The sequence below is a fragment of the Lolium perenne genome, chromosome 2 (genome assembly GCF_019359855.2).
Source record: "Lolium perenne isolate Kyuss_39 chromosome 2, Kyuss_2.0, whole genome shotgun sequence".
Lineage (NCBI taxonomy): Eukaryota > Viridiplantae > Streptophyta > Magnoliopsida > Poales > Poaceae > Lolium > Lolium perenne.
Window position 1 is genome coordinate 195,880,449 of NC_067245.2, and position 72,089 is coordinate 195,952,537.

Genomic DNA, 72,089 nt, shown 5'->3' on the forward strand with positions numbered 1-72,089 from the left:
AGTATGCATTTATCTATTCTGTTATGTGATCAATGTTGAGAGTGTCCACTAGTGAAAGTGTAATCCCTAGGCCTTGTTCCTAAATACTGCTATCGCTGCTTGTTTCTTGCTTTTCTTTGCGTTACTACTCTTGCAATACTACCACCATCAACTACACGCCAGCAAGCTATTTTTACGCTGCCGTTACTCTTTAGCTCATACTTATTCATACCACCTGTATTTCACTATCTCTTCGCCGAACTAGTACACCTATTAGGTGTGTTGGGGACACAAGAGACTTCTTACTTTGTGATTGCAGGGTTGCATGAGAGGGATATCTTTGACCTCTTCCTCCCTGAGTTCGATAAACCTTGGGTGATCCACTTAAGGGAAACTTGCTGCTGTTCTACAAACCTCTGCTCTTGGAGGCCCAACACTGTCTACAGGAAAAGGAGGGGGCGTAGACATCAAGCTATTTTCTGGCGCCGTTGCCGGGGAGGAAAGGTAAAAGGTACTCACACTCCGGATCTCGGCTACTAAGCTATTTCCCGGCGCCGTAAGTACTCGAAGCTATTTCCTTTAGATCCTGCAATTGCATCTTTTTGTTTCTTGTTTACACTAGTTTGGCATAATGGACAAGAATGATCTTCTTATTCTATTTCCTGATTTAAAACATGGATTGTTTGATGCGAAAATTAAAAAACCTATGGAATCTTATTTGCATGCTGGTAGTAATATTAGTATGAACGCTTTGAACACCATTGTTGATAATAATATAGAAAGTTCTAAGCTTGGGGAAGCTGGTTTTCATGATCTTTTTAGTCCCCCAAGCATTGAGGAGAAAATTTTCTTTGATGATACTTTGCCTCCCATATATGATGATTATAATGATAGTAGTCTTTCGTTGCCACCTACTATGGAGAGTAAATTTGATTATGATTACAATATGCCTCCCATATTTGATAGCTACTTTGTTGAATTTGCTCCCACTACTACTAATAAAATTGACTATGCTTATGTGGAGAGTAATAATTTTATGCATGAGACTCATGATAAGAATGCTTTATGTGATAGTTATATTGTTGATTTTGCTCATGACACTACTGAAAGTTATTATGAGAGAGGAAAATATGGTTGTAGAAATTTTCATGTTACTAAAATGCCTCTCTATGTGCTGAAATTTTTGAAGCTACACTTGTTTTATCTTCCTGATCTTGTCATTTTGCTCTTCATGAATTTATTTGTGTACAAGATTTCTTTTCATAGGAAGCATGTTAGACTTAAATGTGTTATGGATTTGCCTCTTGATGCTCTGTTTTGCCTCAAATACTATTTCTTGCGAGTGCATCATTAAAACTGCTGAGCCCATCTTAATGGCTATAAAGAAAAGAACTTCTTGGGAGATAACCCATGTGTTATTTTGCTACAGTACTTTGTTTTTATTTTGTGTCTTGGAAGTTGTTTACTACTGTAGCAACCTCTCCTTATCTTAGTTTTGTGTTTGGTTGTGCCAAGTGAAGCCTCTAATCGAAGGTTGATACTAGATTTGGATTTCTGCGCAGAAACAGATTTCTATCTGTCACGAATCTGGGCTGTTTTCTCTGTAGAAAAATCATAAAAATATGCCAATTTACGTGCGTGTTCCTCAAATATGTACGCAACTTTCATTAGTTTTGAGTTTTCTGATCTGAGCAACGGAAGTATTTATTAAAAATTCGTCTTTATAGACTGTTCTGTTTTGACAGATTCTGCCTTTTATTTCGCATTGCTTCTTTCGCTGTGTTGGGTGGATTTCTTTGTTCCATTACTTTCCAGTAGCTTTGAGCAATGTCCAGAAGTGTTAAGAATGATTGTGTCACCTCTGAACATGTGAGTTTTTGATTATGTACTAACCCCTCTAATGAAGTTTATGAGAAGTTTGGTGTGAAGGAAGTTTTCAAGGGTCAAGAGAGGAGGATGATATACTATGATCAAGAAGAGTGAAAGCTCTAAGCTTGGGGATGCCCCGGTGGTTCACCCCTTCATATATCAAGAAGACTCAAGCGTCTAAGCTTGGGGATGCCCAAGGCATCCCCTTCTTCATCGACAACATTATCAGGTTCCTCCCCTGAAACTATATTTTTATTCCATCACATCTTATGTGCTTTTCTTGGAGCGTCGGTTTGTTTTTATTTTTTGTTTTGTTTGAATAAAATGGATCCTAGCATTCACTATATGGGAGAAAGACACGCTCCGCTGTAGCATATGGACAAGTATGTCCTTAGTTTCTACTCATAGTATTCATGGCGAAGTTTCTCCTTCGTTAAATTGTTATATGGTTGGAACTGGGAAATGATACATGTAGTAATTGCTATTAATGTCTTGGGTAATGTGATACTTGGCAATTGTTGTGCTCATGTTTAAGCTCTTGCATCATATACTTTGCACCTATTCGTGAAGAAATACATAGAGCATGCTAAAATTTGGTTTGCATAATTGGTCTCTCTAAGGTCTAGATAATTTCTAGTAAGGTGTTTGAACAATAAGGAAGACGATGTATAGTCTTATAATGCTTGTAATATGTCTTTTATGTGAGTTTTGCTGTACTAGTTCATCCTTGTGTTTGCTTCAAACAACCTTGCTAGCCTAAGCCTTGTATCGAGAGGGAATACTTCTCATGCATCCAAATCCTTGAGCCAAACAACACTATGCCATTTGTGTCCACCATACCTACCTACTACATGGTATTTTCCGCCATTCCAAAGTAAGTTGCTTGAGTGCTACCTTTAAATTTCCATTCTTCACCTTTACAATATATAGCTCATGGAACAAATAGCTTAAAAACTATTGTGGTATTGAATATGTACTTATGCACTTTATCTCTTATTAAGTTGCTCGTTGTGCGATAACCATGTTCCTGGGGACGCCATCAACTACTCTTTGTTGAATATCATGTGAGTTGCTATGCATGTTCGTCTTGTCTGAAGTAAGGGAGATCTACCACCTTATGGTTAAGCATGCATATTGTTAGAGAAGAACATTGGGCCGCTAACTAAAGCCATGATCCATGGTGGAAGTTTCAGTTTTGGACATATATCCTCAATCTCATATGAGAAAATTATTAATTGTTGCTACATGCTTATGCATAAAAGAGGAGTCCATTATCTGTTGTCTATGTTGTCCCGGTATGGATGTCTAAGTTGAGAATAATCAATAGCGAGAAATCCAATGCGAGCTTTCTCCTTAGACCTTTGTACAGGCGGCATAGAGGTACCCCTTTGTGACACTTGGTTAAAACATGTGCATTGTGATGATCCGGTAGTCCAAGCTAATTAGGACAAGGTGCGGGCACTATTAGTATACTATGCATGAGGCTTGCAACTTGTAAGATATAATTTACATGATACATATGCTTTATTACTACCGTTGACAAAATTGTTTCATGTTTTCAAAATCAAAGCTCTAGCACAAATATAGCAATCGATGCTTTTCCTCTATGGAGGACCATTCTTTTACTTTTATTGTTGAGTCAGTTCACCTATTTCTCTCCACCTCAAGAAGCAAACACTTGTGTGAATTGTGCATTGATTCCTACATATTTGCATATTGCACTTGTTATATTACTCTATGTTGACAATATCCATGAGATATACATGTTATAAGTTGAAAGCAACCGCTGAAACTTAATCTTCCTTTGTGTTGCTTCAATGCTTTTACTATGAATTATTGCTTTATGAGTTAACTCTTATGCAAGACTTATTGATGCTTGTCTTGAAGTGCTATTCATGAAAAGTCTTTGCTTTATGATTCACTTGTTTACTCATGTCATTACCATTGTTTTGATCGCTGCATTCATTACATATGTTTACAAATAGTATGATCAAGGTTATGATGGCATGTCACTCCAGAAATTATCTTTGTTATCGTTTTACCTGCTCGGGACGAGCAGAACTAAGCTTGGGGATGCTGATACGTCTCCGACGTATCGATAATTTCTTATGTTCCATGCCACATTATTGATGTTATCTACATGTTTTATGCACACTTTATGTCATATTTGTGCATTTTCTGGAACTAACCTATTAACAAGATGCCGAAGTGCCGGTTCTGTTTCTGTTTTTGGTTTCGTAAATCCTAGTAACGAAATATTCTCGGAATCGGACGAAATCAACGCCCAGGTTCCTATTTTCACCGGAAGCATCCAGAACACACGAGAAGGACCAGAGGGGGGGCACTGGGCCCCCAGACCATAGGCCGGCGCGGCCCAGGCCCTGGCCGTGACGCCATATGGTGTGGTCGCCCCTTCGACCCTCTGACGCCGCCTCTTCGCCTATATAAAGCCCCTGGATCGAAAACCCTGATACGTTCGACGAAACCCACAGAAACCTTCCAGAGCCGCCGCCATCGCGAAGCCAAGATCTGGGGGACAGGATTCTCTGTTCCGGCACGCTGCCGGGACGGGGAAGTGCCCCCGGAAGGCTTCTCCATCGACACCGCTGCCATCTCCACCGCCATCTTCATCACCGCTGCTGCTCCCATGAGGAGGGAGTAGTTCTCCATCGAGGCTCGGGGCTGTACCGGTAGCTATGTGGTTCATCTCTCTCCTATGTACTTCAATACAATAATCTCATGAGCTGCCTTACATGATTGAGATTCATATGATGGTGCTTGTAATCTAGATGTCGTTATGCTAGTCAAGTGAGTTTTACTTATGTGATCTCCGGAGACTCCTTGTCCCACGTGTGTAAAGGTGACAGTGTGTGCACCGTGTGGGTCTCTTAGGCTATATTTCACAGAATACTTATTCACTGATGAATGGCATAGTGAGGTGCTTATTTATATCTCTTTATGATTGCAATGTATTTGTATCACAATTTATCTATGTGCTACTCTAGCAATGTTATTAAAGTAGTTTTATTCCTCCTGCACGATGTAATGGTGACAGTGTGTGCATCCGTGTTAGTACTTGGTTTATGCTATGATCATGATCTCTTGTAGATTGCGAAGTTAACTATTGCTATGATAGTATTGATGTGTACTATTCCTCCTACATAAGCATGAAGGTGACAGTGTGCATGCTATGTTAGTACTTGGTTAGTCGAATTGATCTTTCATGCACTCTAAGGTTATTTAAATATGAACATTGAATTGTGGAGCTTGTTAACTCCGGCATTGAGGGTTCGTGTAATCCTACGCAATGTGTTCATCATCCAACAAGAGTGTAGAGTATGCATTTATCTATTCTGTTATGTGATCAATGTTGAGAGTGTCCACTAGTGAAAGTGTAATCCCTAGGCCTTGTTCCTAAATATCGCTATCGTCGCTTGTTTACTTGTTTCTTTGCGTTACCTCTTCTTTGCAATACTACCACCATCAACTACACGCCAGCAAGCTATTTTCTGGCACCGTTGCTACTGCTCATACTTATTCATACCACCTGTATTTCACTATCTCTTCGCCAAACTAGTACACCTATTAGGTGTGTTGGGGACACAAGAGACTTCTTGCTTTGTGGTTGCAGGGTTGCATGAGAGGGATATCTTTGACCTCTTCCTCCCTGAGTTCGATAAACCTTGGGTGATCCACTTAAGGGAAACTTGCTGCTGTTCTACAAACCTCTGCTCTTGGAGGCCCAACACTGTCTACAGGAAAAGGAGGGGGCGTAGACATCAGGCCGCCAACCAAAGCCATGTATCATGGTGCAAGTTTCAGCTTGGACATTAATCCTCAGAATCTCTTATGAGAATATTATTGTTGTTGAATGCTTAAAGCATAAAAGAGGAGTCCATTATCTGTTCTCTATGTTGTCCCAGTATGGATGTCCTCAAGTTGAGATCTATCAAAATCGAGAAATCAAATACGATTTATCTCCTTGGACCTTTGTACAGGTGGCATAGAGGTACCCCTTTGTGATACTTGGTTGAAACATATGTAATGCAATGATAATCCATGGAAATCCGAGCTAATTAGGACAAGGTGTGGGAACTATTAGTATTCGATGCATGAGGCTTGCAACTTATAGGAAGTTTTATGCATAACACATATGAATTATTACTACTGTTGACACAATTGTTTCCATGTTTTCAAAATAAAAAGCTCTAACACATGAGTAATCCCTGCTTCCCTCTGCGAAGGGCCTTTCTTTTACTTTATGTTGAGTCAGTTTACCTACTTCTTTCTATCTTAGAAGCAAACACTTGTGTCAACTGTGTGCACCGATTCTTACATGTTTACTTATTGCACTTGTTATATTACTTTATGTTGACAACAATCCCTGAGATATACATGTTACAAGTTGAAAGCAATTGCTGAAACTTAAATCTTCCTTTGTGTTGCTTCAAAACCTCTTATTAAGAATCTATTGGTTTATGAGTTAACTCTTATGCAAGACTTTTTGATGCTTGTCTTGAAAGTACTATTCATGAAAAGTTTTTGCTATATGATTCAGTTGTTTAGTCATTATCTTTTTGTTAGCAAACTATAGACCATTGCTTCGGGTCACTTCATTCATCTCATATGCTTTACAAATAGTATTGATCAAAATTATGTTGGTACCATGTCACTTAAGAAATTATTCTTTTTATCGTTTACCTACTCGAGGGCGAGTAGAAACTAAGCTTGGGGATGCTTGATACGTCTCCAACGTATCTATAATTTCTTATGTTCCATGCTTGTTTTATGACAATACCTACATGTTTTATTCATACTTTATATCATTTTTATGCATTTTCTGGGACTAACGTATTAACAAGATGCCGCAGTGCCAGTTCCTGTTTTGTGCTGTTTTTGGTTTCAGAAATTCTACACAGGAAATATTCTCGGAATTGGACGAAACAAAAGCCCACGGTCTTATTTTCCACGGAGTCTTCCAGAACACCGAAGAGGAGACGAAGAGGGACCACGAGGCGGCCACACCATAGGGGGCGCGGCCCCACCCCTGGCCGCGCCGCCATATGGGGTGGGCCCCTCGAGCGTCCCCGACTCTGCCCCTTCACCTATATAATCCTTCCGTCGCGAAAACCCTATCACCGAGAGCCACGATAAGAGAAAAGTTCCAGAGACGCCGCCGCCGTCAACCCTACCTCGGGGGGTTCAGAAGATCGCCTCCGGCACCCTGCCGGAGAGAGGAATCATCACCGGAGGGCTCTACATCACCATGCCCGCCTCCGTACTGATGCGTGAGTAGTTCATCCTTGGACTATGGGTCCATAGCAGTAGCTAGATGGTTGTCTTATCCTCTTGTGCTATCATGTTTAGATCTTGTGAGCTGCCTATCATGATCAAGATCATCTATTTGTAATGCTACATGTTGTGTTTGTTGGGATCCGATGAATATGGAATACTATGTCAAGTTGATTATTGATCTATCATATATGTTATTTATGTTCTTGCATGCTCTCCGTTGCTAGTAGAGGCTCTGGCCAAGTTGATACTTCTGACTCCAAGAGGGAGTATTTATGCTCGATAGTGGGTCCATGTCTCCATTGAATCTAGGGGAGTGACAGCAACCCCTAAGGTTGTGGATGTGCTGTTGCCACTAGGGATAAAACATCAATGCTTTGTCTAAGGATATTTGTATTGTTTGATGGGGTTCGTAGCATAGAAAACAAAAAAATTCCTACCGCAAGACGAATAAATCCAAGATCTAATCTATGGAACACCAAGATCTAATCTACAAGATCGGAGCAACGAGATTGATATGAGACTAACCCTCGAAGATTTCCAAAGCCTACGAGATTAGATCTCGTTGTTGGTGTAGACGATCATCCCCTGTGCTGCAATCCGGCAGCACTTTCGTAGTCGGTCGCGCATACGGTGTCGATGAAGCCCTTCCTCTCCCCGTTCCAGCTGGCAGTGGAGGTGTGGTAGATCTCCTCCAAGTTCCAGCAGCACGACGGCGTGGTGGTGGTGGTGGAGGAAGAAAAGCTGCAGGGCTTCGCCTAAGCCGAGCAGCGTATGGTGGAGGAGAGAGGCGGCCAGAGGAGGAGACAATGGGGTGGGATGGCCGGCCACCCCCTCCCCTCTTTATATAGGGGGCCAGGTCGGCTGGGGTGGCCCCCTTTCCCATCTAGGGTTAGGGGACGGCGGCCAAGTGGGGGGAAGAGGGAATTCTCCCCCCCCCCCCCAAGTTGATCCCCCCTAGGGTTTTGGGGAAACCCTAGGGGTTTGGCCGGCTGGGCCTTTAGGGGCATGTGCCCCTGGCCCATTAGGCTAGGGAGCACCCCCTCGGCCCATGCTAGGCCTCCTAGGGTCGTGGGCCCACTGGTGGGACCCCTGGAACCTTCTAGAACCTTCCCGGTCATTCACCGGAAAAATCCCGAACTTTTCTGAAACCTAGAAATCAACTTCCCTTATATGAATCTTATTCTCCGGACTATTCCGGACCTCCTCGTGACGTCCTGGATCCCATCCGAGACTCCGAACAAACTTCTTCTCCATACCATATTCAAATCTACTTATGCGACATCGAACCTTAAGCGCGTCACCCTACGGTTCGTGAACTATGTAGACATGGTCGAGACTCTTCTCCGAGCAATAACCAATAGCGGGATCCGGAGATCCATAATGGCTCCCAGATATTCAACGATGACTTAGTGATCGATTGAACCATTTACATACGATGCCGATTCCCTTTGTCACGCGATATTTTACTTGTCCGAGGTTCGATCATCGGTATGTCCATACCTTGTTCAACCTCGTTACCGACAAGTACTCTTTACTCGTACCGCGGTATGTCATCTCTTATGATCCAATCATATGCTTGCAAGCTAATCAGACGACATTCCACCGAGAGGGCCCAGAGTATATCTATCCGTCATCAGGATGGACAAATCCCACTATTGATCCATATGCCTCAACTCACACTTTCCGAATACTTAATACCATCTTTATAACCACCCATTTACGCAATGGCGTTTGATGTAATCAAAGTACCCTTCCGGTGTAAGTGATTTACATGATCTCATGGTCGAAGGACTTAGGCAACTATGTATCAAAAGCTTATAGCAAATTGAACTTAATGACTTGATCTTATGCTATGCTTATTTGGGTGTGTGTCCATTATATAATTCACCTAATGACATAACCTTGTTATTAATAACATCCAATGTTCATGATCACGAAACCATGATCATCCATTAATCAACAAGCTAGTTATACAAGAGGCTTACTAGGGACTCCTTGTTGTTTACATAACACACATGTATCAATGTTTCAGTTGATACAATTATAGCATGGGATGTAAACATTTATCATGAACACTAAGATATAACAATAACTAATTTATTATTGCCTCTTGGGCATATCTCCAACAGTCTCCCACTTGCACTAGAGTCAATAATCTTGTTTACATTTGAAAAGATATAACACCTTGGCCTTCTGGTGCTTATCATGTTTTGCTCACGGGAGAGGTTTTAGTCAACGGATCTGACACGCTCAGAAACGTATGTATTTTGCAATTCATTTGCGTCTCAACGCATCACTCATTTTCCAAACGAGTCGGCATTAATTGTATATGCTTAGTCCTCTGGTGGAACCTTAATTCCGCGGTCTGAAATAAGTCACTAATATTGTCATACACAATATAGCTTCAAAGTTCTGACACTATCGGAACTACACCAAGTTCTCAAAGAACTCCTCGACTTAACATCCTCAGTCATTGTCAAAACAATGACATACTCTGCCTTCGTTTGTAGAATCCGTCACAATATTTAGAACTTTTCTAAATCAAGCATTGTGCTACCTTTTAAACAACACTTAGCCTAATTGAGATTGAATTTTATATATGACCAAACCAATATCGGTGCAACACCTTACAGCGATTTGTTTGTCATTACCTCATACAAAACTATATATATATATATCCTTGGTTCTTCTAAAGTACTCAAGGATATTCTTACTGTTGTCCAATGATCATCACATGAATCATTTTGGTACATGCTCATAACAATTTAGAGCACAGGACATCTGATTTTGTACATATTATTCGTGATCTAAAATCACTCATGTGTTTTTACTCATCGAGTGTCAAATACACTCAAGTCTTGTTAAACCTTCACATGAAAAGAACACCTTCTTAATATTTCTATATTGAACTACTTCAATATCCATTCTATGTACTTTGACTTAAACTTATTATGTGTTTCAATCTATCTTCATAGATCTTGACACTAAATATGTTTCAGTCCATATCCTTTCATTGAAGTTAATTCTCAATGAAACCTTTTAATCAAATATATATAACTACATCATTTATAACCAACTATATGTCATCTACATAAAGTATTATAAATATGTCTCAGCGCTCCCACTTAATTTCTTGCAAATACAAGCATCTTCATCGTTTCTGATGAAATCAAAAACTCTTTGATTATTTCATCCGGTGAAGATTCCAACTCCGCGATACTCACTTCATCCAATTGAAGTTCGTATACCTATCTAGTATTCCACGGACTAGCAAAACTCTTGGTTTGTATCTTGTATACACCTTTAATACACACTTCTGTTAAGTAATGTATTTTGCCATCCTACTAGCATATCTCATAAAATAAATATGTAGCGATTACTAGAATAATCCACATAGACTATAAGCATTGCTACGGAAGATCTAATCTTATCGCAGTCAACTCTTTGAACTTTGTCGTAAACAACTTTTCGACAAGTCAAGCTTCTTCAAGGATATTATATCCAAGTCCATCAATTTCATAGATCCATTTACTTTAAAAAAGTATTCATCTATCTTGGATTTCATGGCGCATAGCCATTTTAATAGAGTCAGGGCCCATCATAACTTCTTTGTTTATAGTTGGTTTATCATTGTTCAAAAACAATCCTTTGTCCACAAATCATTTATTTGATCACAAAGTAAATCATACCTACAAGGTTCAATAGGTACTTTGATCTCCATGGCTAAAACATTTTGTAGACATGGGAGCCATGATCTTCGTAGCTGCTTCCGGAACCATTTCCGATGCTGTGCTACTCTGATCATCATGCTCAAGTTCATGAACCTTATCAAGTTCCATTGTCCTCCCACTCAAATAGTTCGCTAGAAACAATTTCTTTGAAATAAGTAAGAAACATTGACAAACACTTTTGTCTTTGTCTCCATAGTGGAAAGAATTCCCAATCCATTCTCTTGGGATAACAAACAAAGACATTCATCCGGTTTTGGTTGTGAACTCATTTACTTATGCTATGCATACCAAAATTTAAGAAAGGACTATTTAGGGTTCATACCCATGCCATAACTCGTATGGTGTCATTTCAACGGATCATGATGATGCTCTATTCAGTGTAAAAGCGGTAATCTCTAAAGCATAATCCACAAAAATATAATGGCGTCATTTTATATTATCTCATCATTAATCCAACAAGTTTTGGATACGTCTCTCAGATACTCCATCATCACTATGATACTCCAAGAAACGTGAGGTTGTAAAACGATTTCATAACTCTCTTAGATGTTCGCTAAAACTCGTAATTCAAATATTTCCACCATGATCCAATCATAGATATTTGACTTTCTATTACGATGATTTTTACTTCATGCTGAAATTTATTTGAATCTATTCAAATGTCTCAAACTTCTTCCTTATCGAATATATCCACATATATATACTCAATTCATTGTCAGAAGTTTTCATGAAGTAGAAGAATCTCCCGCACACAACTATGCCCAGTGAACCATATACATCACTATGTATGTTTCCACTAAGTTAGTTGCCCGTTCAACTCTTGGCCTATGAATGGTATTTAAGTCATTTCCTTTTAGAAGAGATTTGCAAGCGCCAAATGATTCAAAAATCATATGACTCCAAAATTCCATTCAAATAGAGTTCCTTCATGCGTTCCTTTCTAACATGACCTAAATGGCGGTTCCACTAATGAGTGGAATTCAAATCATTTGCCTTATGGCATTTTAGCGTCAGTGTTATGTATGTGTGTTTCACCATTAAGATTTATAATAACTTATCCATCGTACATGGAGCAATGTCATAATTTGAATAACTTATTGTTTTCATTTGACCAGAGCAAAATAACAATTTATTAAGTTCTTTATTATAAATTCTAAGGGCTAGGTAGAATGCCAACGACAAACATAATAACACTTTATTATGTTCCAGATGTGCATTATTACCATATTCCTTATCAGTCACTTAGGCCATCGTATTCTTGTATTGCGTTGTATTGTATGACATCTCATACCAACCAATCTGGTACAAATACCCAAGAATTTTATTACGTGACCAAACAAGGAATACATCCATATCATGTATATCATCTATATACACCTGAGCTAGACTTTCTAGTCTTTTTCTTTCTTTCTGCCAAAATATCTTTGTGGTTTCTCTTTTAGCTTTCCCCATTCTCAGAAAACACTTCACCTTCAATAACTTTTAGGTCCATTGGTCAAATACCAATAACCTCGAGGTTCTGACTTTGAAGTTGATCATCACATGACAAGTGTTCCAGATTTCACTATTAGTAACCTTTTAATGTGATGAACAATTTCACTCATAATTTTATCCATCAAATCATGATGACTTTCCGAGACCATGTATGTACATGCTAGGCTCATAAAGTTTAACCTTAGTATTCGCATGTGCAAATCTGGCTTGCACCCGTTGTATGCACACGTAGAATCTATAACACCCGATCATCACGTGATGCTTCGAAACGACGAGTCTTAGCAACGGTGCATACTAAGGACGATCACTTCATGGATATGCGAATATCGTTAGTGCCCAACTAGTTGGAGGATCGGGACGCCTAGCGTCTTCAACCTTCGTACATTCCCATAAAACTTATGAGTTTATGTAGTCTCACTAGATTATATTCTATCATCTTGCAATAGGGTCTGAGATATCACACAAATCTCATACCTTGCTTATTTCTGAAAACAAAATTTCCAGCTCCTTACTTTTCAAACGGATTTGAACTTCAAGTTTCACGGAGACAAGATGATTTGGTACTAATTGAAACCATTGCTCTTTGAATCATTAATGTGAGGTTTACTAAAAATTTGCATTAGGACTTAATCATATCTTGATTCTTTAACAATACGGTACCAGTCCGTAAAGTTACTTGTCAGACTTAACAGTATTTCTATCTCAATTACAAGACTAGCGCATGGTAGAAAACGGATGCCAATTCTACAAACTTTAATTCAAAATACTATTCAGACTATGTTCATGATAATTAGTTCATGTTTTAATCTAATTACTAATGAACTCCCACTTAATACAACATCCCTCATGGTTGTTAAGTGGTACACGATCCAAATCCACTACACCAAAACCGATCATCACGTGAGATGATGTAGCTTCAATGGTGAACATCAACATGTTGATCATATCATCCATATGACTCGTGTTCAACCTTTCGGTTTCCTGTGTCTCGAGGCCATGTCTGTACATGCTAGGCTCGCCAAGCAAACCCAAGTATTCCGTGTGTGCAAACATGGCTTACACCCGTTGTATGTGAACGTAGAATCTATCACATCCGATCATCACGAGATGCTTCAAAACGACGAACTGTAGCAACGGTGCATACGAGGGGAGAACACTTTATTATCTTGATATTAATGTGAGGGATCATCTTATAATGCTACCGTCGCGATCTAAGCAAGATAAGATGCATAAAGGATTAACATCACATGCAATTCATAATATGTGATATGATATGGACTTTCTTCTTGTGCTTTTGATCTCCATCTCCAAACACACGAGCATGATCTCCATCATCACCAGCATTGCACCAAGGTCCATGGCACCGCTTCATGGTTGTCCATCACTTATAGCTACTATAACAACTACTTGAAATAAAGCTATTACATGATGAATAGACACGTAGGTCTTAACAAATTTAAAGACAACCATTAGGCTCCTGCCGGTTGCCATAATACAATAATGAATATCTCATACATCAAATATAATCATTATCACATCATGGCCATATCACATCACCAAACCCTGCAAAAACAAGTTAGACGCCTCTAATTTGGTTTGCATATTTTACGTGGTTTAGGGTTTTCGAGTAAGATCCAATCTATCTACGAACATGAACCACAACGGTGATACTAGTGTTGTCAATAGAAAGAGTAAATTGGATCTTCACTATGGTGGGAGAGACAGACACCCGCAAAGCCACTTATGCAATACAAGTTGCATGTCAAGCGTGGAGCAAGTCTCATGAGACGCGGTCATGTAAAGTTAGCCCGGGCCGCTTCATCCCACCATCCCGCAAGATGCAAAGTACACAAACTAAGGCAACAAGAGCATCACCGCCCAGAAAACCATTGTGTTCTACTCGTGCAACAGATCTATGCATAGACATGGCTCTGATACCACTGATGGGGTTCGTAGCATAGAAAACAAAAAATTTCCTACCACAAGACGAATAAATCCAAGATCTAATCTATGGAACACCCAAGATCTAATCTACAAGATCGGAGCAACGAGATTGATATGAGACTAACCCTCAAAGATTTCCAAAGCCTACGAGATTAGATCTCGTTGTTGGTGTAGACGATCATCCCCAGTGCTGCAATCCGGCAGCACTCCCGTACTCGGTCGCGCGTACGGTGTCGATGAAGCCCTTCCTCTCCCCGTTCCAGCAGGCAGCGGAGGTGTGGTAGATCTCCTCCAAGTTCCAGCAGCACGACGGTGTGGTGGTGGTGGAGGAGGAAGAAAAGCTGCAGGGCTTCGCCTAAGCCGGAGCAGCGTATGGTGGAGGAGAGAGGCGGCCAGAGGAGGAGACAATGGGGTGGGATGGCCGGCCACCCCCTCCCCTCTTTATATAGGGGGCCAGGTCGGCTGGGGTGGCCCCCTTTCCCATCTAGGGTTAGGGGGGCGGCGGCCAAGTGGGGGGAAGAGGGATTTCTTCCCCCCCAAGTTGATCCCCCCTAGGGTTTTGGGGAAACCCTAGGGGTTTGGCCGGCTGGGCCTTGAGGGGCAAGTGCCCCTGGCCCATTAGGCTAGGGAGCACCCCCTCGGCCCATGCTAGGCCTCCTAGGGTCGTGGGCCCACTGGTGGGACCCCCGGAACCTTGTAGAACCTTCCCGGTCATTCACCGGAAAAATCCGGAACTTTTCCGAAACCTAGAAATCAACTTCCCTTATATGAATCTTATTCTCCGGGCTATTACGGACCTCCTCGTGACGTCCTGGATCCCATCCGAGACTCCGAACAAACTTCGTCTCCATACCATATTCAAATCTACTTATGCGACATCGAACCTTAAGCGCGTCACCCTACGGTTCGTGAACTATGTGGACATGGTCGAGACTCTTCTCCGAGCAATAACCAATAGCGGGATCTGGAGATCCATAATGGCTCCCACATATTCAACGATGACTTAGTGATCAATTGAACCATTTACATACGATGCCGATTCTCTTTGTCACGCGATATTTTACTTGTCCGAGGTTCGATCATCGGTATCTCCATACCTTGTTCAACCTCGTTACCGACAAGTACTCTTTACTCGTACCGCGGTATGTCATATCTTATGATCCAATCATATGCTTGCAAGCTAATCAGATGACATTCCACCGAGAGGGCCCAGAGTATATCTATCCGTCATCAGGATGGACAAATCCCACTATTGATCCATATGCCTCAACTCACACTTTCCGAATACTTAATCCCATCTTTATAACCACCCGTTTACGCAATGGCGTTTGATGTAATCAAAGTACCCTTCCGGTGTAAGTGATTTACATGATCTCATGGTCGAAGGACTTAGGCAACTATGTATCCAAAGCTTATAGCAAATTGAACTTAATGACTTGATCTTATGCTATGCTTATTTGGGTGTGTGTCCATTATATCATTCACCTAATGACATAACCTTGTTATTAATAACATCCAATGTTCATGATCACAAAACCATGATCATCCATTAATCAACAAGCTAGTTATACAAGAGGCTTACTAGGGACTCCTTGTTGTTTACATAACACACATGTATCAATGTTTTGGTTGATACAATTATAGCATGGGATGTAAACATTTATCATGAACACTAAGATATAACAATAAATAATTTATTATTGCCTCTTGGGCATATCTCCAACATTGTTTACATTACGCACAATACTTAATGCAATTGTCTGTTGTTTGCAACTTAATACTGGAAGGGGTGCGGATGCTAACCCGAAGGTGGACTTTTTAGGCATAGATGCATGCTGGATGGCGGTCTATGTTCTTTGTCGTAATGCCCTAAGTAAATCTCATAGTAGTCATCATGATACGTTTAATCCTTTGTTTTCAGCAAGCCGGTGAGATTGACAACCTCACTATTAAGTTGGGGCAAAGTAGTTTGATTGTGTTGTGCAGGTTCCACGTTGGCGCCGGAATCCCTGGTGTTGCGCCGCACTACACTCCTTCACCAACAACCTTCACATGATCTTCATCTCCTACTGGTTCGATAACCTTGGTTTCTTACTGAGGGAAAACTCGCTGGTGTACTCATCATACCTTCCTCTTGGGGTTCCCAACGGACGTGTGCTTTACCGTCACAAGCAGCTACTTTTCTAGTGCCGTTGCCGGGGAGATCAAGACACGCTGCAAGGGGAGTCTCTCACATCCAATCTCTTTACTTTGTTTATTGTCTTGCTTTATTTTATTTTCTGTCTTGTTTGCTTTCTTTATATCAAAAACACAAAAAAACTAGTTACTTGCATTTAATTTATTTTGTTATCATGACTAGTCCTGTACTTGTTACTCTGTCACCTGAGGAATTGATCTTTACTTTTAAACAAGGGGATGAGGAGAGTTTTAAAGAAGCTTGGTCTAGAATTTTTGATTCTTATGGTAAAACTGAACCTAAAATGACTCTAAGCCTGCTTCTTAGTAACTTTTATTTTGGGATTATTCTTCGCTATAGATATGCTTTGGATGTTGTAGTGGGAGGAGATTTCCTTCACTGTGATGGGGATCAAGCTTTTAATGCCATAAAAAAATGGTTGCATCATCTAGCTCAGCGAATAAATTTGATTCATCTCTTGCTAGCATTCATGATAGATTAAACACTCTCGAGACAAATATATCTTGTTTAAAAGAAGGGTATAATCAGATTCGTGAATATTATGATTATGTTCCAGTAAACTTTGAACCTTCAATGTGGGTCCCTACTATTAAGTTGCTATTTGTGGTGAAACTTTTTATGCCCATTGTGATATTATGTCTGAATTTTGCCTTATGCCTAAAAGTATTTATGAATATTTGAAACTTTGGGGACTTACTGAAGGTAGAGAAGGAATAACTCTTGCTGATAATTATGTTATAATTCCTAAGGGGATAGCTGAAGGTGTGTTCACAACCTGTCTTGGAAGAACGGTATCCACTGATTATCTCGTTATTGAATGTGTAGGGACGGGACAAATCACACTTGGAAGATCCCTGCTGAAACTCTTGGGAGCAACCGTAGATGTGGGAAAAGGCAATCTAAATTTTACCTCTACACCCGGATGCGGTCATGTATTCCCTAGACCAAAGAATAAGAATAAGAGTAAGAGGGGTAGGTGTAAAGCCCTTGGTAATAATGTTAATGCTTCTTCTCTTGATGTTACTTGATTTTCACTTTCTGCCCCTAGCTGAAAGGCGTTAAAGAAAAGCGCTTATGGGAGACAACCCATTATTTTATTTCTACCATTTTTGTCTTATATTTGAGTCAAGGTGCTTGTTACTACTGTAGCAATACCTTTGTATCTTTATTTTCTTGCATTGTTGTGCCAAGTAAAGTCTTTGATAGAAAGTTGATACTAGATTTGGATTTCTGCGCAGAAACAGATTTTTAGCTGTCACGAATTTGAGCTTTTCTCTCTGTAGAAAACTCGTAAAATCCTGAAAAAATTCATGAGTAATCCTCAGATATGTATGCAACTTTCGTTCAACTGGAGCTTTTCCATCTGAGCATGTTAAGTGCCTCGAAAAAATACTTCTTTACAGATTGTTCTGTTTTTGATAGATTCTGCCTTCTATTTCGCATTGCCTCTTTTACTGTGTTTGAGTGGATTTCTTTGCTCCATTAAATTTCAGTAGCCTTGGGTAATGTCCAGAAGTGTTGGGAATGATTGTGTCCTTGCTGAACATGTGAATTTTTGATTATGCACTAACCCTCTAATGAGATTGCTTTGAGTTTGGTGTGAAGGAAGTTTTCAAGGATCAAGAGAGGAGGATGATATAATATGATCAAGAAGAGTGAAAAGTTTAAGCTTGGGGATGCCCCCGTGGTTCATCCCTGCATATTTCAAGAAGACTCAAGCGTCTAAGCTTGGGGATGCCCAAGGCATACCCTTCTTCATCAACAACTTATCAGGTCACCTCTAGTGAAACTATATTTTAATTCCGTCACATCTTATGTGCTTTACTTGGAGCGTCTGTGTGCTTTTATTCTCGTTTGTTATTTTAAGTTTTCTTAATAAATCGGATCCTAACATGCTTGTGTGGGAGAGAGACACGCTCCGCTTTTTCATTTGAACACTTGTGTTCTTCGTTTTATTTTTCATGCTCATGGCGGAAGCTGAAAGCCGCAGCACTTATTGATATTTTGTTGGAAACAGAAAATGCTTCATGTGGTAATTGGTATATTGTCTTGAATAATTTGATACTTGGAAATTGTTTTGAGCTCTCAAGTAGATCATGTTTAAGCTCTTGCATCATGTAGTTTAAACCTATTAGTGGAGAACTACCGTAGAGCTTGTTGAAATTTGGTTTGCATGATTGGTCTCTCTAAGGTCTAGATATTTTCTGGTAAAAGTGTTTGAGCAACAAGGAAGACAGTGTAGAGTCTTATAATGCTTGCAATATGTTCTTATGTAAGTTTTGCTGTACCGGTTTATACTTGTGTTTGCTTCAAACAACCTTGCTAGCCAAAGCCTTGTACTGAGAGGGAATGCTTCTCGTGCATCCAAAACCTTGAGCCAAAACCTATGTCATTTGTGTCCACCATAACTACCTACTATGTGGTATTTTTCTGCCATTCCAAGTAAATACTTCATGTGCTACCTTTAAACAATTCAAAACTTTATTACTCCTTATTTGTGTCAATGTTTTATAGCTCATGAGGAAGTATGTGGTGTTTTATCTTTCAATCTTGTTGGGCAGACTTTCACCAATGGACTAGTGGCATATACATCCGCTTATCCGATAATTTTACAAAAAGAGCTGGCAACGGGGTGCCCAGCCCCAATTAATTAACTTTCATTAATAATTCTCTTCACATGTTTTGCCTTGATTTATCAGTAAGCAACTTAATTTTGCAATAGACACTCCTCCGTGGTATGAGAAATGTTGGAAGGCACCCGAGGATTCGGTTAGCCATGGATTGTGAAAGCAAAAGGTTGGGAGGAGTGTCATCTATAAATAAAACTAAAATACATGTGCAAACAAAAGAGAAGAGGGATGATCTACCTTGCTGGTAGAGATAACGTCCTTCATGGGAGCCGCTCTTTGAAAGTTTGTTTGACAAGGGGGTTAGAGTGCCCACTACCATTCGTTGACAACAACAAACACCTCTCAAAACTTTATTTTTTATGCTCTCTATATGATTTCAAAACTTGAAAAGCTCTAGCACATGATTTAATCCCCGCTTCCCTCTGCGAAAGGGCCTTTCTTTTACTTTATGTTGAGTCAGTTTACCTACTTCTTTCTATCTTAGAAGCAAACACTTGTGTCAACTGTTTGCACTGATTCTTACATGCTTACTTATTGCACTTATTATATTACTTTCTGTTAACAATTATCCATGAGATATGCATGTTGAAAGTTGAAAGCAATTGCTGAAACTTAAATCTTCCTTTGTGTTGCTTCAAAACCTCTTATTAAGAATCTATTGCTTTATGAGTTAACTCTTATGCAAGACTTTTTGATGCTTGTCTTGAAAGTACTATTCATGAAAAGTTTTTGCTATATGATTCAGTTGTTTAGTCATTATATTTTTGTTAGCAAACTATAGACCATTGCTTTGAGTCACTTCATTCATCTCATATGCTTTACAATAGTATTGATCAAGATTATGTTGGTAGCATGTCACTTCAGAAATTATTCTTTTTATCGTTTACCTACTTGAGGGCGAGTAGGAAATAAGCTTCGGGGTGCTTGATACGTCTCCAACGTATCTATAATTTCTTATGTTCCATGCTAGTTTTATGACAATACCTACATGTTGTATTCATACTTTATAATGTTTTTATGCATTTTCTGGGACTAACCTATTAACAAGATGCCACAGTGCCAGTTCCTGTTTTCTGCTGTAATTTGATTTCAGAAAAGCTAGTTTACAAATATTTTCGGAATTGGACGAAACAAAAGTCCACGACCCTATTTTCCACAGAGTGTTCCATAAGACCGAAGAAGAGTCGAGGAAGGCCAGCAGGGGGCCCACACCATAGGGCAGCGCGGCAGTGGGGCCCCCCGCACCGACATGTGGGGAGGGAGCCCCCTGGCTCCCCCAACGCTGTCCCTTCGCCTATTTATTCCTTCGTCCCCGAAAACCCTAACATGGAGAGCAAAAATACCAAAACAGTTCCAGAGACGCCACCGCCGTCAACCCTATCTCGGGGGGGGGGGGGGGGTTCAGAAGATCTCCTCCGGCACCCTGCCGGAGAGGGGAATCATCACCGGAGGGCTCTACATCACCATGCCCTCCTCCGGACTAATGCGTGAGTAGTTCATCCTTGGACGACGGGTCCATAGCAGTAGCTAGATGGTTGTCTTCTCCTATTGTGCCATCATGTTTAGATCTTGTGAGCTGCCTATCATGATCAAGATCATCTATTTGTAATGCTACATGTTGTTTTTGTTGGGATCCGATGAATATGGAATACTATGTCAAGTTGATTATTGATCTATCATATATGTGTTATTTATGATCTTGCATGCTCTCCGTTGCTAGTAGAGGCTCTGGCCAAGTTGATACTTGTGACTCCAAGAGGGATTATTTATGCTAGATAGTGGGTTCATGTCTCCATTGAATCTGGGGGAGTGACAGCAACCCCTAAGGTTGTGGATGTGTTGTTGCCACTAGGGATAAAACATCAATGCTTTGTCTAAGGATATTTGTATTGTTTACATTACGCATTGTACTTAATGCAATTGTCTGTTGTTTGCAACTTAATACTGGAAGGGGTGCAGATGCTAACCCGAAGGTGGACTTTTTAGGCATAGATGCATACTGGATGGAGGTCTATGTTCTTTGTCGTAATGCCCTAAGTAAATCTCATAGTAGTCATCATGATATGTATGTGCATTGTTATGCCCTCTCTATTTGTCAATTGCCCAACTGTAATTTGTTCACCCAACATGTTATTTATCTTATTGGAGAGACACCCCTAGTGAACTATGGACCCCGGTCCATTCTTTTACATCTTAAGTACAACCTACTGCAATCATTGTTCTCTTTTGTTTTCTGCAAGCAAACATCATTTTCCACACCATACGTTTAATCCTTTGTTTTCAGCATGCCGGTGAGATTGACAACCTCACTGTTAAGTTGGGGCAAAGTAGTTTGATTGTGTTGTGCAGGTTCCACGTTGGCGCCGGAATCCCTGGTCTTGCGCCGCACTACACTCCTTCACCAACAACCTTCACGTGATCTTCATCTCCTACTTGTTCGATAACCTTGGTTTCTTACTGAGGGAAAACTCGCTGTTGTACTCATCATACCTTCCTCTTGGGGTTCCCAACGGACGTGTGCTTTACCGTCACAAGCAGTCACCATGCTTATCTGGTTGATTGCTTGATGGTTTTGGATGGATGGTTGGGTTCTGTGATGGTTGGTGCTGTTCTTGAGCAAGAACAGGATGAACTCTATCCTATTTCACTCTCTGGTTTCCTGGTGAATGTTTATCTATCGACTGTGTATCATTTCTAGGGTTTGTGCTCTTTTTATACCCCTGATACTTCTTCTCTGGCCATGCCACACAAGCCTGGCTTGGCCTGGTGACTAGGCTTTGCCTTGCCTTGCTGTTGGTTGCACAACAACTCATGAGTTGTGTGCTCATATGGTGAAACTTGAGCCCCTGGGTGTGCTCAGGTTTGGTCTGCTTCATCTTATCCTTGTGTTGTCCATGGTTTTGGACAAGCACAAGTGTCAATGACACTTGGTTCCTTCCAAAACTGAATACTGGCTTACTATTTAACCCTTGCATAGCATTTCTCTCTGATCTTGCAGGTTTTGAAGGTGAATATGACTACAGAAGCATTTCTTCCAAGTCATAAACTTAGTATTTTAGTTTAGGATCAAATGATGTAATCTTCTTTTTTATTTTTGTTTATTTTTTTCATTAAATTCTTGTATCAAGAATATTGTGAAGACAATGTATGTGTGTATGTTTATCAATAAAGCTCAAGGTTTCTCTATGAGCTTATTTGTATTTGTAATAATTCTATTTTTAAATGTTTGTTGTATTTATATTTCAATTTGAAATTCAAAGTCTTTTGAATTATGAGTTGTATTTAAATTATGAATTCATATTTCATATTCACTGTTGCTTATTGTTTATTCTTTGAGTTACCAATTCAATATATATTGTTATATGAAATCAAATCCCAAAATCAACAAGATACAAAAGAGTTCATGTCAAATTTCATATCTCAACTTGCCTAACCCTAATTGCAATTGAGAGAGAACCTCGATCCCTCTTAGGTTTAGTTGCAATAAGGCGTGAAAATTTCCCCCATTTTGCGATGAAATGCACATCCCATTCCTAAATCTACCCTTCGATGTTCCTATGTTCTGGGTTATTACAGCCTCTCCCCCCTTAATAGAAACTTCGTCCCGAAGTTAAGATTGGTACCTGAATAGCTCGGGGTAAAACTTCCTGAGCTCTGCTTCCGTCTCCCAGGTTGCTTCTCGCTCAGGGTGATGTTGCCATTGAATCTTGCAATATTTGATTGCTCTATTTCTTAACTTCTTCCATTGTACCTCCAATATCTTTTCAGGCTTCTCCACGTAGGTTAGGTCTGATTGCAACTCTAGTTCTTCATGTGAGACTGGATCATCTGGTGCCTTCAAACACTTTCTGAGTTGTGATACATGGAATACATTGTGAATCAGACTTAGTTGCTTAGGTAATTCCAATTCAAAAGTTGTTCCTCGGTTCTGACTGAGTATTTTGAATGGTCCTATGGTATCGAGGACTTAATTTTCCTTTTACTCCGAACCTCTTGAGTCCTTTCATTGGGCTAACTTTCAGATATACCATGTCTCCCACTTTTGGTTCACAAACTCTTCTTTTCTGGTCGGCATAACTCTTTTGTCGACTCTGAGCTATCTTGAGTCTATCCCGGATAACCTCGATGACTCCTTGTCTCTCCTTGATGTAGTCCGGTGTAAACTCCTTGTTCTCCCATGTTTCAAACCAACAGATTGGAGATCTACACTTCCTCCCGTACAATGCTTCATACGGTGCCATTTGTATGCTACTCTGATAGCTATTGTTGTATGAGAATTCTGCTAATGGTAGATGGTCCTCCCATGAGCCTCCAAAATCTAGAGCACAAGCTCTAAGCATGTCTTCCAGTATTTGATTGGTTCTTTTGGTTTGTCCTCCGGTTTGTGGGTGATATGCGGTGCTAAAATCAAACTTGGATCCCAAAACTTCTTGGAGTTGTTTCCAAAATGCTGATGTGAAGATCGAACCTCTATCTGAGACTATCTTCTTTGGTACTCCATGTTTGCTAACTATCTCCTTGACATAAATATCCACAAGCTTCTCAGAATTATCTTTCTGGTTTACTGCTATGAAATGAGCACTCTTGGTAAGTCTATCTACTATTACCCATATCATATCCTTCTTTTTACTAGTCATTGGTAGACTAGTAACAAAATCCATTCCAATTTCATCCCATTTCCACTCTGGTATCTCTAAAGGTTTTAGTAATCCAGCAGGACTCTGATGTTCTGCTTTCACTCGCTAACATGTATGACATTTCGAAACATATTGAGCTATCTCTCTCTTCATGTTGTTCCACCAAAACATTTCTTTCAAATCCATGTACATTTTAGTACTTCCCGGATGTATTGAATAAGGGTTTCATGTCCTTCCTTCAATATGATTGCCTTCACTTCCGGATCATCCGGTACACACATCCTCTTCTGAAAGTATAAAGAATCAAACTCTCCGAGATTGAAGTCTGATGGTTTACCTTCTCCTATCCTCTTGATCTTTTATTGAATGAATTGATCATCAACTTGCTTTGGGATGATCTCATACTTTAAATCAGAATACATCTCATCCATGATCCTCATGGTTGCTATATTTCCCACTGTATCACCTTGGATGAGTAAGATCTGGGCTTCTTCTAGCTCTTTCCGAAGTTCCATTGGAATTTCCCATTTCGTAGGTTGATTCTCGGTACTCTTTCTATTTAAAGCATATGCTACTTGATGTCTACGTGTGCTTCTATTCTTGTAGACAGTGTTGGGCCTCCAAGAGCAGAGGTTTGTAGAATAGCATCAAGTTTCCCTTAAGTGAATCACCCAAGGTTTATCAAACTCAGGGAGGTAGAGGTCAGAGATATCCCTCTCAAGCAACCCTGCAATTAAGATACAAGAAGTCTCTTGTGTCCCCAACACACCTAATACACTTTTCAGATGTATAGGTGCACTAGTTCGGCGAAGAGATAGTGAAATACAAGTAATATGGATGATTATAAGTAGTAATTGCAATCTGAAATAAAAATGGCAGTAAGCGAACATGTAGCAGAACTTGTTGGAAACGGTGTTTCAATGCTTAGAAACAAGGCCTAGGGATCATACTTTCACTAGTGGACACTCTCAACAATGATCACATAATTGAATAAATAAATGCTACTCTCAAACACTCTCTTGTTGGATGACAAACACCATTCATTGTGTAGGGCTACAAAAGCACACCTCAAGCCGGAGTAAACAAGCTCCACAACGTCATAAAGGAATCACACACGATGCGCACACTGTCACCATCACACCGTGGAGAGTGACTCCGGAGTTCATATTAAAGTAACCTCTAGAGTGCATAATAGACAAGAGTAACATCTACATATTCAACTAGATCACAAAGCTCATGATCACATAAAGATCACACCATGGGAGATAGAGATGAACCACATAGCTACCGGTAGAGCCCTCAGCCTCGGGGGAGAACTACTCCCTCCTCATCATGGGAGACAGCAACGGTGATGAAGATGGCGGTGGTGTCGATGGAGATGACTCCGGGGGCAATTCCCCGTCCCGGCGGCGTGCCAGAACAGAGATTCTGTCCCCCGAAACTTGTCTTCGCGATGGCGGCGGCTACGGAACTCTTCGTGGAATATGACTGATTATTTTAGGGTTTTCGCGACGGGGAGAATATATAGGCGGAAGGGCGGCCTCGGAGGGGCACCAGGGTGCCCTCTCCACCTGGTGGCGCGGCCAGGGGTGTGCCCGCGCTTAGGTATGGTGTGGGAGCCCCTTGTCCCCCCTCTGGCTCTCCGGATCCGTCTCGTCAAAGTATTGACTTCTGTCTTCGTTGGGTCCAATTCCGAGAATATTTCCTGTGTAGAATTTCTGAAACCAAAAACAGCAGAAAACAGGAAGTGGCACTTCGGCATCTTGTTAATAGGTTAGTACCGGAAAATGCATCAAAATGATATAAAGTGTGAGAAAAACATGTAGGTATTGTCATAAAACTAGCATGGAACATAAGAAATTATAGATACGTTGGAGACGTATCAAGCATCCCCAAGCTTAGTTCCTACTCGCCCTCGAGTAGTTAAACGATAAAAAGAATAATTTCTGAAGTGACATCCTACTATCGTTATCTTGATCAATACTATTGTAAAGTATATGAGATGAATGAAGTGATTCAAAGCAATGGTAAAGATGATGATTAAACAACTGCATCATATAGCAAAGACTTTTCATGAATAGTACTTTCAAGACAAGCATCAAAAAGTCTTGCATAAGAGTTAACTCATAAAGCAATAGATTCTTAATAGAAGGTTTTGAAACAACACAAAGGAAGATTTAAGTTTCAGCAATTGCTTTCAACTTTCAACATGTATATCTCATGGATAATTGTCAATACAAAGTAATATGATGAGTGCAAATAAGCAAGTATGTAAGAATCAATGCACACAGTTGACACAAGTGTTTGCTTCTAAGATAGAAGGAAGTAGGTAAACTGACTCAACACAAAGTAAAAGAAAGGCCCTTCGCAGAGGGAAGCAGGGATTACTCATGTGCTAGAGCTTTTTATTTTGAAAACATGGAAACAATTTTGTCAACGGTAGTAATAATTCATATGTGTTATGCATAAAACCTCCTATAAGTTGCAAGCCTCATGCATCGAATACCAATAGTGCCCGCACCTTGTCCTAATTAGCTCGGACTTACATGGATTATCATTGCATTACATATGTTTCAACCAAGTGTCACAAAGGGGTACCTCTATGCCACATGTACAAAGGTCCAAGGAGATAGATCGCATTTGATTTCTTAGTTTTGATAAATCTCAACTTGAGGACATCCATATCGGGACAACATAGAAAACAGATAATGGACTCCTCTTTTATGCTTTAAGCATTCAACAACAGATAATATTCTCATAAGATATTTGAGGATTAATGTCCAAGCTGAAACTTCCACCATGATAAATGGCTTTGGTTGGCGGCCCAATGTTCTTCTCTAACAATATGCATACTCAAACCATTTAATCATGAGAAATCTCCCTTACTTCAAACAAGACGAACATGCATAGCAACTCACATGATATTCAACAAAGGTGTAACAGGTTGATGGCGTCCCCAGAAACATGGTTACCGCTCAACAAGCAACTTATAAGAACTAAGATACGTAAGCAACATATTCATTACCACAATAGTTTTTAGGCTACTTTCCCATGAGCTATGTATTGCAAAGACAAGGAATGAAATTTTTAAAGGTAGCACGCAAGCAATTTACTTTGGAATGGCAGAAAAATACCACATAGTAGGTAGTTATGGTGGACACAAATGGCATAAGTTTTGGCTCAAGGTTTTGGATGCACGAGAAGCATTCCCTCTCAGTACAAGGCTTTGGCTAGCAAGGTTGTTTGAAGCAAACACAAGTATGAACCGGTACAACAAAACTTACATAAGAACATATTGCAAGCATTATAAGACTCTACACTGGCTTCGTTGTTGCTCAAACACTTTTACCAGAAAATATCTAGACTTTAGAGAGACCAATCATGCAAACCAAATTTCAACAAGCTCTACAGTAGTTCTCCACTAATAGGTAAACTGACTCAACATAAATTAAAAGAAAGGCCCTTTCGCAGAGGGAAGCAGGGATTAAATCATGTGCTAGAGCTTTTCAAGTTTTGAAATCATATAGAGAGCATAAAAAATAAAGTTTTGAGAGGTGTTTGTTGTTGTCAACGAATGGTAGTAGGCACTCTAACCCCCTTGTCAAACAGACTTTCAAAGAGCGGCTCCCATGAAGGACGTTATCTCTACCAGCAAGGTAGATCATCCCTCTTCTCTTTTGTTTACACATGTATTTTAGTTTTATTTATAGATGACACTCCTCCCAACCTTTTGCTTTCACAATCCATGGCTAACCGAATCCTCGGGTGCCTTCCAACATTTCTCATACCATGGAGGAGTGTCTATTGCAAAATTAAGTTGCTTACTGATAAATCAGGGCAAAACATGTGAAGAGAATTATTAATGAAAGTTAATTAATTGGGGCTGGGCACCCTGTTGCCAGCTCTTTTTGTAAAATTATTGGATAAGCGGATGTATATGCCACTAGTCCATTGGTGAAAGTCTGCCCAACAAGATTGAAAGATAAAACACCACATACTTCCTCATGAGCTATAAAACATTGACACAAATAAGGAGTAATAAAGTTTTGAATTGTTTAAAGGTAGCACATGAAGTATTTACTTGGAATGGCAGAAAAATACCACATAGTAGGTAGTTATGGTGGACACAAATGGCATAGGTTTTGGCTCAAGGTTTTGGATGCACGAGAAGCATTCCCTCTCAGTACAAGGCTTTGGCTAGCAAGGTTGTTTGAAGCAAACACAAGTATGAACCGATGCAAAGAAACTTACATAAGAACATATTGCAAGCATTATAAGACTCTACACTGGCTTCGTTGTTGCTCAAACACTTTTACCAGAAAATATCTAGACTTTAGAGAGACCAATCATGCAAACCAAATTTCAACAAGCTCTACAGTAGTTCTCCACTAATAGGTTTAAACTACATGATGCAAAAGCTTAAACATGATCTACTTGAGAGCTCAAAATAATTACCAAGTATCAAATTATTCAAGACAATATACCAATTACCACATGAAGCATTTTCTGTTTCCAACCAAATAGCAATAAATGAAGCGACTTTCAGCTTTCGCCATGAACATTAAAAACGAAGAACACAAGTGTTCATATGAAAAAGCGGAGCGTGTCTTTCTCCCACACAATGAATGCTAGGATCCGATTTTATTCAAACACAAACAAAAATAAAAACAAACAGACGCTCCAAGTAAAGAACATAAGATGTGACGGAATAAAAATATAGTTTCACTAGAAAATATCTAGACCTTAGAGAGACCAATCATGCAAACCAAATTTCAACAAGCTCTACAGTAGTTCTCCACTAATATATTTAAATTACATGATGCAAGAGATTAAACATGATCCATGAGAGCTCAAAACAATTGCCAAGTATCAAATTATTCAAGACAATATACCAATTACCACATGAAGCATTTTCTGTTTCCAACAAAATAACAATAAGTGCTGCGGCTTTTAACTTTAGCCATGAATATTAAAGTAAAAGCGAAGAACACTAGTGTTCATATGAAAAAGCGGAGCGTGTCTCTCTCCCACACAAGGATTGCTAGGATCCGAATTTATTCAAAAACAAACAAAAATAAAAACAAACAGACGCTCCAAGTAAAGCACATAAGATGTGACGGAATAAAAATATAGTTTCACTAGAGGTGACCTGATAAGTTGTTGATGAAGAAGGGGGATGCCTTGGGCATCCCCAAGCTTAGATGCTTGAGTCTTCTTGAAATATGCAGGGATGAACCACGGGGGCATCCCCAAGCTTAGACTTTTCACTCTTCTTGATCATATCATATCATCCTCCTCTCTTGACCCTTGAAAACTTCCTCCACACCAGACTCAAAACAATCTCATTAGAGGGTTAGTGCATAATCAAAAAATCACATGTTCAGAGAGGACACAATCATTCTTAACGCTTCTGGACATTACCCAAGGCTACTGAAAGTTAATGGAACAAAGAAATCCACTCAACACAGTAAAAGAGGCAATGCGAAATAAAAGGCAGAATCTGTCAAAACAGAACAGTCCGTAAAGACGAATTTTTTCGAGGCACTTAACATGCTCAAATGAAAAATCTCAAATTGAACGAAAGTTGCGTACATATCTGAGGATCACGCATGAATTTTTTCAGCATTTTACGAGTTTCCTACAGAGAGATCTACTCAAATTCGTGACAGGTAAAAATCTGTTTCTGCGCAGGAATCCAAATCTAGTATCAACTTTACTATCAAAGACTTTACTTGGCACAACAACGAAATAAACATGATAAGGAGAGGTTGCTACAGTAGTAACAACTTCCAAGACACAACAAAACAGTAGCAAAATAAAAACATGGGTTATCTCCCAAGAAGTGTTTTCTTTATAGCCATTAAGATGGGCTCAATAATTTTAATGATGCTCGCGCAAGAAATAAGAGTTGAAGCAAAAGAGAGCATCAAAAGCAAATAAGAAACACTTTTAAGTCTAGCCCACTTCCTATGAAAAGGAATCTTGTAAATAAACAAGTCATGTAAGCATAATGCAACAATCATAGAAAGGCAACACAAGCACAACAACTTCAAGATTCTCAACATAAAGAGGGGAAACTTAATATTATTAAGATGCATATAACCATGTTTCCCTCTCTCATAATAACTTTCAGTAGCATCATGAACAAACTCAACAATATAACTATCACATGAAACATTCTTATCATGAGCTACATGCATAAAATTATTACTCTCCACATAAGCATAGTCATTACTATTAATTGTAGTGGGAGCAAATTCAATAAAATAGCTATCATTATTATTCTCATCACCATAATCATCATATATAGGAGGCATATTGTAATCATAATTAATCTTCTCCTCAATAGTAGGTGGACCGAAAATATGATAGTCATCATTGTAATCATCATATATCGGAGGTAAAGTATCACCAAAATAAATTTTCTCCTCCATGCTTGGGGGACTAAAAATATCATGCTCATCAAAACCAGCTTCCCCAAGCTTAGAACTTTCTATATCATTATGGAAATAAACATGGATAGTACTAATACTATGACAATTATTAACATCATCATTTTCAGAATTAGTGTCCCAGAGATCTTCAATATCAAAAGTAGTGTGCTCTTCCAAATCATGATCACTAATATAGGTAAATGGCATAGGAAGATCATTGTACTCAGATTCATTATCATAATAATCATTAGGAGCAACATACTTACGGTTACCTATCGTTATCTCATACACGCGAGGATATGCCGTTGCCTCTTTCTTTTTATTCCCCCTCTTCTTCCTCTTCTTCGTTCCCTTCTTCTTCTTCTTTTCCTTCTCCTCGTTCCCTTCTTTAGGAGGAAGAGGCTTGAAGGGAGGCTTCTCCACATAACCTGATTTATTTCCAGAAACAATAGAAGAAACTTGGGAGGATTCCTCCTTTTCATTAATAAGTTTGAAACACACATCAGTCCTATCATATTTTGGCAAAGTGTCTTCTTCTAAAATATTTTGTATGTAAGTATTTGTGTGGCAATTATCAATGCAATAAGAAAGACACCCATGCAGGACACTATTAATATCAAGAGCACTCATATCCACCAAAGAAGTTTTTCTCAATAACTCTTCACACCCCAAAAATAAAGTAAGTTCATCATGCTGATTAGGAGTGATTTCATCATCACAATACAAATTTGCAGCACTCATAAGGTTCGAATTATCATTGGAGGAGCATTGAAAATTAAAATGACCCACTCTATGGCAAAGTTCACAAATAAAAGGATAGAGGGCACAAACTTTTTCACCAAGATCATCTAGAGCCCTAGACCACTTTCTAGTTTTTTCATTCCTATGATGGATACAATATTCTTCTTCAATTTTATTCTTTACACAAGGTCTATGAACTCCACAAAAATTAACATGCTTATAGGAAATATCATTTTCAGAAGTTTGAGCATGTTTATTGCAATCATTAACAACAATTTCATTTTCCATGCAAGTGTCTTTAAAAGGTTCATGAGACATGTACCAATTTTCTTTAGGAACATTAATATGAGAAGCAAAGGCTCTATAGCAATCGACCATAATTTGAGGCTCAAGACCATATTTAGCACTAAGCTCTTGAAAATCAGCAGTTTGAGCGAAAGACTTAATGCAATCATACTCGTAGTTTATACCTGATTCCTTACCTTTGTCATTCTCCCAATCTTCAGTATTGCTTTGAATTCTTTCAAGAAGATCCCATCTAGCTTCAACCTCCTTGCTTGTGAAAGATCCCTCCAAACAGGCATCTAGATAGTCCTTGTGGTGTCCTGAAAGCCTTGCATAAAAATTATTAGTAATAACATTACGGGGGAGCTCATGAATGGGACATTTGAACATTAGTGACTTCAATCTCCCCCATGCTTGGGAAATACTCTCTCCATCACGAGGATAAAAGTTATAAATGTAATTCCTATCAACATGCACTTCATGAGGAGGATAAAATTTAGAATAAAAGAGAGGTACAATTTCCTCCCAACCAATAGATCGACCGTTCTTCAGCATCTTATACCATTCTGCAGCTCTGCCCTTCAGAGATATAGAGAATAGCTTCCTCTTAACTTGGTCCTTTGAAATACCTGCACTCTCGAACAACTCGCATAATTCATGTATAAAGAGTAAATGATCACTAGGATGGACAGTCCCATCTCCAAAATAGCAATTGTTCATAGCAAGTTTAACAATTTTCATAGGTATCTTGAAAGGAATACTTTCAGTAGGTGGATTTAAAATATCACAAGCATCATTAGAGTTATCGCATATGGGAGATAAAGTATTATCAGAGCAAATTTTCTCCCCTAAAGCTGGGAAGCTAAAAAGATCATGAAAACTAGCTTCCCCAAGCTTAGACTTTTCCATAGCATTAGCAGTAATTGCGTTCATACTAATAACATTGCTACTAGCATGCAAATAAGGTTCCATAGGTTTTTAATTTTCGCATCAAACAATTCATGTCTTAACTCAGGAAAAAGATTAAAAAGCTCACTAAATTTGTTGTTTTCCATTATGCCTAACTAGTGAAAAATAAAAACAAGAGACAAAAAGATAAAATTGCAGAATCTAAAGGAGATAGCTTCGAGCACTCACACACCGGCAACAGTGCTAGGAAATAGCTTAGTAGTCGGAGGATGTGAATACCTTTTACCTTACCTCCCCGGCAACGGCGCCAGAAAATAGCTTGATGTCTACGTGTGCTTCTATTCTTGTAGACAGTGTTGGGCCTCCAAGAGCAGAGGTTTGTAGAACAGCAGCAAGTTTCCCTTAAGTGAATCACCCAAGGTTTATCGAACTCAGGGAGGTAGAGTTCAGAGATATCCCTCTCAAGCAACCCTGCAATTAAGATACAAGAAGTCTCTTGTGTCCCCAACACACCTAATACACTTGTCAGATGTATAGGTGCACTAGTTTGGCGAAGAGATAGTGAAATACAAGTAATATGGATGATTATAAGTAGTAGTTGCAATCTGAAATAAAAATGGCAGCAAGCGAACATGTAGCAGAACTTGTTGGAAACGGTGTTTCAATGCTTAGAAACAAGGCCTAGGGATCATACTTTCACTAGTGGACAGTCTCAACAATGATCACATAATTTAATAAATAAATGCTACTCTCAAACACTCTCTTGTTGGATGACAAACACCATTCATTGTGGAGGGCTACAAAAGCACACCTCAAGCCGGAGTAAACAAGCTCCACAATGTCATAAAGGAATCACACACGATGTGCACACTGTCACCATCACACCGTGGAGAGTGACTCCGGAGTTCATATTAAAGTAACCTCTAGAGTGCATAATAGACAAGAGTAACATCTACATATTCAACTAGATCACAAAGCTCATGATCACATAAAGATCACACCATGGGAGAGAGAGATGAACCACATAGCTACCGGTAGAGCCCTCAGCCTCGGGGGAGAACTACTCCCTCCTCATCATGGGAGACAGCAACGGCGATGAAGATGGCGGTGGTGTCGATGGAGATGACTCCGGGGGCAATTCCCCGTCCCGACGGCGTGCCGGAACAGAGATTCCGTCCCCCGAAACTTGTCTTCGCGATGGCGGCGGCTACGAAACTCTTCGTGGAATATGACTGATTATTTTAGGGTTTTCGCGACGGGGAGAATATATAGGCGGAAGGGCGGCCTCGGAGGGGCACCAGGGTGCCCTCCCCACCTGGTGGCGCGGCCAGGGGTGGGCCCGCGCCCAAGTATGGTGTGGGAGCCCCTTGGCCCCCCTCTGGCCCCTCTCTGGCTCTCTGGATCCGTCTCATCAAAGTATTGACTTCTGTCTTCGTTGGGTCCAATTCCGAGAATATTTCCTGTGTAGAATTTCTGAAACCAAAAACAGCAGAAAACAGGAACTGGCACTTAAACATCTTGTTAATAGGTTAGTACCGGAAAATGCATCAAAATGATATAAAGTGTGAGAAAAACATGTAGGTATTGTCATAAAACTAGCATGGAACATAAGAAATTATAGATACGTTGGAGACGTATCACTACTACATTAGCTTTGCCTGGTGTATAGTTGATTGTCAGTTCATAGTCCTTAATCAACTCTAACCATCTCTTTTGTCTCATGTTTAATTCCTTTTAGGTAAAGAAATACTTCAAACTTTTATGATCTGTATATAACTCACATTTGGATTCATAAAGAAATTGTCTCCAACTCTTCAAAGCATACACAACTACCGCCAACTCTAAGTCATGTACTGGCTAGTTATGTTCATGTGGCTTTAGTTGTCTTGATCCATAAGCTATCACTTTACGATCCTGCATTAGAACACATCCAAGTCCAGTCTTGGAAGCATCACAATACACCGTGTAATCCTTTCCGGGTTCAGGAACTGCTAACACTGGTGTTGTGGTTAAATTCTCCTTGAGTGTCTGAAAACTTGCTTCACACTCATCAGTCCACACAAATGGGGTTTTTTTTCTTGAGTAACTTGGTCATTGGTCCTGCAATCTTTGAAAATCCCTCAATGAATCTTTGATAATAGCCTGCCATTCCAAGAAATCCTCTTATTTCCTTAGCATTTTTGGGTGACTTCCAATCCAATACTGACTGAACCTTGCTTGGATTCACCGCTATTCCTTCTTTGGTTATGACATGTCCAAGAAATTCAACACTATCTAACCAAAACTTGCACTTGCTGAACTTTTCATACAGTTGATGTTCTCTCAAAATCTGCAAAACTATCTTCAAATGCTTGGCATGTTCTGCTTTATCTTTGGAATAGATCAAAATGTCGTCAATGAACACTATCACGAACTTGTCCAGGTATTTCATGAATATTTTGTTCATCAAATTCATGAAAATAGTTGGTGCATTAGTTAGTCCGAATGGTACAACCAAGTATTCATGATGTCCATACCTTGATACGAACGCTGTTTTTGGAACATCTTCCTTTTTGATCTTAATTTGATGGTATCCTGACCTTAAATCTATCTTTGAGAAGACTCCAGCTCCTTGAACTTGATAAAAAAGATCTTGTATCCTAGGTAAAGGGTACTTGTTCTTGATTATTACATTGTTAAGATTCCTGTAATCTCCACACATTCTCTTAACTCCATCTCTTTTATCCACAAAAATAACTGGTGTACCCCATGGTGAAACACTTTCTTGGATAAATCCCTTCTGTTCCAGCTCATCGATCCGAGCTTTCAGTTCCACAAGCTCCTTTGGTCCCATCTTATATGGTGGTTGAGCTATTGGTGTTGTGCCTGGGATTAGGTCTATTGTAAACTCTATCTCTATATCGGGTGGCATTCCCAGTAGTTCCTTAGGAAATACATCTAGAAACTCATTTACTACAGGGATGTCTTCAATCTTCACCTCCTTCAGACTGTTAAGCTCTAATCCTATCTCCAACTGAGTATACTTATCTCCTTGGAACACTATCTGACCTCCCATGGAATTGCGAAGTGATACTGTTTTGTCTCCACAGTTAATCACTGCTCCATTCTCCGTCAACCAGTCCATTCCTAAGATGACTGATATATCCTTCATGGGAATGATGAATAGGTCCGCGAAATATACACAGTCACTTATGGTTATGACCTGTGCTTCTTTCACGTGGGTTACTAAGATCGTTCCCCCCGCAGATAAGACAGTTATGGGGTATTCTAACTTAGAACATCTAAGCCCGAAATTTTCCACAAACTCCCGTGCAAAAAAATGATGTGGTTGCCCCAGTATCAAATAAGACTTTGCCAGGATGAGTAAGAATGCTGAGCGTACCTAAGACTGCTTGATCTGACTCTCCCACTTGCTCCAAGGTTGTGCAATTCAGCTTTCCATATGGTTTGCCCCTCTTGTTGTTGTAGTAGTTGCGGTTGTTGTTGTTGTTATTGTTTGCACCTAAAACTCGTCGTCCCCCCGAGTTCTGTCTGCTCCATGATGCCTTGTTCGGACACTCTGGCTTGATGTGTCCCTCTTTCCCACAACCATAACATATGATCCTGGGCTTCTGACAGTCCTTCTGCACATGTCCCTTCTGTCCACAACTGTGACAGATAATCTGGTTCTTGGTTCTGATTCTGACCTCCCTGGTTTATTGATTACCAGTAGGTCGGAATCAGGGTTTGAAACTCCGGTCTGGTGTTGGTTTACTGACTGGGTACTTCCTTGGCTCGATACGAGCCCTCTTCCTCATATCCTCCTGGACCTGCCTGTAGTAATCCTCGAAAGTGATTGCCGAGTCAATCAGTTCCTGGAATTCTGCAGTCCGTGCCAACCTCAGTTGCATCTTCATGTATGGATTCATGCCTTTCATGAATCGCTTCTTTCTTTTCTCATCTGAGTCAACCTCCTCAGGTGCATATCTTGACAGCCTGTTGAAATCACGAACATACTGCATGATTGGTGCAGTGTTTTGATGTAGTTCGTCAAACTCCCTCTTCTTTAACTCCACCACGCTCTCCGGAACATGAGCATCCCAAAACTTCTTCTTGAATTCCTCCCAGGTGAACACCTTTTCTGGAGGGTGTACTGCCACAAGGTTCTCCCACCATGATGCCGCTGGTCCTGACAACAGATAAGTGGCATACCAAATCTTCTCCTCATCGTTGCATCCAACGGTCTTCAACTTCCTTTCTGTATCCATGAGCCAGTCTTCTGCATCCATTGGTTCTGGAGCTGATGCAAAAGGTAGTGGTCTTGCATTTTGAAAGTCTGATAGGGTTACTCCTTTGCCTTCATTACCCATGTCGTTAATGACATGAGTAAAGAAGTCCTGCATATTCTTGTTTTGGTTTTCCTGGTACCTCCTCCTATCTTCCTCCATTGCTCTCATGTATTGTTGGAAATCTGGATGCATCACTGGGTGTGGTGGTGGTGGTGCATTCTCCTCTCTAGCTGATGCATCTGCTTCCTCTTTTTTCTCTCGCCTCCCGCTCTCTTTGAGCATCTTCGGTTTCAACTAACGCCATGTTCCCCCTAGTCCTGTAACAAAGAGTGATTACTCATAATTACACCATGCAAATGTTTTCTGAGCTCAACTCATTGCCCAGAACTAGTCACACAATGAAATCAATAAGCAAATCCAAAGCAAACATTTATTATGTATATACACTGTATATAACATAACATTACACACATATATTACATGTGGTATATATAACCACTTATTTGGCTCAAAGCCCAAGCCAACGGAATTTTAAAAATATGTTCTAGTACAATACCACCTATACTACATTCTTCTTCTCCAGAGTTCTACTCCTCATCGTCTTCATTCACCTCCGCGTACATTCCTGGAGTCCATCCGGTACATTGGTTGGTCTTCCGGACACCGTCCGGAACAAATGTCCTTCCAGTAGGGATGTAGTCTGAATCGGATGAAGTACCGAGACAGATATCTGTCATGCCAAAGTAACTGGACAATGACTCGTATGTATCCCCAGTAGGATACACACCTCCCTCACTCGCCATCAATGAAGGGTTTCTATCCACCTGCCCCCTCATCTTCTTCGATCTTCCTCTTCTTCACTCCAGAACTCTCACCTACCTCGTACTGAGATGTTTTGGATACCCCCATCTCCAAGTCTAAAGAAATGGAGTCAGTACCTTTCTCTTCCTATCCATAGTTTTGGTTAATATTTTGGTTAACCTCGCCCCCTTCATCATCTGTATCACAAGTGATGGGTTATCCTTCATCCCCAAATTGTTCCCCGAAACGCCAGCCAGTCGAGTTCTCGATTGGTGACTCCGGGCAGTTTAGGTTTCTGGAATCATCTCCCCTATTTCCCGAGCCATATGATGCTGACACTTGTGGATAGTGTGGAACGAAGTTGGGTGTGAGTGGTTCTCTTTTCGGCTCCTGGTCACTCAAATCTACAAAACTGTTTAGCTTAAAGAAAGGTGTGGTGTGTTGTGGTTGTGCCCTAAGTTCATGCATTCGAGCCTGGACTTTGTCAGGGTATGTGAACTCATCTAGCTTGTGGGTGACCTCCTCCACCATCTTCATGTGCAGTAGGTACATAGAAGTCAATAAAGACTTACAGTTATCCATGTGTTGGGCTGCTACCTCAGGATGTTTGTGTGCCATAACCAGGTGGTTCAAGGAAGGATCCTCATCTTCCTCGGCATGAGGCACATGTGAATATGGTGAACACAACAGCTCCACAGATTTGTGTTGCATGATTTCGAGTATTGCTTTGAAAATACCCATATGGTATGCCGTGGTAAGTGTCTTGGCTTCTCCATACGGCATGATTCGACTCATCAACAGTGTGTCAGGAAGTTGTACATAGACTTGATGACGCGTGAAGCACACGTCCGTTGGGAACCCCAAGAGGAAGGTGTGATGCGTACAGCAGCAAGTTTTCCCTCAGTAAGAAACCAAGGTTATCGAACCAGTAGGAGATGAAGGCCACGTGAAGGTTGTTGGTGAAGGAGTATAGTGCGGCGCAACACCAGGGATTCCGGCGCCAACGTGGAACCTGCACAACACAATCAAAATACTTTGCCCCAACTTAACAGTGTGGTTGTCAATCTCACCGGCTTGCTGTAAACAAAGGATTAAACGTATGGTGTGGAGAATGATGTTTGTTTGCAAAGAACAACAGAGAACAATGATTGCAGTAGGTTGTATTTCAGATGTAAAAGAATGGACCGGGGTCCACAATTCACTAGTGGTGTCTCTCCAATAAGATAAATAGCATGTTGGGTGAACAAATTACAGTTGGGCAATTGACAAATAGAGAGGGCATAACAATGCACATAAATATCATGATGACTACTATGAGATTTACTTAGGGCATTACGACAAAGAACATAGACCGCTATCCAGCATGCATCTATGCCTAAAAAGTCCACCTTCGGGTTAGCATCCGCACCCCTTCCATTATTAAGTTGCAAACAACAGACAATTGCATTAAGTACTGTGCGTAATGTAAACAATACAAATATCCTTAGACAAAGCATTGATGTTTTATCCCTAGTGGCAACAGCACATCCACAACCTTAGAACTTTCTGTCACTGTCCCAGATTCAATGGAGGCACGAACCCACTATCGAGCATAAATACTCCCTCTTGGAGTCACAATTATCAACTTGGCCAGAGCCTCTACTAGCAACGGAGAGCATGCAAGAACATAAATAACACATATATGATAGATCGATAATCAACTTGACATAGTATTCCATATTCATCGGATCCCAACAAACACAACATGTAGCATTACAAATAGATGATCTTGATCATGATAGGCAGCTCACAAGATCTAAACATGATAGCACAAGAGGAGAAGACAACCATCTAGCTACTGCTATGGACCCATAGTGCAAGGATGAACTACTCACGCATTAGTCCGGAGGCGGGCATGGAGATGTAGAGCCCTCCGGTGATGATTCCCCTCTCCGGCAGGGTGTCGGAGGCGATCTTCAGAACCCCCCGAGGTAGGGTTGACGGCGGCGGCGTCTCTGGAACTTTTCTCGTATCGTGGCTCTCGGTACTAGGGTTTTCACGATGGAAGGAATAAATAGGCGAAGGGGCAGAGTCGGGGGGCGCCCAAGGGGCCCACCCCATAGGCCGACGCGGCCAGGGGCCCCACCGTGCCGCCATGTGGGGTGGCCGCATCGTGGCCCCTCTTCATCTCCTCTTCGGTGTTCTTGAAGGCTCCATGGAAAATAAGACTGTGGGATTTTGTTTCGTCCAATTCCGAGAATATTTCATGTGTAGGATTTTTGAAACCAAAAACAACAGAAAATAGGAACTTGCGCTTCGGCATCTTGTTAATAGGTTAGTACCGGAAAATGCATCAAAATGATGTAAAGTGTATATAGAACATGTGAGTATTGTCATAAAACTAGCATGGAACATAAGAAATTATAGATACATTTGAGACGTATCAAGCATCCCCAAGCTTAGTTCCTACCCGCCCTCGAGTAGGTAAACGATAACAAGGATAATTTCTGAAGTGACATGCTACTATCATAATCTTGATCAATACTATTGTAAAGCATATGAGATGAATGAAGTGATTCGAAGCAATGGTCTATAGTTTGTTAACAAATAGATAATGACTAAACAACTGAATCATATAGCAAAGACTTTTCATGAATAGTACTTTCAAGACAAGCATCAATAAGTCTTGCATAAGAGTTAACTCATAAATCAATAGATTCTTAATAGAAGGTTTTGAAGCAACACAAAGGATGATTAAAGTTTCAGCAATTGCTTTCAACTTGTAACATGTATATCTCATGGATAATTGTCAACATAAAGTAATATAACAAGTGCAATAAGTAAACATGTAAGAATCAATGCACACAGTTGACACAAGTGTTTGCTTCTAAGATAGAAAGAAGTAGGTATACTAACTCAACATAAAGTAAAAGAAAGGCCCTTCGCAGAGGGAAGCAGAGATTACTCATGTGCTAGAGCTTTTTATTTTGAAAACATGGAAACAATTTTGTCAACGGTAGTAATAATTCATATGTGTTATGCATAAAACCTCCTATAAGTTGCAAGCCTCATGCATCGAATACCAATAGTGCCCGCACCTTGTCATGATTAGCTCAGATTTCTATGGATTATCATTGCATTACGTATGTTTCAACCAAGTGTCACAAAGGGGTACCTCTATGCCACCTGTACAAAGGTCCAAGGAGATAGATCACATTTGATTTCTCAATTTTGATAGATCTCAACTTGAGGACATCCATACCGGGACAACATAGAAAACAGATAATGGACTCCTCTTTTATGGTTTAAGCATTCAACAACAGATAATATTCTCATAAGAGATTTGAGGATTAATGTCCAAGCTGAAACTTCCACCATGATACATGGTTTTGGTTGGCGGCCCAATGTTCTTCTCTAACAATATGCATACTCAAACCATTTAATCATGAGAAATCTCCCTTACTTCAGACAAGATGAACATGCATAGCAACTGATGTCTACGCACGCTTCTATTCCTGTAGACAGTGTTGGGCCTCCAAGAGCAGAGGTTTGTAGAACAGCAGCAAGTTTCCCTTAAGTGGATCACCCAAGGTTTATCAAACTCAGGGAGGAAGAGGTCAAAGATATTCCTCTCAAGCAACCCTGCAATCACGATACAAGAAGTCTCTTGTGTCCCCAACACACCTAATACACTTGTCAGATGTATAGGTGCACTAGTTCGGCGAAGAGATAGTGAAATACAAGTAGTATGGATGTATATGAGTGGTAATAGCAATCTGAATAAAATATGGCAGCGAGTAAACATGCAACAAAACAGTAAATAAACGGAGATTCGATGTTTGGAAACAAGGCCTAGGGATCATACTTTCACTAGTGGACACTCTCAACATTGATCACATAATAAAACCACTCTACACTCTCTTGTTGGATGAAAAACACCATTAGTTGTGTAGGGCTACAAGAGCACCTCAATGCCGGAGTTAACAAGCTCCACAACATTCGATGTTCATATTTAAATAACCTTAGAGTGCATGATAGACCAACGCAATTACACCGAGTACTAACATAGCATGCACACTGTCAACATCAGCTATGAAAGGGGGAATAGATCACATCAATACCGTCATAGTAATAGTTAACTTCATAATCTACAAGAGATCACAATCATAACCTACACCAAGTACTTCATGATGCACACACTGTCAACATTACATCATGGAGGAGGAATAGACTACTTTAATAACATCACCAGAGTAACACAACTAGATCACAAAGAGAGAGATGAACCACATAGCTACGGTAGAGCCCTCAGCCCCAGGGGAGAACTACTCCCTCCTCATCATGGAGACGGCGATGGCGGTGGAGATGGCTTCCGGGGGCAATTCCCCATCCCGGCAGGGTGCCGAAACAGAGACTTCTGTCCCCCAAATTTGAGTTTCGCGATGGCGGCGGCTCTGGAAGGTTTTCGGGTGTTTCGTCAATCGGTGTCGAAGATTTAGGTCAGGACGGCTTTAATAGGCGAAGAGGCGGCCTCGGAGGAGCCAGGGGGTGGCCCCCCCATAGGCTAGCGCGCCCAGGGTCCAGGCCGCGCCGCCCTGTGGGGTGGGGCCCCCAGGGCTCCCCTCTGGTGCCTCTCTGACTCTCTGGATGCTTCCGGGGAAAATAAGGTCCTGGGCGTTGATTTCGTCCAATTCCGAGAATATTTCCTTACTAGGATTTCTGAAACCAAAAACAGCAGAAAACAGGAACTGGCACTTCGGCATCTCGTCAATAGGTTAGTTCCGGAAAACGCATCAAAACGATATAAAGTGTGAACAAAACATGTAGGTATTGTCATAAAACTAGCATGGAACATAAGAAATTATAGATACGTTTGAGACGTATCAAGCATCCCCAAGCTTAGTTCCTACTCGTCCTCGAGTAGGTAAACGATAACAATGATAATTTCTTAAGTGACATGCTACCAACATAATCTTGATCAACATTATTGTAAAGCATATGAGATGAATGCAGCGATTCGAAGCAATGATGAAGACAATGAGTAAACAAATGAATCATATAGCAGAGACTTTTCATGAATAATACTTTCAAGACAAGCATCAATAGGACTTGCATAAGAGTTACTCATAAAGCAATAGATTCAAAGTAGAAGGCACTGAAGCAACACAAAGGAAGATTAAGTTTCAGCGGTTGCTTTCAACTTGTAACATGTATATCTCATGGATAGTTGTCAATGCAAAGCAATATAACAAGTGCAATAAGCAAGCATGTAAGAATCAATTCACAGTTAACACAAGTGTTTGCTTTTAAGATAGAGAGAAATGGGTAAACTGACTCAACATAAAAGTAGAAGAATGGCCCTTCGCAGAGGGAAGCATTGATTGCTATATTTGTGCTAGAGCTTTGGTTTTGAAAACAAGAAACAATTTTGTCAACGGTAGTAATAAAGCATATGCATTATGTAAATTATATCCTACAAGTTGCAAGCCTCATGCATAGTATACTAATAGTGCCCGCACCTTGTCCTAATTAGCTCGGATTACCTGGATTATCATCGCAATACATATGTTTTAACCAAGTGTCACAAAGGGGTACCTCTATGCCGCCTGTACAAAGGTCTAAGGAGAAAGCTCGCATTGGATTTCTCGCTTTTGATTATTCTCAACTTAGACATCCATACCGGGACAACATAGACAACAGATAATGGACTCCTCTTTAATGCATAAGCAATTAGCAACAATTAATGTTCTCATATGAGATTGAGGATATTTGTCCAAAACTGAAACTTCCACCATGATTCATGGCTTTAGTTAGCGGCCCAATGTTCTTCTCTAACAGTATGCATGCTCTAACCATTCAACTAGTGGTAAATCTCCCTTACTTCAGACAAGACGGACATGCATAACAACTCACATGATATTCAACAAAGTGTTGATGGCGTCCCCAGAAACATGGTTATCGCACAACAAGCAACTTAATCTATACCTAATAATAAAGGGAAAAGTGTTTCCGTGGTTTGGTTTGGTACGTCGCGAAATCACGGCCGTCCATCTCATGGCGCAACTAGGATCCACCAATCTATCAGCGTAGACCATACACAGGGACTCGGTTCAGTCTGCGTCCGCACCGGACACGTAGCAACGAGGGCACCAGATTAATTTTTGGTACGTCAAAAAGATCGCCATCGATCGATTAAAAAGATCTCCGGCCTTCAAGAAAAAAAGGTTTGTTCTGTATACTTTCGTTCGTCCTTCTTTGTCCCATAGCCATAGCAGTTGTAATCTAACAGGAGTCTGTCCCCATCCCGTCCCACTCAAATATAAACCACGGCGTGCGAGTGCGATGACGGTTCAATCGATCTGCAAGAAAAGAAGACGTCGTAACCGCCCCACTTCTCCTATCCATACCTCTCAGGGGCGCTGGCATGGTAGGTCGACAACCCGTGGCTCGGCCTTCGCAATAGGTGACGATGGCAGGGTCGGAGACTCGGGGTCGACGATCATGGGCGCACCAGCGCCGATCCAATGAGCCTGGCCATCCTCAACGGCGGCCTATGCAATGTGGACGGAGATGCTAGGGTCAGAGTTGACGATCATGGACTCACTAGCGGCCAGCGCCGATCCGGTTGCCTGGCGGCGCGGCCACGGTAATCGTCGACGTGTAGGGGACCTCCACCAGCCAGCACCTGATGCCCTGATCAGTTGCCCCAATTACCTATCTGATGGTCGTCTCTCTCGTTTCAACATTCAAGTCGAGGCAGTACGTGGCCCGTGGCCGGGAGCCGTGTGGAAAGGAAAAGTTCTTGTAAGCAGGCCGCCGGCCAATACTGTCGAATCGAAGGACGAAGCTAGCAATAATTGAGAACAAGCAAGTGCGTGTATGTTTGCCCTATCCCAGGACGCTCCACGATAGCCAACTGGCGCTCTTCATCGTGAGTCGTTCGATCTAGGAGCGCAGCCCGCGTCAATCCCCGCCGTTCGTGCACTCCCAGTTCCCCTCAACGCGGGGTAAAACCCTAGCCCCGAGCCGCCGCCAGCCTCATTCTCTTCCTCGTTTGTTCCTCTCTCCCACGACCCGCGTTGTTGTCCTCCTTCCATTGCGATGCCACCCCGACCTGCCTCCATGGAACGCCCCACCTCTCCTCCTCCATCCTTCTCCCTCGATGAGCTCGCACTACCCCCTCGCTCTGCCTCTCCTTCGTGCTCGGTGGGCCGAACACACGTGGCCGTGGCGGTAAGCTAAGCTTTGTCTGTAGCAGCTCTAAGTTTCTTTCTCTTTTACTTCTTCCTTTGAATATCCCGTTTCTCTTGTTTCCAGACCAGTGGAGGAGAACAACTAACCAACTAGAAAAGCAGCAGGACCGGCAGCGACAAATATTCCTTCACGGCACCGCAGCAGTCAGGTGATTCCCCAAATCTCATCTCCTAGAACGTCTTTTCTCCGAATTTTCCATTTCAGCGTTCGATCTGTTTTTCTTTGTTTTCCCCTCTCCTCAATCCTTTACACAACCTGATTTGTGCATCGTTTCAGCAGGATCAGAAGGTTGTTTTACTTGATGGAGGTGCACACCGTTCAGACTTCAGAGTATGCAGACAACTAGACAAGACAAGCAATGAACTTCAATTTTATTTTCCCACGTGGGTGCTCCAGTGACCATGATAAGTTGTGTTTAGCCTGCTACGTCCTGGGTACAGTGTGTACAGGAAATTAATCTTTAGACCGACTGATTTCACACAAATAATTGATGCAAAAAATCTTTGGCATATAATTTTTGTGTTAGGGCCCTCTACATGTTTGTTGTTATGCTTCATACAGCTGAATCTATTTGCTTGATGTTTTTTTGACTGCCTACACATGCTCATATACAGCGCACGTCACTGGCGAGCAAATGCAATCGTGGCCCATTGGTGCACTTGGGTGGTCATTGTGGTGAGCTCTCTGTCTCTCCCTCTTATTCAATTTTCTTTTCAGCCATGGCTTAAGTGACATTTAGTTGTTAATTAAAATTTATGATTGATTTGTGACTTTGTTAGAGCGTTTTTCCCTCCTGGCAGTATAATTAGACAGCCTGAGTAATCACGCAAAATATTTTGTCGCTTATGATGTCGTTGAATCTTTTTTGCTTGCTTAACCGTACAAACAAATAATTGTCCAGAAGCTCTAAAATACTGAAATGTGTGGCATCATCACTTTGTAGAACTTCAAGTTTGGTTCACTTTGTAGGTTGGCTGCGGAGCATCAGTGAAGTGTAAAATTTCCAGATAAGACAATAGATAATGAGCTATCTTCAGAAATCTGTAGAAAAGCAATATCTGAGCTCGAAGAAACCAATTGGCATGAACGGATAAAATTTAAAACTAGGTAAGATGATGGTTCCATTTGTTTTTATGTCCGATGCAAAAAAAAAAGTGAACCAATCAGGATACACCTTGGATTTCATATTTCATTCACTGTATCATAATTCGCAAAAAAAAAAAAAATCACTGTATCATATTCCACATGTTGCCATAGGCATTCATGCATTGGCCGTCCGTGTAAGGAGTATCATATGCCTCATACACTGTCTGAATTTGTTAAAAAAACATATACTTACACAGATGATGTTCACAAACTCGACCTCATGATTTCTCTGCATCTAGACCTAGCTGAAACTTGATGAGATCTGCATGACAGAAATATGTGTAGCAAAGTTTGGATGAGAATGTTCAATTAGTTGGAATTCAGGTGGCTCCCTATGTGGGAATTGAGGTAATTAATTTAAAAGATTTACATGTTATTTTCATGAAAATTTGGTCAAATATTTTCTCTATTTGCATACTGTTCTAGGACTGTCTGCTTTATTTGCTTCCCACAATAAATAAATTTGTTAACCTGCCACCATGAAATTTTTGTTCTGGTAAGAATCTAACCTTTTGTTCTTTTGCAGGTGATCAGAAGTTCATGAAAATTTTAAGAAATGGGTTTGGATGATGTAAGCTTCCCTGTTCATTGCCAACCCACCTGATCCTCCAGAAATGATTACAGACCAGACAAGGTATTCTTACATACTATTTTCTTGCAACGTACAATCTACCTGTCTTATTTTGCTTCTTCAGTTCTTCTTGAACAATCATGTTGATCATGGTCCACGTTTTCTATTATAGCTCATAATTAGGGGTAACAATAAATAGGTCAGGGTACTATGACTTTATAGTGGTAGCATTTTCCTTTTTCTCCATTTGAAGGAATGCATACAATGTTGTTATTCCATAACTTCTTGATTCATACGACACAAAGAACAAAATTTAGATATGGCCAAAGATCATCCTAGGAGTGGTGGGGCACTCCAAATTGTTTTGAGTTCATCTAATTGCTTATTGACCGGGGTTTCTTCAAACATTTTGCTTCTGTTCATACATCGATTCTGGGATAATCAGGTCTGGAGAAACTAACTTCTGCACCACTATTAACTCTATTAAATTTGTGCGTCTGCTCCTATATATCTAATAATGCCAAGATTGTCTTGTCATGTCCATCAGATACTTGACATAGTTCCAATCGCGTGTGTACGTCTTCCTTAAATGGTTTTTTTCGAAGAAGTTCAGGTAAATTATTGTTCATGTGAGAACGGTGTAGGTACCTTGGTGCACTGCTCTGCTGCTCTAAACATTTTTTATTCTTCCATTGACAGAATGCCATATATAGTATAGGTACATTGGTACAACGACATTCCTTCCAATTTATTGTAATTCTTGCTACGATATGTTTTAGCAGTATTGTTAAAAGATTATATGATAATCTATTTCAGAGAGACTCTAATGCATACTAATGATACATTTTTCATCTTAGGGTGTATCCATAGCATTTATCTCTATTGTAGAAAATGTTTGGGGTAGTTACATTCCTAAGTATTTAGAGATAAATAAGACGCTGCAAGATTGTTGCCTCTACCCGATATAGGTTATGAACACTAGGACAATTGGATGGTAGAGGTCAGACTAGAGTATAATGAAGTTTCTAAAAAAGAAAAGGAATGTGAGCTCCTACCTGCTTCATCATAAAATTCCCTTGTACTAACTTTCTTAAGTTAGTCTTGCACCATATTCATTTTCTACAATGCCTTTCGGCCTTCTCTTTTTTAGGTTGGAGATAGATTTGATGTATTTTCCATCTCTCCATAGTCTGCCAACGGGTGTCGTATTTGGGGCGATGATTAGCCCTTCATAAGTCTAATTATTCTAGGTAATAGGATGAAGTAAGGATCTATGTTCACCATGGTGCCATACATAATTTAGCACCGCATTTCATTATTTTTATGTAAGGTACTTCATCTTTCATGATGCGCAGACTTGAGTTGATTTACCTTCTTGGGCCGAAAAAACCACATTGTTCTATTATTGAAGAATGTTATGTGAACTGAATGAACTTGTTTTCCTCTATTGCTCATTATGTTTTAATATCCGCATTGAGTTGGGTTCAACTCTCTTTTGCATTCTAATTTCTGTTAGAAAGGGTTACACCTATTTTGAGGTTAAACAAAACTTTTGCACATGCTTATCGTCATGTTAGTTATTTATATAGCTCATTTAGGATGAATTATTTCATTGATGAAACTATTATCATGCTTATTGCCTACTCATTTTATTATTATTTCGGTCGTAATTAGAGATCACACCATTTACAGAGGCCTTTCTCTTTTCCCTTTTTTGGCAGAATTAATCGATGATGATAGGATGACATGACAGTTCCTGGTAAGACGACCATGCGGATTTGCATGCCAAGGTCCAAGACATGTACCTCCCATGACTCGATGAAGCATCTGACTGAGAGCTTTCACATCGAAAACTGGACAGGAGCAGCATGCCAACAGGAAAATTGTGAACAAAGAGAACTGCGACGGTCCCTCAGAAGAATTGATCGAAGCATACGGCAAAAAGGAACCAACAGAAAATGAAATTGGACAGTGATTGGGATGATGAGATTGGGCTGCTACCGTATGGCAAGGAGGACGGTTTGCTGGTACCAGATACTACTTAAGGTAGATTTAGATTAATCCACGTTCATTAAAAAGACTCCAGCTAAGCTGTGTGTAGCTGTGTAGGGGTGTATATGGGTGTATGAGTTGTAACCTAGCCACTAGAAGAAAAATCATGGACAGGGGATGTAACATGTAACGTTTGCTTTTCGTACAGCCTGATTGACTATTGCTTTTCCCGTAACCTGTATTTTTTCGTATTGACGAGGCATTTGGGCAGCGTTTGGGGGAGTGGTGAAAAAACAAACAAACATACTATAAAATAAAATATGACTGCTATTGGAACGGGATTGGACAGCCACCGTACGGTGAGGAGGCGCCCCATGGGGCGCCCCAACCACTAGTACATATCGTTTCCGTGAGTAGGCAGATGCAGGTCCCGACATTACATGGCTGGTAATTAATTGATCTTGCTTATCAGCATATGGGTTAGCCTTAACATGCCTGCTGCACGTTTGGTTCGGCCCGTACATCTCTGTAGCTCTGTCGGCAGTTGTCCCGGTGGCAAGCGGCGCCGTCGCTGACGGCTGAAACCAGCCATGGGTAGCTCTGCTGACTTTTTCTCCCTAGCAGGGCACAACGAACAACCTCACTCTTCCTCCCAGAGATTCACCACACGGGAAGGTACTAACAAAATTTCGAGATGTGAAAAAAGATGGTGGCAAGCACATGCAACTAGCTGTATGCCTGCATCCTACGGGAGATAAGTACTAATTCGTTCGTGAATGCTACTAGCACTCATATTGTCTTGCCGGATAAATAATAGCAATATCTAGCTTCACAAGATCACTTCGTGTGTAAAGAGAGCATGCTTATGAGTTGCTTGGTTTAAGAAGTTTGATGGTATCTATTTTGAGATTTCGCGTCGGGTCACTGAGCAAACACAAGGTACTCTGCATCGTACATCAGTATTCTGCAAGATTAAGTTAGTGATAAAATACTGCATAATGTGAGATTGCAAATGAAGAAACCGATTAATTATTCATGGAGCTAGACCTATATTTATTCAGCCGTAGCAACGCACGGGTTTTGTGCTAGTAAGAGATAAAGTGCATAAGTACATATTCAATACCACAATAGTTTTTAGGCTATTTGTCCCATGAGCTATATATTGCAAAGATAAAGAATAGAAATTTAAAGGTAGCACTCAAGCAATTTACTTTGGAATGGCGGAGAAATACCATGCAGTAGGTAGGTATGGTGGACACAAGTGGCATAGTGTTTGGCTCAAAGATTTGGATGCACGAGAAGTATTCCCTCTCAATACAAGGCTTAGGCTAGCAAGGTTATTTGAAACAAACACAAGCATGAACTGGTACAGCAAAACTCACATAAGAACATATTGCAAGCATTATAAGACTATACATTGTCTTCCTTGTTCAAACACCTTTACCAAAAAATATCTAGACTCTAGAGAGACCACTCATGCAAACCAAATTTTAAAAAGCTCTATCTATTTCTTCACTAATAGGTGCAAAGTATATGATGCAAGAGCTTAATCATGAGCACAACAATTGCCAAGTATCAAGTTATTCAAGACATCATACCAATTACTACATGTAGTATTTCCCGTTTCCAACCATATAACAATTAACGAAGCAGTTTCAACCTTCGCCATGAAAATTAAAAGCTAAGAACACATGTGTTCATATGAACCAGCGGAGCATGTCTCTCTCCCACACAAGCATTTATTCAAACAAAAACAGAAACAAAAACAAACAGACGCTCCAAGTAAAGTACATAAGATGTGACCGAATAAAAATATAGTTTCAAGAGAAGGAACCTGATAATTTTGTCGATGAAGAAGGGGATGCCTTGGGCATCCCCAAGCTTAGACGCTTGAGTCTTCTTGAAATATGCAGGGATGAACCACCGGGGCATCCCCAAGCTTAGACTTTTCACTCTTCTTGATCATAGTATATCATCCTCCTCTCTTGACCCTTGAAAACTTCCTCCACACCAAACTCAAAACAACTCATTAGAGGGTTAGTGCATAATCAAAAACTCACATGTTCAGAGGTGACACAATCATTCTTTACACTTCTGGACATTGCCCAAAGCTACTGGAAGTTAATGGAACAAAGAAATCCATCCCACATAGCAAAAGAGGCAATGCGAAATAAAAGGCAGAATCTGTCAAAACAGAACAGTCCGTAAAGACGAATTTTAAAGAGGCACCAGACTTGCTCAAATGAAAATGCTCAAATTGAATGAAAGTTGCGTACATATCTGACGATCACACACAAAAATTGGCAGATTTTTCTGAGTTACATACAGAGAACTCTGCCCAAATTCGTGACAGACAGAAATCTGTTTCTGCGCAGTAATCCAAATCTAGTATCAACCTTTCTATCAAAGACTTTACTTGGCACAACAATGCAACAAAACTAAGATAAGAGAGGTTGCTACAGTAGTAACAACTTCCAAGACACAAATATAAAACAAAGCTACTGTAGCAAAACAAACACATGGGTTATCTCCCAAGAAGTTCTTTCTTTATAGCCATTAAGATGGGCTCAGCAGTTTTAATGATGCACTCGCAAGAAATAGTATTTGAAGCAAAAGTGAGCATCAAGAGGCAAATTCAAAACAAATTTAAGCCTAACATGCTTCCTATGAAAAGGAATCTTGTACACAAATGAATTAATGAAGAACAAAGTGACAAGCATAAGAGGATAAAACACTTGTAACTTCAAGATTCTCAACATAAAGAGGGGAAACTTAATATTATTAAGATGCATATAACCATGTTTCCCTCTCTCATAATAACTTTCAGTAGCATCATTGACGAAATCCACAATATACCCATCACTTAAAATATTCTTATCATGGTTCATATGCATAGAAGTATCATTAATTTTGGCATAAGAAGAGTTCTTCTCATTAATAGTAATTGGAGCAAGATTATTATCAAGAATTTGAACATGGTAAACAAGTTGCATATTAAGGGAATTGTTTTTGGCAATCCAATCATAACTATGACACGTTTCATAAGGATAGTTATAACCTATATCATAGCATTCTTTATAATAATCATTAAAGGTCGGAGGCACAGTGTCATCATAAGAAATAGAATAGTTATCTTTCACAGTCGGTTTATCTGTGACCATACCATCATTGTTATTAGAAGGAGATGTATCAAACACATAATTATCAATAGCAAAAGGATTTTCAAACACCTCTTCCCCAAGCTTAGAGCTTTCTATATCATTATGGGAGGAAGCATGGATAGTACTGATACTATGGTAATTATTAACATCATTATTTTCAGAATTAGTTTCCCAGAGATTTGCAATATCAAAATTAGTGTGCTCTTTCAAATCATGATCACTAATGTATGTAAAGGGCATAGGAAGATCATTGTATTCAGATTCATTATCATAATAATCATTAGGAGCAACATACTTACGGTTACCTAGCGTTATCTCATTCACGCGGGGATATGCCGTTACCTCTTTCTCTTTACTCTCCTTCTTTTTCTTCTTCTTCTTCGTTCACTTCTTCTTCTTCTTCTTCTTCTTCTTCTTCTTCTCTTCATTCTCCTCGTTCCCTTCTTTAGGAGGAAGAGGCTTGAAGGGAGGCTTCTCCACATAACCTGATTTATTTCCAGAAACAATAGAAGAAACTTTGGGGGATTCCTCCTTTTCATTAATAAGTTCGAAACACACAGCGGTCCTATCATATTTTGGCAAAGTGTCATCTTCTAAAATATTTTGTATGTAAGTATTTGTATGGCTATTATCAATGCAATAAGAAAAACACCCATGCAGGACATCATCAATATCAAGATCACTCATATGTAACAAAGAGATTTTCCTTGATAACTCTTCACACCACAAAAATAAAGCAAGTTCATCATGCTGATTAGGAGTAATTTTATCATCACAATACAAATTTGCAGCACTCATGGGGTTCAAATTATCATTGGAGGAGCATTGAAAATTAAAATGTCCCACTCCATGGCAAAGTTCACAAATAAAAGGATAGAGGGCACAAACTTTTTTACCAAGATCATCTAGAGCCCTAAACCACTTTCTAGTTTTTTCATTAATATGATGGATGCAATATTCATCTTTGATTTGATTAATTCCACAAGGTCTATGCATTCCACAAAAATTAACATGCTTATAGGAAATAGCATTTTTAGGAGTTTGAGCATGCTTATTGTAATCATTAACAACAATTTCATTCTTCATGCAAGCCTCTTTAAAAGGTTCATGATACTTATCGAAATTCTTCTTAGGCAATTCGAAATGAGAGGCAAAAGATTTATAAAGATTTGCAGCAACTTGAGAGTCAAGACCATAAGTAGCACTCATATTTTGGAATTTATCAGTATCCATAAAAGTTTCAATGCATTCATAATCATAATTTATACCTGACTCTTTACCTTTGTCGTTCTCCCAATCTTCAGCGTTCTCCTGAATCCGATTAAGAAGGTCCCATTTAAACTCTTCTTTATTGCGCGTGAATGATCCAGAACAAGCAGTATCCAGCAAGGTTTTATCTTGAAAAGAAAGTCTTGCATAGAAATTATCAATGATGATATTACCAGGAAGCTCATGATTGGGGCATTTGAGCATTAAAGACTTCAATCTCTCCCATGATTGAGCAATACTCTCTCCATCATGAGGCCAGAAATTATATATGCGGTTTCGGTCTTTGTGAATTTCACTTGGAGGGTAGAATTTAGAATAAAATAGAGGCACAATATCCTTCCAATCAAGAGAATGCTCATCCTTCAGCAGTTTATACCAATGCGCCGCTTTACCAGACAACGACATAGAGAATAATTTCTTCTTCACTTCATCCATAGAGATACCTGCACACTTGAATAACCCGCATAATTCATGCAAAAAGAGTAAATGATCTCCAGGATGGACAGTTCCATCCCCTTCATAGCGGTTATCCACAACACGTTCAATAATTTTCATAGAGATTTTATATGGAATACTTTCAGTAGGTGCATTTAAAATATCACAGGCATCATTAGAGTTATCGCATATGGGAGATAAAGTATTATCAGAACAAATTTTCCCCCCTAAAGATGGGAAGCTAAAAATATCACAAAAACAAGCTTCCCCAAGCTTAGACTTCTCCATAGCATTAGCAGTAATTGCATTCATACTAATAACATCGCTACTAGCATGCAAATAAGGTTCCATAGGTTTTTTAATTTTCGCATCAAACAATTCTAAATTAGGAAAAAGATTAAAAAGCTCACCAATTTTTTTGTTGTTTTCCATTATACCTAACTAGTGAAAATAAAAAAAAGAAACAAAAAGATGCAATTGCAGTATCTAAAGGAAATAGCTTCGAGCACTCACACACCGGCAACAATACTAGGAAATAGCTTAGTAGTCGGAGGATGTGAATACCTTTTACCTTACCTCCCCGGCAATGGTGCCAGAAAAGTGCTTGATGTCTACGCACGCTTCTATTCCTGTAGACAGTGTTGGGCCTCCAAGAGCAGAGGTTTGTAGAACAGCAGCAAGTTTCCCTTAAGTGGATCACCCAAGGTTTATCAAACTCAGGGAGGAAGAGGTCAAAGATATTCCTCTCAAGCAACCCTGCAATCACGATACAAGAAGTCTCTTGTGTCCCCAACACACCTAATACACTTGTCAGATGTATAGGTGCACTAGTTCGGCGAAGAGATAGTGAAATACAAGTAGTATGGATGTATATGAGTGGTAATAGCAATCTGAATAAAATATGGCAGCGAGTAAACATGCAACAAAACAGTAAATAAACGGAGATTCGATGTTTGGAAACAAGGCCTAGGGATCATACTTTCACTAGTGGACACTCTCAACATTGATCACATAATAAAACCACTCTACACTCTCTTGTTGGATGACAAACACCATTAGTTGTGTAGGGCTACAAGAGCACCTCAATGCCGGAGTTAACAAGCTCCACAACATTCGATGTTCATATTTAAATAACCTTAGAGTGCATGATAGACCAACGCAATTACACCGAGTACTAACATAGCATGCACACTGTCAACATCAGCTATGAAAGGGGGAATAGATCACATCAATACCATCATAGTAATAGTTAACTTCATAATCTACAAGAGATCACAATCATAACCTACACCAAGTACTTCATGATGCACACACTGTCAACATTACATCATGGAGGAGGAATAGACTACTTTAATAACATCACCAGAGTAACACAACTAGATCACAAAGAGAGAGATGAACCACATAGCTACGGTAGAGCCCTCAGCCCCAGGGGAGAACTACTCCCTCCTCATCATGGAGACGGCGATGGCGGTGGAGATGGCTTCCGGGGGCAATTCCCCATCCCGGCAGGGTGCCGGAACAGAGACTTCTGTCCCCCGAATTGGAGTTTCGCGATGGCGGCGGCTCTGGAAGGTTTTCGGGTGTTTCGTCAATCGGTGTCGAAGATTTAGGTCAGGACGGATTTAATAGGCGAAGAGGCGGCCTCGGAGGAGCCAGGGGGTGGCCCCCCATAGGCTGGCGCGCCCAGGGTCCAGGCCGCGCCGCCCTGTGGGGTGGGGCCCCCAGGGCTCCCCTCTGGTGCCTCTCTGACTCTCTGGATGCTTCCGGGGAAAATAAGGTCCTGGGCGTTGATTTCGTCCAATTCCGAGAATATTTCCTTACTAGGATTTCTGAAACCAAAAACAGCAGAAAACAGGAACTGGCACTTCGGCATCTCGTCAATAGGTTAGTTCCAGAAAACGCATCAAAACGATATAAAGTGTGAACAAAACATGTAGGTATTGTCATAAAACTAGCATGGAACATAAGAAATTATAGATACGTTGGAGACGTATGAGCAACTCACATGATATTCAACAAAGGTGTAACAGATTGATGGCGTCCCCAGAAACATGGTTACCGCTCAACAAGCAACTTATAAGAACTAAGATACATAAGCGACATATTCATTACCACAATAGTTTTTAGGCTACTTTCCCATGAGCTATGTATTGCAAAGACAAGGAATGAAATTTTTAAAGGTAGCACGCAAGTAATTTACTTTGCAATGGCAGAAAAATACCACATAGTAGGTAGTTATGGTGGACACAAATGGCATAAGTTTTGGCTCAAGGTTTTGGATGCACGAGAAGCATTCCCTCTCAGTACAAGGCTTTGGCTAGCAAGGTTGTTTGAAGCAAACACAAGTATGAACCGGTACAACAAAACTTACATAAGAACATATTGCAAGCATTATAATACTCTACACTGGCTTCCTTGTTGCTCAAACACTTTTACCAGAAAATATCTAGACTTTAGAGAGACCAATCATGCAAACCAAATTTCAACAAGCTCTACAGTAGTTCTCCACTAATAGGTTTAAACTACATGATGCAAAAGCTTAAACATGATCTACTTGAGAGCTTAAAACAATTACCAAGTATCAAATTATTCAAGACAATATACCAATTACCACATGAAGCATTTTCTGTTTCCAACCAAATAGCAATAAATGAAGCGACTTTCAGCTTTCGCCATGAACATTAAAAACGAAGAACACAAGCGTTCATATGAAAAAGCGGAGCGTGTCTTTCTCCCACACAATGAATTCTAGGATCCGATTTTATTCAAACACAAACAAAAATAAAAACAAACAGACGCTCCAAGTAAAGAACATAAGATGTGACGGAATAAAAATATAGTTTCACTAGAGGTGACCTGATAAGTTGTTGATGAAGAAGGGGATGCCTTGGGCATCCCCAAGCTTAGATGCTTGAGTCTTCTTGAAATATGCAGGGATGAACCACGGGGGCATCCCCAAGCTTATACTTTTCACTCTTCTTGATCATATCATATCATCCTCCTCTGTTGATCCTTGAAAACTTCCTTCACACCAGACTCAAAACAATCTCATTAGAGGGTTAGTGCATAATAAAAAATTCACATGTTCAGCGAGGACACAATCATTTCCAACACTTCTGGACATTACCCAAGGCTACTGAAAGTTAATGGAACAAAGAAATCCACTCAACACAATAAAAGAGGCAGTGCGAAATAAAAGTCAGAATCTGTCAAAACAGAACAGTCCGTAAAGACGATTTTTTTTGAGGCACTTAACATGCTCAGATGAAGAAGCTCAAATTTAACGAAAGTTGCGTACATATCTGAGGATCACGCATGAATTTTTTCAGGATTTTACGAGTTTCCTACAAAGAGATAACTCAAATTCGTGACAGCTAAAAATCTGTTTCTGCGCAGGAATCCAAATCTAGTATCAACTTTACTATCAAATACTTTACTTGGCACAACAACGAAATAAACATGATAAGGAGAGGTTGGTACAGTAGTAACAACTTCCAAGACACAAGAAAACAGTAGCAAAATAAAAAACAACATGGGTTATCTCCCAAGAAGTGCTTTTCTTTAACGCCTTTCAGCTAGGCGCAGAAAGTGTAAATCAAGTATTATCAAGAGAAGAAGCATCAACATCATAATTTGTTCTAATAATAGAATCAAAAGGCAACTTCATTCTCTTTTTAGGGAAGTGTTCCATACCTTTCTTAAGAGGGAATTGATATTTAATATTTCCTTCTTTCATATCAATAATAGCACCAACAGTTCGAAGAAAGGATCTTCCCAAAATAATAGGACAAGATGCATTGCATTCAATATCCAAGACAACAAAATCAACGGGGACAAGGTTATTGTTAACCGTAATGTGAACATTATCAATCCTCCCCAAAGGTTTCTTCTTACCTTGAGGAGTCCTTTCAGTGTGCCATTCAGAGTAGTTGATCATCATATCATCAAGAAGCTTTGTTGCAGCACCCAAAGTGATGGACATAAAAGTACCTCCAGCAGCTGAATCCAATAGGTTCCTTGAAGAAAAATTTAATCCTGCATAGAAGGTTTGGATGATCATCCAAGTAGTTAGTCCATGGGTAGGGCAATTCTTTACCAAAGATTTCATTCTTTTCCATGCTTGGGCAACATGTTCATTATCCAATCTATCTATTATATAATTAAAGTACAAGACAAGGAACGGTTAGGATTAACTAGGCATAAGCAATAAACAAAGGACGCCCCAGATTTAAAATAATCTGATCTAAAGTAATTAATTAGAAAAATAGAAAAGGTATATCATCTCACGTAGAAGAGATCCTGGCACGTTAAGAGAAAGTCGATCATGTGCATGTGTTCAGGTCGGATTGAAGTACTAGAAAAGATGACGTATCCTAATTGATTTACACATAACTAACAACCGTGTTTGGTGCTCAGATAAAATAGACGGAAAGAGTTTGGATGCAGCACGCATGGCTGATGGAACGCTCAAGATTAAAGGGATACTTATCAGGTTACAGATGCCGTGGCGATGCCTCATGCCTGCTCGGCATAACGAGATCCTAACAAGATTGCCTTTGACTTTTTTTATCTTCTCCGCTCGCGTCTATAATCTACCTTAGATCCATCCCTGGGCTGCCGCCGGTTTACTTCCGACTGCAGCTCACCGTCTCATGATGCACATCGCAGGAAACAGAGCTCTCGCAGTTTCCTCTCAAATAGTTGTTGTGCATGCAGCTGTCGTATTCTGCGGCACCCTCCTGATACACCCGGCCGGCGCCCGCTACTCCCTTCCGGTCGGCTATAAACTCAGTCGTCACACGCCGTAAGAGAAGCAGGTAGGGGCACCTCCATCCCCGGCGGGTTTGTTCTGAAGGATCGGAAAAACTTGGCTTTGAGGACGTACCGTCTAGGGTTTTCTGCTTTTTTTTACGGGGATGGGTGGCATTTCTTTGCGGCGAGAGAGTTAAGGGATCATGTTGAGCGCCCATCGCAGCAAGGTGAGCAAGGTTTCACGCATACTAGCAGAGGGCGGCATCACAAGTACATACTATTGTTGCTTAAAACAGTGGTTGAGCATGGTGTTATGTGTTTATTACGAACAAAAAACTAACACATGGTCTACTGCAAGCAGAAATAGAAATTAGCTGAATGTATTCTGATCTTCTTCTATCATATCATTTCAAGTATAAATCGACTAAGTTGTGAAAGGAAGAGAAACTGATGCATTGGAAAGGGACACAACAATCAACCAAACCTTCAAACGGGTACTTAATCTGCTTCAGACCTTTATAACTGGTTCCTGCAGACATCGATTTGCATAAGAATATTTAATTTTAAAAACATGTTATAATTTCACCATATAGTTTGTGAAATATACATAAGAACTCAAGGTATTAACGAACTTTTAATTGTACCATAGTTAGTCGCAAGCCCTCCACAAATTGTTTAATAAACTTTCTTTACCAATCATTTCATGAGTGTCATGCATTTATTCTACATTCTCGGAAGATAATTTTTGGAGCATACACAAAGAGTTCAAATATTGTGTGGCTTGGAAGCTCGACCCAAGTACATTTCAACCATAGAGAACAATAAATTGGTATCACATATTCTTATGCATTGATCTTTGATCATCAGACCCCTCATATTTTTACCAGGAGAAATAGTCAAGTTTACTACTGTTGGTTTACTTCTTTCCAACTTTTAGGAGCCATCTGGTGCAATACGTCCCTTATACTCTTTATTAAGCTTATCAGATAACTGGTATCTCCTCTCATAAATCCATGATAACATCTTTTTAAAACTTCTCCATTATTTACCTGACATTTTGGTGAAAATTAAAAGGTGGTATGTCAGAAAAATACACACTACTGAACTGGAGATGTGCCTTACACATACTACTCAACCGGAGGTGTGCCTTATAGTTCTGAAAAATAACACCGTGGATCATGGCATTTGAGTTCATGACATTAAAAGTAGATACTCCAATAACGCTCATTTGCTATAAGGATTGCTCAACCATCCTCCAAGCAGGAGACATATTGTTCTAATAGGCTCCCTCCCCAATGTGTTTAATGCTTCTACATCCCCAATCTGGTACCAAAGATCAACAAGTAAAATAAAAAAATGTCGTAAGTTAATTAAGATTCACATGTAGAGATCACATAGTATTTCGGTACTCACAAGTGCAGAACAGTTGAAATAATTGTATGGCTGGCAAGGAGGCGTTTTCGATGTTTCTAATGATTTCACGTAAGAACCATCACTCTAGATTATCTTTAGCTATAAGTAATACTACCTCCATCTCAAAGCTTAAGGCTTATATTATTTTTAGAAAGTTAAACTATGTCAAGTTTGACTTTGTTATTACGAAAAATCATTGACATGCAAAATACAATTTCAATATCATTAGATAGATAATGAAATATATTTTCATATGGTATCTACAGAATATCATATTTTTTGATAGATTCTCCTAAAAATTTGGTCAAACTTTATTTGATTTGACTTAAAAAAACAGCCTTAAACATTGGGATGGAGGTAGTATATAACAATGTATATCACCAACAAATCTGCAGGCATAACAACTGGCCCTAGGATGAGAGATTTCATAGAGATGATCTGACCAAAGGCTATTTACACGCCTTACAATATTATTGGCATGGATCTTGGGTCCTACTTACAACCATGACATGGAGATTAGGATGGAGGGAGGATGATATTCCAAGAGCACCAAAACAGCACAGGAAGGGATGAATAAACGCGCCTAGAGGCAAATTGGTTCTCATGCAGAACGATGAGGATGCAAATTTTCACTGAAGGTATTGTTGTTCTAGATAGCTCTTTTGTAACAATTCACACAGTCCAACATGTGAATCGATGTAATCTAAATCTCTATTGTAAATGGTGACAGTATGTGCATAGAAGTAATCTAAATCCTCTTGTCAATATACCCACCAGTGCCCCCTTGCGCGCCTTATCCCCTTCTCAGGAGCAGCGTCTCGTGCTCGTCTTCATCCTCCTTCGAACCTGCCGCTCGGTCGTCCGCCGCCACGCCTGAACTCTCGTGAAACTGAAGCACTCCGTAGCATCCACGCCTCTTCATCCGTAATCAAAGAAATATGTGGCTACACACCAATAAAATACCAAAATGCTTCCAACCCCAACGGCATCGTTGTGGCTGACCGGCGTCCATTGAACCAAGCCCCAAAGCTAACCTGCCACATCAGGAATACATGAGCTATGAACACACCGTTAACGGCATCAATAATCCAGGATTCATCTCTAATCCAGGAAGAAACAAAACAACTAAGGTACACATCGCACATCCTAACACTTCAGCCAAAGCAAGCATGCATCTTGCACCCAACAAAACCCAGAAAATCATCAAACCCAACCAAAGAAATAAGTACAAGAACAAACCCATCCTACATACATATTGGGCTCCCGTTCCCATAGCCTGTGGTACTTGCTCACGACCAAGCAAGTGAACGCTAATCTGTAGCTATACTAACAAATAAAATTAGCGCGTCAATCTTCCATACACAAACATATCACTGCAAAAGTATGCATTTTTTCCATCCAAGATGAAGCAATAAATCCGCATTTTAAACTTGTGCTAGCTAAAACTGATACTCAATCTGTCATACGCAAAAATATATCTGCAAAAGCACCAAACTTGTCCCATCCAAGCTGAATTACTAAATCTGCATATTAAGCCTGAGCCATCTTAAATCGATTCACAATGAAACAGCCATGAACCACCGCCACAATACCCAAATAGAAATCCATGGACGCATCCACTGGCGAAGCTTCAGTGAAAAGCATGGGTGAACTGGGGTAAATGATTTGTGCTGATTATCTAATGTTAATGGATTGGAGTACTGGTTAACATAAAACCCAAGAACCATATAACTAAATGCAATACTCGGTCTGGTTTTAGTCATTTGTGACCCAAACTTCTCAACCTAAATCTACACTCAAGTGCGGCAAGATCTAAGAGCAAAACTCTAACCAAATCGAAAACCTCCGAAACAAACATAGATCAATGCAGGCATTACACACGCAAGAGCACTTCGCGTACAGGGCGCTGCCAGGACAGACCTGCATCCAAATCCAAAGAGCTTGATCCTAAAACGTGCATTGTGCACTCCAAGCATGGCCGCACGCGCCACACAAACAGTGAACCTGATATTATCTGGCTGAAAAGCATAGAAAAATAGTTAGGGGGCAGAGACTGGACCTGGTATTGCGTGGTCTTGTTACAGCCGATCGCCGGATCTATCAATGCCAAGTGGTTGACGACTACTTGGAAACCGGATCATGGAAGTGGCTTGCAGAGGAGGACGAATAGTTCACCTCCAACCTGCGCTTCGCACCTCGCTGCTTTGTCTCATTTGAGGAAAGAAAGAAGGCAGGAGAGGGCCATCGATGGAGATGAGCTCGCTTAAAGGAGAGCGGACAACGACGGTGAGGTTGCCCCCCAGATCTGGCGTCCCCAAGATCGGCGCATCGCTGAACCCATCCCCGTGTGCTCCTCCTTGCCGCCTTCGACGGAAAATCGACATCGGCGGCAATGGCGCCGAAGACGGAGCGGTGACGCTCGATCTGCACCTCGCGCGATTAATGGGGCAGGTTTGGAGGAGACGAAGTGCATCATCCGATTGTTACTCATATCGCCGTTCGTGGCTCTCCGCCGGCTGTCAATCTCCACGGCGGAACCTCTGGGACGAATCAGTGCATATGGATGTGTCGGCGGTGCGGCGGCTCCTCTCAACCAGCATTCCTACACGTCTTTCTGGTTTATTAGGATGAGCACCCTTTGACGGTTTGACCCCAAAGAACCGACTCTGGAAAATCTAGCCTGACACGTACGCCCATTCGTGGCAGCGACGCTCATGCAAGTAGGACCAACGAAAGCGATGCTTCGATCAACCACAAAGGCTCGGAACCGTGGGAGCTTAGTGCTCTTAGAGGATGATGTCCTCGAAGGCGGATGCGCACAGAAGACAGATTGGGTTGCCGGGCCAGCCAAGTTCAAATGTTCAATGAGAACGTCCACGGGTTTGGATGTCGTATAAGCCGAAGAATTTCGAGAGAAAAGATGAGACGTGTGAACTACATACGAAAGCAAGCTCTGAATTGGTTGGAACATACCAATTGCCTCATTGTTTTTTTTAGACGGAAGGCTCGAAATGAGCCCGGCTTTGAATTAACAAAGCCATCAACCGGCTAGGAGTTACACCGAGAGTTACAACACACACGTGCCAAGCGCACACCACATATCACAACAAAGGACAACACAGAGAGGAAAGCCGAAGCACCCTTTGATCCATGAAGAGGGAGCCTTGTCGTTTGTTGCACCGGAGCGATCGCGACCATGTCCACGCCAACGCACCTCCACCGCACCAAGAAATGCACACAAGGGGAACTCAACGACGGGCCGGCCATCTAGCAGAGCTTGAGGAACCAAAGGAGGGGGGGGTCTTGCGGCGACGCCTCCAAGAAGGTGAATGGCGCAAAATTGCATCATCGTCGTCGGCAGAGATAGAAGACCTGCAAAGTTTTCACCCAGACCCGAGAACCACCACCCATGGAGCTCGGGCTAGGTCCAGACCAAACATACAACATCATCCCCTGGCGTTGGGATAGACACACCGGCAACAGCTGCGACCAGACGCCGACCTAGCCGAGCCCCCCAAGGCGCTAGGAACGAAGTCAGCTACCGCAGCGAACCGTGTAAAAGTAGCCAAGCCGACGTTGCAAGAGGGCTGCGACACCAGCGAGAGGACACACGGTGCTCCACAGGACACTGCTAGAGAAGCTTACACGAAGCGAGGCCTCCAAGGGGCAGACTGAGGCGGAGGGACGAAATCCATCATTTCAATCAGGGGGGCCATCGTCGGGACGCCTTCAACAAGGGAACGACACCCGCAGGTGACGCCGTCACCGGCGCAGGCTAGAGCCATGCGCAACTTTCGCCGAGGTCCAAACCTAGATAGAAATTCCGGACGCCGTCGCGAGGACGTAGAATGAACAAGGCGGAGATCACAACCGCGCCTCCAACCTAAGTCGCGCCATGAGCTAGCCCCAGCTAGATTCATCCGCAGGAAACACGTGCTGGCTGGCAGAATCCGGCCAAACCCAGATCTAGGCGTCCAAGAGCCTAGATTGGCGGCACCACGATGCACCATCCCCAACGCGCGAGCACACCTGCACAAGCACGACCAAATTGGTCGGAGGGAGAACAGACCACAGCCGCCGGAGTAGCTGCAGTACTGAGCCGGCCCAAGGACCACGTCCCAGATAGCTAGCAAGGACATCGCCCCAGCGACTCCAGAACGTCGCCCACAACGACGAACGACAGCCGGCGAGAGGCAGTGGAGGTGGCGCACTGGACACACAGCCGCGCACCCCAGGCCACCCTCAGATCGAGAGGATCTGGCCGGACCCTACCAGGCCCAGATCTGGCCTCCGGCCATCCCGGGAGACCGGATCTAGCCGCGCCGACACCACCATCGACAACCGCCGTGCGAGCACACCAGAACGCGCCGGAGGTCCCGATGGGGAAGACACCTGTGTGGGAGCAGCTAGGCCCGCCCGGCCCAGACCTAGGCCCGCCGGCCCAGATCTGGCCGCCCACAGCAGCGTGCCAAGCAGCACCGGCGGACAGGGGCGGAGGAGCCACCCCGCGTCCCACCACCGCGCGGCCATCCGCGGCCGGAGCCGCGACGGCCGTGGCCGGAGCCGGCGCCTTCCACCGCCGCCAAATCGAGCCCGCCCCGACGGGTCTTCTCGTGCGCGCGAGGGAGAGGGAGGCCGCCGCCGCCAGCACCGCCCGGGGCTTTGCCCGGCGGCTCCCGCCGGCGGCGGCGACGAGGGAGGGAGGAGGAGGAGGAGGGGCCGCGCGGGCGTGGGTGGCGGCGCCCCGGCCGCCCTCGGGGAGGCGACGGGAGCGGGGGTGCTAGCCTCTTAGACTAACGCCCCAATTGCCTCATTGTTGCACCGCCTTCTTTGTTTTTCTCTTCCATTTAAGACGTACTCCAGTATACTCATCTTAAATCAAATGAGCTGAGATCGATGGAGCAGGCTTCCAATCCGCAAGCAAAAAGCAGGCGTGAAGAGGATGTTCATGCACCAGAATTTTGCACAGATGCCAAAGAGGATATCTAAGTCCATCTTTCAGTTGAATGCTGTGACGCCAAGACGAGAATCCCAAATGCTGCAATCCGTGATCATTCATGGGAAAGATCAATAAAAGATAGCGAACAAATCAGCCATCATAATTCATAACTGTTGCACCTCTGTGAGATGCTAGGGACGCTGATTTGTTGACACTAGATTTAAATGTGCGCCTTGGCGCACGACCCCGTGGAGCTCATGCCGATGTAACGATAAAATTGTTAAAAGTGATAATTATTAAATAGTAGTTGTGGAGAAAATTTGAAGAGCCCCATTTACAAAAAAAAAACAGTTTCAAGCTAACTAAATTACGATACAGCCATCTATTCAATTTCATGGTAGCATAAGATTGTTTCATAGCACTATATTGATACCAACAGTAATCTCCTAAGCAAAATACAGTATTTGTGATGGCCAAAGTAAATAAGGTAGATGGTCTTACTCATACAGGAAATTAAAACCTGGAAATAATTAACCTCTGCGTTATTGCCTTGTGTCTATATTAAGGCGGAAGTCTGAAATTATGGCATGAAAATCGAAAGATCCAATATTAAATAAAATGTAATACATGCAGCCATACTGATTATATCCCCATATTACTCCTGTATCCTTTTGTACCCATTTTCTAAATCTAAAACTTACCACATTGCTTTCTTTCCTGTGTATAGGTGTAAGACAGAATATATCAAAGCATACACCTAAAGCCTTGTAGTATCTATAATGGGAACTTTCTTATTCATAAACGAAAAAACCAGGATAAGTAGAAAGTGTGCTCTGAAGCAAGAAACAAAAATGACAATCACACAGTAAATTAGCGCAAGCTAGGTAGTACAAAATAAGTAGACAACAAGTTAAGTAAAATAACAAGCAATAAATACCTGATTGTATGTCCACTCAAACATTCGTAGCATAAAGGGAAAAATAAAAACCTTGATCCATTTTATATCTCTACTCCATCTGATATTCATGGGGTGTTACCGAATCCGAGTGTAAACAAAATAGGCCGGAAACACAACACGCAAAATATTCAGGTTTAAACCAAAGGCAGACTTTAAGAGGTTTGAAGTTTCAACGTCTAGGAAATGAAATCAATATCGTCATTGAGGAACACATATTCTACCTTCTAATTGGTCTCAGCCAGTAAGTGAAAACACACAGGACCTAGTCATTCCAAAAGGAAGTTCAAAAGACAAAAGTTCTTTCGGATTGATAAGCTTTTTTGTAAAATGGTGTATTAATCAAGCTCAGAGAATAGGCTACAGAAGAATTCAGCAGCAAAGTAAAGCAAGATAATATATATAAGGTGCAACTTGTACACTGAGATTGTCTTAAACATAATAACTTGAACCAGTATGAAATTCACACATATTAGTCCAATCTATTAGAGACTGGGGGCGAGAAAACATGGTGGTGTCAAAAGCAACCAGATTTCTCTGGTGAAGCTCCTATCTGAAGTAGCAATGCAAAGTCATTCCCTGAATCTGGAACAGGGTCTTCCCTAGCACCCTTCAGGTGAAATTTTCCAAAACACCAATTCAAATTACTCCGATCCAATAAAGAGCATAACAGAGAAGAAATGGAGCATCTTCGCACACCCTCGAATGTGCTAGTAAACAACAACAAATCCTAAAAGAGTCTATCAAAGTTATAAAGAGGAGAAACAGTTTTCAAGAGGGATCTCAAAAAAACTGCCATGAGCCGCACTGATTGAACTACTCGACTGTAAATTTGGTGCTATTTACCAAAATGGAACTTTGCAGATCATGCATGTGAAAAAATATATGCAGGGAACACATGCAAACCTGTTCAGCTACAATATTCTACAACGTCGCCAAAAGAATTAACTACCATATCTGAATGCTAGCAGAAGAACTACATCCATGTGAAGAAACTACATTATAATTCTGCAATATGAATATGAGTTCTGTATAAGTTGGCTTTGCAAACCAGTGAATATTCTGGCCCATATATTATACAACCTTGTCCAACAAATATATACTCTAGATTGGCAATTACTAATAACTCACTAATACAGAGTACAATGACACACTTAAATATCAGAAGCAACCAACTTTGGTATGTTGCTTCACCTCACTGAACTATAGAAGGCAACATTCTTTAGATGACACATGACCGAAGTTGCTTGTAAGCTTTACCACAAAAACACATGTGAAGAAGCAAGTTTGCCTTCTGGCTCAACTTGCCTTTGGCACTATATAAGACAGTATTTAACAAATGACTGATTCTTTTTGTAATATTTACAGAAAAATATGCCGAAAATCAGATATTCTGAATGAAATGCTAACAAAATATATGAGGATGTGAACCAAATTAGCGAGCTCTTCCTCCGGTGTATAAAAAAGTATCCTACAATCTTGACATAAACTACTAAACACCAAAGAATGGCCTATGATCACCAAGCGAAAATTGATAATTTCCCTACAATCGCTTTTCCATTCCCTCGCAACCACGACAGAGGCATGCCATAGGACCATAATCACAGTACGACCAGATCGCAAAACATCCTGGGTAAGACACAGAAGGGACACAACGTAAAGTGAGAATAAAACTGAAAACAGTGAATGCTCTCTTCAGTGTACCGCAGACTGGACAAAGAGCTATGAAGCACCGATACAGCAAGACGGATATGGCGATACGGAAACAGAATATGAGATTTTAAAAATGACTTGGATTAGTTTCCCCATTTGTGGTTCGACCTGCAAAAAGTGAATCTAAGAATCTCAAACAACACCGAAATCCTCATTTGTGAGTTAGCCCTCTAAGAATCTGAATTAGCTTCAAATTAATATGTTTTGTTTGTTTGTATACGCTGTACAGGTTCTCTAAGAAATTTCGAAAATAAGATAGAAATTAGTGAACCATCTATTATAATATGTGTTTCAGCCTTTAGTAAATAAAATAGAAGTTGTTAGGAAACCAGCTTTCATAATTTGCTGCTCAAGTTTTAGATATCTGAATATATATGACCATTGAAAAATGAACTAAATTTCATAAACAGACTGCTTTACTATGCAAGCAAGTACCAGCTCGTGTTTAGTGCTATCATAGTAGTATAACAGATGCTGAGATGCAACCATGGGATGAACGAAAGTGAATGCAGTGTCCATTGGTTCAAAAAATCTGATTTGACATTTCCATGACTTTCTAATCGCTCTGTCCCTACATATATTTCCAGACAACACTTTCAAAAACAAAATGAGATTCAAATTTTTTTGTGAACTTAGAAAACGTAGATATGAATTAGACCCACTTTTTTTTTGGAACTTCTAGAGCAACTTAAAGATTCCTCAACAAACATATGAAGCCACTCCGAACAGAAAATTTTCTGGAGAAAAGAGATACTAACATAGTAGTATTGATATATAACATATTCAGCAGTTCCATAAACCATGGAAATTAAGTTCAGAACATACCATGTGAAACACGGGAGTGCCTTCACTCCCATCATCTCCTGCTTGTCCCGAGCTGTAAATTTGGTGCATTAATAGAAAATCAGGCAATTAGCCATTGTACTATAAATTGTAGAAATAACCATGAAGAAGCACATCATTACATTAGTTATTTTCAACTTCTATTTTTCCTATATCCATTTATGCAGCAAATACAAAAATAAACAATCTGATATTGATCACCGTCTTACTTTCGTGTTGCAGCAAGGAAAAAAAATACTGGAGGTTATAGCAAATACGGGTAGTTCAACCAACTAAATAATTTGTGCATAGGAAAGGAGAAATATTCAGGTGAGGTAAGACTGAAACCAAGAAATAGTAAACCAGATATGATTCTTTAGAAAAGAAAAGGTCTTGCCATGCATCAGAATCACGACAATAAGATCTGAATATGAACTGGCTATCACCTCGCAAAGATCTTGCGTAGCGTTACTTTTTTCATGTAGGTTTAACAGTTGATGTATCTAGTTTGGACTTGCCATAGGTGGCCAGTGATGAATCTCAAGCCATCACCTCTCTATACTGAAATGACCGCCTCCTGAAAAGAACAACAGGCTTAACTCATAAATGCAGACATCAACTAATAATAATCAAAATCTGTACAATTGGACCAATGCGTGTCTCAAAATTTCAGATTTGACACCATACAGAAAGGCTGATATATGGTGATAGATTGCATATATGCACGTCACATAGTTGAGAGAGCTAACATAATGTACTGGCTGTAGCTTTAAGAAAAAAAAACTATTAAGTATATGGCGATTCTTGTAGGTTAATCATTAAACTTGCATAATTTGAACATGTATAATTAGGATCACATAATTGAGATAAGTGATTTGCATAAGATCAAAATTTTATCACCTCTCTCACAGGCACATCATTAACCATGTATAATTAGTCATGTTGTATTAGCAGGTCATCCAGCTGTTGCTGAGTGCCAATCTATACATGCTCAGTACCAATCTGTACATATACAGCAATGGAAGGCTACATTTGGCCATATTTGCAACACAAGCACTCAGAAAATTGAGGAATTGAGTATTCATAGAACAAATCTTTAACAGTCAATAATATATATATATGTGCAATAGCCACACAAGCAAAGCATGGATTCATCCATTAGAGGAAGGATGATCTGTTGTTACCTCTCGATCTGCTTTTCCATGAAAATCATTGAGAAGTTGTTGACGGAGTAGGCCTGATCCCCGACTACACGTCACCGAGTACTTTTATTTGTGCCCATCTCCATCACTAGCATCAACTCACCACTGATAACGTGCAAAATAAAGCCCAAATGAACAACTACAGGCCACACACACATATCATCATACAGTTGGCCTGCATAATTTTTCTACATCAAAACATACGAACTGGGAGAAAGAGAGGAGATGAACCTGCCAGATGAAGAATATGTGTAGAAGGGCATGTATATGCTCTGCCAGCCGGAACCATTTGTTAGGATGCGCTTTGATGTCCTCCTTCTTGGTCAAGGATGGAGAGCAGCACTCCGCTCAACTCCCGTTGAGTACTGTCGCGCTCCTGCCGGCGACGAGACAAACGACGTGCAGTGCTGCTCCATCCCGCCCATCCATTGTCTCCTCTTCTACTTCCTTCATCCCTTATTTCTACCCTTCCCATCTTCCTCACTAGGAACAGCGAATCACCCACACACAACAGCTGGTTGCACAAGAGAAAATAGCCTCAAAATTTAGGAAAAACCGTGCCAAGAAAATTCAGTTGGGAGAAGAAAAAACTCACGGCCTGGACCTCTCCCGCGGTGCAGCGGCGGCCCTTCCTCTGGTGCGGCTTGGCGGCAGCCTGGCGGTGGCTCGAGCTCCTCTCCGCTGAAGACGACGGTGCCGCAGCATCCGTCTCGCCGGCCTCCGGACGATCTGCGCTCCACTCCTCTAAGGAAGCGCCCCTGGTGGCGTCTCCTACTGAGCACGCAGCACGTCGTGCTCCACCGGCTAAGGCCAAGGAAGAAGCAGGCCGGAGGAGAGAGGAGCGACAGAGGCGAGGAGGAGGAGAGGTGCGCGGCGGCGGAGAAGAGGAGAGACACGCATCACGTCGTCCTCCTCCTGCTGAGCTCAGGGAGGAGGCAAGCCGGCGGAGAGGAGGCACGACGGCGGCGAGGAGGAGGAGAGGCGCACAGCGGGGCAGAGACGAGCGAGGAGGGGATTGGGGGAGACGAGCGAGTGGGGATTGGGGACGAACGAGCTGTGGCGGCTAGGGTTTCTCGCCGTTGGGGCTTCCTTTTATACGGACGCGGTGAAAAAAATGGATGGCTGAGATGCACAGATGGGTTGATCCGACGGCCGAGAAGCTCTAAACGCTGTGAGGCCCCCGTGGGGGGGGCATCATATATACCCCTGGACTAGATTTAGATGTGCGCCTTGGCGCACGATCCCGTGAAATTACCACCAATTTACACTATAAAACAACGTAAAAAACACTTGAGTAAATGATAATACGTTTTTATGTTTTGCAAAATAAAGTCAATAAGATATAATTAGGATAAAATACATAAAATCATGAACCAAGTAGTGAAAGAATGTACAATCAGGAAAATAGAGAAATATATTAGAATAACTAATACACTTGTTTTTGCAAGACCTCGTCATCTGCACTCATAAATAGGTGGTAAAATGCATCAAACATTTATACATATCGATTATAATAGTCAGAAAATAAGTCTATCAATCTGCACGCCACCAAGCCTTTCGCACAGTCAATCGTTTGGTAAAATATTTTGTGTATCTGTAGTATCACAACATGAGAGTTTACAATACAAACCAGATGAAAATATAGCGTACCTCCTTTTTAGCTAAACAATAATTTAATAGCTCTCTCAACAGGCAGCCACATTTAACATAATTACTTTTGAATGTAATTACTTTTGAAAGTAATTATGTTAAATGTGGCTGGTTAAATTATTATATAGCTCCAAGTTACTTTGGAGCCATATAATAATTAAACCAATTGCTGACACCAATATGATATTAATCATACAGTAGTAAATAGCATGCATTCTAGCACAGCTACTAACATTGTGAGCTGACAACATAATGAATCAGTAAAGACGAAATTCCATAGAGCATCTCTGTATTTCAACTGCAAATATGCAAAAGGCATTTCTCATGGCTGCTAAGAATTCTCATGCTTACTGTAGATATAGTATGCACAATCTTCTCTTCAAGTTTAAATGATCTGGAAAGGCATTCCTTTCCTTTCTTAATTTCTTTTGTAGAGAAGGAAATGGTTTCATATTGTAGAGTGTATATTTTGACATTAAAATTATTAATCCCATTATTAATCAAAACCCAATTCTTATATCCTACAAAAAGCACCCCCAACACATATATTATTATGTCAACTGGATTGTACAGTGAGAAATATACTGGGAAGTAAGGACGAATTTCAAAGCAATTATAATATAATCATTTCTATCAATTTAGCTGTATTATTAACTTGGAGCTATATAATACTAACATTGTGAGCTGACAACAGAATGAATCAGTAAATACGAAATTCCATAGATCATCCCTGTATTTCAACTGTAAATATGTAAAATGTCTCATAGGCTGCTGCGAGTATCATACTGAAGAAAATAATACTGTGAACTCATGTCTGTTGATTTTTTTACATTTCTCCATCATCAAGTTGCTACATGCCCCTGTGTTGCTCCCTTGGTGCACTCATTCTGTAAATAGCTAGCCTACATGAGATATGAGATGTGTTATTCTGAACCTCCTTCAGCTAATAATTCATACTAACCCTGAATAAGGAAGAGCTCCTCAGTGGTAGATTAAAAAAGACTAATCTTTGACCACATTGCAGAGCTCATATGACATAAGTACATGATTTTCATTCGTAGCTATAATAACCACCCCAAATATATTTTTTGGCCTATAATTAAAATATGATGAGAATCAGAGAAGAAAATTAGTTTCAAAGTGAAAGCACTACTTCGGAGCTAGGATGACGATGAAACTATTTACTGATTCCTATTTCCACTGCATAACCAGATAGAAGGTAAATAGTAATCTTTCTGATATAGCTAGTAGGAAAATTTCATGCTACTGTGTGCTAGGGCAATTTTGAGCAGATCTATGGAAGCATAATTTTTTTTCCTAATTAATTTAGAAGCAAAGAGTGATGTATGAAAAGCACCATTTTTCATGTAGGGAGGAAGATGAGCAACGGTCCAGGCATCAAGAATTCACCCAAGAGATTACAAGCATAACACTGGAAGTGAATTGGCCAGACTGGGATCGATCCTCTCAACTCAGTTGTATTAAACCAATGCGTAGCTCCTCCTAGGTATCACCCTATGGTAATGGTTCGGGCATCCAGCAAGGACGAAGACCATTATAGTATGGAACTGAAAGTATGATTATAATAAAGAGGAAAAAATTCAAGTCATTATTAGATA

The 72,089-nt window shown here is 40.8% G+C and overlaps 1 protein-coding gene and 2 long non-coding RNA genes across 9 annotated transcripts in view; 2 read left to right on the forward strand and 1 right to left on the reverse strand.

Annotated features, from left to right (window-relative positions):
* The first annotated feature begins 44,047 nt into the window (after nucleotides 1–44,047).
* On the forward strand, nucleotides 44,048–44,789 carry LOC139835253 (uncharacterized). Its single transcript, XR_011751036.1, has 3 exons — nucleotides 44,048–44,426; nucleotides 44,511–44,595; nucleotides 44,727–44,789. It is a non-coding gene; the product is annotated as an uncharacterized lncRNA (long non-coding RNA).
* A 31-nt stretch (nucleotides 44,790–44,820) lies between these two features.
* On the forward strand, nucleotides 44,821–48,392 carry LOC127334295 (uncharacterized). Of its 2 annotated transcripts, none has more exons than XR_011752248.1 (4): nucleotides 44,821–45,122; nucleotides 45,417–45,554; nucleotides 45,833–45,941; nucleotides 46,120–46,227. It is a non-coding gene; the product is annotated as an uncharacterized lncRNA (long non-coding RNA). The 2 variants fall into 2 exon arrangements; XR_011752249.1 differs by lacking the exon at nucleotides 44,821–45,122 and adding an exon at nucleotides 47,886–48,392 and having other exon boundaries at nucleotides 45,129–45,554.
* A 17,963-nt stretch (nucleotides 48,393–66,355) lies between these two features.
* The window catches only part of LOC127334296 (uncharacterized), a 10,387-nt gene continuing 4,653 nt past the window's right edge, over nucleotides 66,356–72,089 (reverse strand). For 4 of the 6 annotated variants that reach the window (XR_007872092.2, XR_011752250.1, XM_071826403.1 and 1 more), the window contains exons 6-11: nucleotides 69,416–72,038; nucleotides 69,052–69,334; nucleotides 68,803–68,925; nucleotides 68,065–68,195; nucleotides 67,622–67,673; nucleotides 66,356–66,712 (exon numbers count right to left, since the gene is read on the reverse strand). The gene's annotated coding sequence lies outside the window, so the exon portion shown is untranslated. Of the gene's footprint in view, nucleotides 66,713–67,621; nucleotides 67,674–68,064; nucleotides 68,196–68,802; nucleotides 68,926–69,051; nucleotides 69,335–69,415 lie in introns of all 6 variants that reach the window. The other 2 variants (XR_007872094.2, XR_007872091.2) reach the window with 2 other exon arrangements.